We start from the raw sequence: 61,356 nt of genomic DNA on the forward strand, positions 1-61,356 counted from the left end.
AAAACGTCATACTATACTATGTTGTCGATCTCAATGTCATACTACTCTATTTCGTGCAAAATCTGACCATGTTGTTGAAGAAAAAAATGTTGGTCCAAAATTTGACAAAAACATCATACTATACTATGTCGTCCAAAATCGGTAAATTTTTTTGCAATTTCTTTTTTAATCCAAAATGTTACCAAAATGTCATACTATACTATGGTGTCAACCTCAATGTCATACTACACTATTTCGTCCAAAATCTGATAATTTTTTTTGCATTTTTTTCTTTTTAGCCCAAAATGTGATCAAAATGTCATACTATACTATGTCATCAACCTCAATGTCGTACTACTCTATTTAGTCCAAATTCTGACAAATTACATGCAGATAGACTGCTTGGTATGGGATTCGAACCAGTCTTGGTAACAGTAAGGGATCTTGCCCCAACCATGAATGGGTTGGGTGCTCTACCATTTGAGCTAACGCTAACCCCAACAAAGTGACCAAAACGTCATACTATACTATGTCGTCGACCTCAATGTCATACCACACTATTTCATGCAAAATCTGCCAATTTTTTTGAAAAAAAAGAAGTTTTGGTCCAAAATTTGGCAAAAAAGGCATACTATACTATGTCGTCCAAAATCGGTACATTTTTTTGCAATTTCTTTTTTAATCCAAAATGTTACCAAAATGTCATACTATACTATGGTGTCAACCTCAATGTCATTCTACACTATTTCGTGCAAAATCTGACCATTTTTTTGAAAAAAAGAATTTTGGTCCAAAATTTGGCAAAAAAGTCATACTATACTATGTCGTCCAAAATCTGATAATTTTTTAGAATTTTTTTTTTTAGCCCAAAATGTGACAAAACATCATACTATACTATGTCGTCCAAAATCGGTACATTTTTTTGCAATTTCTTTTTTAATCCAAAATGTTACCAAAATGTCATACTATACTATGGTGTCAACCTCAATGTCATTCTACACTATTTCGTGCAAAATCTGACCATTTTTTTGAAAAAAGAATTTTGGTCCAAAATTTGGCAAAAAAGTCATACTATACTATGTCGTCCAAAATCTGATAATTTTTTAGAATTTCTTTTTTTTAGCCCAAAATGTGACAAAACATCATACTATACTATGTCGTCCAAAATCGGTACATTTTTTTGCAATTTCTTTTTTAATCCAAAATGTTACCAAAATGTCATACTATACTATGGTGTCAACCTCAATGTCATTCTACACTATTTCGTGCAAAATCTGACCATTTTTTTGAAAAAAAGTATTTTGGTCCAAAATTTGGCAAAAAAGTCATCCTATACTATGTCGTCCAAAATCTGATAATTTTTTATGCATTTTTTTGTTTTTAGCCCAAAATGTGATCAAAACGTCATACTATACTATGTTGTTGACCTCAATGTCATACTACACTATTTCCTGCAAAATCTAACCATTTTTTTGAAAAAAAGTATTTTGGTCCAAAATTTGGCAAAAAAGTCATCCTATACTATGTCGTCCAAAATCTGATAATTTTTTATGCATTTTTTTGTTTTTAGCCCAAAATGTGACAAAACATCATACTATACTATGTCGTCCAAAATCAGTAAATTTTTTTGCCATTTTTTTTAATCCAAAATTTGACCAAAATGTCATACTATACTATTTTGCTGACCTCAATGTCATACTACACTATTTTGTGCAAAATCTGACAATTGTTTTGAAAAAAAAAATGTTGGTCCAAAATTTGACAAAAATGTCATACTATACTATGTCGTCCAAAAACTGATAATTTTTTAGAATTTTTTTTTAGCCCAAAATGTGACAAAACGTCATACTATACTATGTTGTCGATCTCAATGTCATACTACTCTATTTTGTGCAAAATCTGACCATGTTGTTGAAGAAAAAAATGTTGGTCCAAAATTTGACAAAAACATCATACTATACTATGTCGTCCAAAATCGGTAAATTTTTTTGCAATTTCTTTTTTAATCCAAAATGTTACCAAAATGTCATACTATACTATGGTGTCAACCTCAATGTCATACTACACTATTTCGTCCAAAATCTGATAATTTTTTTTGCATTTTTTTCTTTTTAGCCCAAAATGTGATCAAAACGTCATACTATACTATGTCATCAACCTTAATGTCGTACTACTCTATTTAGTCCAAATTCTGACAAATTACATGCAGATAGACTGCTTGGTATGGGATTCGAACCAGTCTTGGTAACAGTAAGGGTTCTTGCCCCAACCATGAATGGGTTGGGCGCTCTACCATTTGAGCTAACGCTGCCCCTAACAAAGTGACCAAAACGTCATACTATACTATGTCGTCGACCTCAATGTCATACCACACTATTTCATGCAAAATCTGACAATTTTTTTGAAAAAAAAGAAGTTTTGGTCCAAAATTTGGCAAAAAAGGCATACTATACTATGTCGTCCAAAATCTGATAATTTTTTAGAATTTTTTTTTTTAGCCCAAAATGTGACAAAACATCATACTATACTATGTCGTCCAAAATCTGATAATTTTTTAGAATTTTTTTTTTTAGCCCAAAATGTGACAAAACATCATACTATACTATGTCGTCCAAAATCGGTACATTTTTTTGCAATTTCTTTTTTAATCCAAAATGTTACCAAAATGTCATACTATACTATGGTATCAACCTCAATGTCATTCTACACTATTTCGTGCAAAATCTGACCATTTTTTTGAAAAAAAGAATTTTGGTCCAAAATTTGGCAAAAAAGTCGTACTATACTATGTCGTCCAAAATCTGATAATTTTTTAGCCCAAAATGTGACAAAACGTCATACTATACTATGTCGTCGACCTCAATGTCATACTACACTATTTCTTGCAAAATCTGACCATTTTTTTGAAAAAAAAAATGTTGGTCCAAAATTTGACAAAAACATCATACTATACTATGTCGTCCAAAATCGGTACATTTTTTTGCAATTTCTTTTTTAATCCAAAATGTTACCAAAATGTCATACTATACTATGGTGTCAACCTCAATGTCATACTACACTATTTCGTCCAAAATCTGATAATTTTTTTTGCATTTTTTTCTTTTTAGCCCAAAATGTGATCAAAACGTCATACTATACTATGTCATCAACCTCAATGTCGTACTACTCTATTTAGTCCAAATTCTGACAAATTACATGCAGATAGACTGCTTGGTACGGGATTCGAACCAGTCTTGGTAACAGTAAGAGATCTTGCCCCAACATGAATGGGTTGGGTGCTCTACCATTTGAGCTAACGCTGCCCCCAACAAAGTGACCAAAACGTCATACTATAATATGTCGTCGACCTCAATGTCATACCACACTATTTCATGCAAAATCTGACAATTTTTTTGAAAAAAAAGAAGTTTTGGTCCAAAATTTGGCAAAAAAGGCATACTATACTATGCCGTCCAAAATCTGATAATTTTTTATAATTTTTTTTTTTGGCTCAAAATGTGACAAAACATCATACTATACTATGTCGTCCAAAATCTGATAATTTTTTAGAATTTTTTTTTTTAGCCCAAAATGTGACAAAACATCATACTATACTATGTCGTCCAAAATCAGTACATTTTTTTGCAATTTCTTTTTTAATCCAAAATGTTACCAAAATGTCATACTATACTATGGTATCAACCTCAATGTCATTCTACACTATTTCGTGCAAAATCTGACCATTTTTTTGAAAAAAAGAATTTTGGTCCAAAATTTGGCAAAAAAGTCATACTATACTATGTCGTCCAAAATCTGATAATTTTTTAGAATTTTTTTTTTTAGCCCAAAATGTGACAAAACGTCATACTATACTATGTCGTCGACCTCAATGTCATACTACACTATTTCTTGCAAAATCTGACCATTTTTTTGAAAAAAAAAATGTTGGTCCAAAATTTGACAAAAACATCATACTATACTATGTCGTCCAAAATCGGTACATTTTTTTGCAATTTCTTTTTTAATCCAAAATGTTACCAAAATGTCATACTATACTATGGTGTCAACCTCAATGTCATACTACACTATTTCGTCCAAAATCTGATAATTTTTTTTGCATTTTTTTCTTTTTAGCCCAAAATGTGATCAAAACGTCATACTATACTATGTCATCAACCTCAATGTCGTACTACTCTATTTAGTCCAAATTCTGACAAATTACATGCAGATAGACTGCTTGGTATGGGATTCGAACCAGTCTTGGTAACAGTAAGAGATCTTGCCCCAACATGAATGGGTTGGGTGCTCTACCATCTGAGCTAACGCTGCCCCTAACAAAATGACCAAAACGTCATACTATACTATGTCGTCGACCTCAATGTCATACCACACTATTTCATGCAAAATCTGACTATTTTTTTGAAAAAAAAGAAGTTTTGGTCCAAAATTTGGCAAAAAAGGCATACTATACTATGTCGTCCAAAATCTGATAATTTTTTAGAATTTTTTTTTTTAGCCCAAAATGTGACAAAACATCATACTATACTGTGTCGTCCAAAATCTGATAATTTTTTAGAATTTTTTTTTTTAGCCCAAAATGTGACAAAACATCATACTATACTATGTCGTCCAAAATCGGTACATTTTTTTGCAATTTCTTTTTTAATCCAAAATGTTACCAAAATGTCATACTATACTATGGTATCAACCTCAATGTCATTCTACACTATTTCGTGCAAAATCTGACCATTTTTTTGAAAAAAAGAATTTTGGTCCAAAATTTGGCAAAAAAGTCATACTATACTATGTCGTCCAAAATCTGATAATTTTTTAGAATTTTTTTTTTTAGCCCAAAATGTGACAAAACGTCATACTATACTATGGTATCAACCTCAATGTCATTCTACACTATTTCGTGCAAAATCTGACCATTTTTTTGAAAAAAAGAATTATGGTCCAAAATTTGGCAAAAAAGTCATACTATACTATGGTGTCAACCTCAATGTCATACTACACTTTTTCATGCAAAATCTGACTATTTTTTTGAAAAAAAAGAAGTTTTGGTCCAAAATTTGGCAAAAAAGGCATACTATACTATGTCGTCCAAAATCTGATAATTTTTTAGAATTTCTTTTTTAGCCCAAAATGTGACAAAACATCATACTATACTATGTCGTCCAAAATCTGATAATTTTTTAGAATTTTTTTTTTTAGCCCAAAATGTGACAAAACATCATACTATACTATGTCGTCCAAAATCGGTACATTTTTTTGCAATTTCTTTTTTAATCCAAAATGTTACCAAAATGTCATACTATACTATGGTATCAACCTCAATGTCATTCTACACTATTTCGTGCAAAATCTGACCATTTTTTTGAAAAAAAGAATTTTGGTCCAAAATTTGGCAAAAACATCATACTATACTATGTCGTCCAAAATCGGTACATTTTTTTGCAATTTCTTTTTTAATCCAAAATGTTACCAAAATGTCATACTATACTATGGTGTCAACCTCAATGTCATACTACACTATTTCGTCCAAAATCTGATAATTTTTTTTGCATTTTTTTCTTTTTAGCCCAAAATGTGATCAAAACGTCATACTATACTATGTCATCAACCTCAATGTCGTACTACTCTATTTAGTCCAAATTCTGACAAATTACATGCAGATAGACTGCTTGGTATGGGATTCGAACTAGTCTTGGTAACAGTAAGGGATCTTGCCCCAACCATGAATGGGTTGGGTGCTCTACCATCTGAGCTAACGCTGCCCCTAACAAAATGACCAAAACGTCATACTATACTATGTCGGCGACCTCAATGTCATACCACACTATTCTGTGCAAAATCTGACAATTTTTTTGAAAAACAAAATGTTGGTCCAAAATTTGACAAAAACATCATACTATACTATGTCGTCCAAAATCGGTACATTTTTTTTGCAATTTCTTTTTTAATCCAGAATGTTACCAAAATGTCATACTATACTATGGTGTCAACCTTAATGCAAAAAAAAATTGGTCCAAAATTTGACAAACACTTCATACTATACTATGTCGTCCAAAATCAGTAAAAAAAAATTAATCCAAAATTTGACCAAAACGTCATACTATACTTTGTCGTCGACCTCAATGTCATACTACACTATTTCGTGCAAATTCTGACAATTGTTTTGAATAAAAAAATGTTGGTCCAAAATTTGGCAAAAATGTCATACTATACTATGTCGTCCAAAAACTGATAATTTTTTTGAATTTTTTTTTAGCCCAAAATGTGACAAAACGTCATACTATACTATGTTGTCGATCTCAATGTCATACTACTCTATTTCGTGCAAAATCCGACCATGTTTTTGAAAAAAAAACATGTTGGTCCAAAATTTGACAAAAACATCATACTATACTATGACGTCCAAAATCCTTAATTTTTTGAAAAAACTTTGTTTAGCCCAAAATGTGACAAAACGTCATACTATACTATGTCATCGACCTCAATGTCATACTACACTATTTCGTGCAAAATCTGACAATTGTTTTGAAAAAAAAAATGTTGGTCCAAAATTTGGCAAAAATGTCATACTATACTATGTCGTCCAAAAACTGATAATTTTTTTTGCATTTTTTTGTTTTTAGCCCAAAATGTGATCAAAACGTCATACTATATGGTGTTGACCTCAATGACATACTACACTATTTCGTGCAAAATCTGTCAATTTTTTTTGAAAAAAAGTGGTCCATAATTTGACAAAAACGTCATATTTTTTTTGTCGTCAAAAATCGGTGAATTTTTTTGAAAAATGTTTTTAGTCCAAAATGTGATCAAAACGTCATACTATACTATGTCGTCAACCTCAATGTCATACTACTCTATTTCGTCCAAAATCTGAAAATTTTTTTGGAAAAAAAATGTTCGTCCAAAATTTGACAAAAACGTCATACTATACTATGTCGTCCAAAATCGGATAATTTTTTTGAATTTTTTTTTAGCCCAAAATGTGACAAAACGTCATACTATACTATGTCGTTGACCTCAAAGTCATACTAGACTATTTCGTCCAAAATCTGACACTTTTTTCCTTTTTTAATTTTGGTCCAAAATCTGACAAAAACGTCTTACTATAAACTATATCGTTCAAAATCGGAAATTAAAGAAAATAATAATAAATTGTCCAAAATGTGCCAAAACGTCATACTATACTATGTCGTTGAAATCAATGTTATACTACGCTATTTCGTCCAAAATCTGACCATTTTTTGAAAAAAAATTTGGTCCAAAATTTGACAAAAACATCATACTATACTATGTCGTCGAAAATCTGATAATTTTTTGGGAAAAAAATGTTTTAGCCCAAAATGTGACAAAACGTCATACTATACCATGTCGTCGACCTCAATGTCATCCTACACTATTTTGTCCAAAATCTGCCCATTTTTTTGAAACAAACAATTTTGGTCTAAAATTGGGCAATATTTTTTTGGGGGCGTTTTTGCCCTTTTAATGTATAGTATAGTGGAGAGAGACAGGAGGTAGAGGGGTGGGGAATTACATGCAGGAAAGACCGCTTGGTGTGGGATTTGAACCAGAGTCGCCTGCAGCATACAATAGCATGTTGTCCAAAATGTGACCAAAAGATGTCGCAAAAAAAATGTTGTCCAAAATTTGTCCAATAACTCATACTGTAGCATGTTGTCCAAAATTTGACAACATAGTCATACTCTAGAATCTCTAATTTTTTTCCAAAATGTGTCAAAAAAAATACTAAATTAAATTTGACCAGCTGCAATACGCAACTTCACCAGTACATGTACATTTAACACACTGTACCTTTAAGAGGCAGAAAACAACAAACACTTGTCAAAGGCAGAAGCATTTCACAAGTCTGAGGCAAAAAAAACAAAGTGTGTTTGCACAATGTGTAAATATGATACTATACTGTACATACTGAACCTTTGCTATTCACCCTCTAGTATCATTATCGCAAATCTATTTTATTTGAATTGAAATCACAACAAAATACTATCTCGGCTTCACATAGCAAACGGTGAGAGCTTATCGGAACTCTTCCCACAGTGGTTGGTGTCAGTGGTGGGAAAAACGGGAGGAAATCCAACAACAATCTCCAAGTGTGAGGCAACATCCAAAGTGTTCTCCTGAGTCCTTTACCTCCCAGAAAGTGTGGAGCAGCAGAAGCAGAGAGAGAGAGAGAGAGAGTGAGAGAGAGACTCTGTTCTTCTGCAAAGGAAATGAGTTTGGATGTTTCTGTGGCCCACACACGACCTCTGAGCAGTGAAACTATGACCCAGTTTCTCTCCAACCTTGAGGCGCTGCGTGACCTCGTAAAGACAGAGGGGTCATCAGCACAGTTTCAGTGGTCTTACTCAGCACTCACAGCCTTACATGTGTGACATGAAGGACAATTGATTTTCCCCTCTCTGAATCATGCCCGGTGGCAACACCAGCAGATATACAGTCACTATATATATTTTTAAGTAAAGGTTTCTGTTTGTGCTTGTATCTGTTTAAAGGGCAAATATTGGACAGTGGTTCAGACAGTAGCTGAATCCACACTTTGACCACATCGTTTAGAGGCCGCTTCCTACTGTTTACTCAGCCGTGTGTCACAAGGCTTTGCCAGGAAGTGGAGGTGGCAACAAGTGGCTGCCAGGTTTGGAGTGAGATGGGCAATAAAAAAGAAAAGAAAAAGCAGTAGAGCCAAGTGAAAGAAAACTTAGCCTGCTTTTTTACTGTTTTTTTGTTGTTGTTGTTTTTAAACTTTGGATTTAAAACACTATAAATTCAGATCTAGAAGTGAAGGTAAATCATCATCTGTGTATTTATCACAAAATCTCTATATTTAAACAAGATCTACGTGGTGTAGATATACACTGAGATATATCTCAGATATAATATTTTTTGACATAATGTGATTTTATTTTGAGTGGTCATTTCTATATTTCATCAGCAAATTGGAAATCTGGGAGACTTCAAATAAGATAATAAGTTGAGTTAAATAATTTTAGTTAATCTATGTTACAATAAATCTATACATAGGATTTAATGCAGTTTCTTTGTTAGTATTAGTATTATTTTGGAATAAACTAAAACTACTTTACTACTTCTATTTGAAATAATAATTGTATATAATAATAATTATATTTATATACATATATATATATATATATATATATACATACATATATATATATATATACATATATATATATACATATACATATATATATATACATATACATATACATATACATATACATATATATATACATATGCATATACATATACATATACATATACATAAACATAAACATATATATGTACACATACGTACACTTATATATAAACTAATTCTGATTTTTATGACACAGCATGTGAAATATAACAAATATAGGTGTCTGAGGGCAAACCGTGATGTATAAGCTCACTTCTGATTGGTTACAGTGAACACGTTACATATGTTTTTCCACCGTGTGTTGCACGTGCAGGTGCGGACGGGAGACGCGGCCGTCAGACGTACACGCGCCACCAGACGCTCGAGCTGGAGAAGGAGTTCCACTTCAGCCGCTACCTCACGAGACGGCGGCGGGTCGAGGTGGCGCACGCGCTCCGCCTCACCGAGCGGCAGATCAAGATCTGGTTCCAGAACCGGAGGATGAAGTGGAAGAAGGAGAAGCGGGAGAAGACGGACGGCGACTGCGGCGGCGGCGGCGACGGTGGGTTACCGACAGCGGCGGCGTCAGCAGCAGCGGAGGCCGAAGAGGAGGAAGAGGAAGAAGAGCACGAGGCGGATGAAGAAGAGGAGTGATCCGGAAACAGAATTTTACAACACATCCATTTTTTTATTTTTTTTTAATGGAGAGAGAGATAAAATTCACATTTGACTCTGAGGTTCAATCTGTGTCTGTGTGTGTGTGTTTTCTCAATGACGTCATCCGACCTGCAGCACTAAGACAACACATGTCCATGCAGTGGATAATAATAATCCAGCAGATCTAATATGTGGACACCACATTCATGTAGAACACAAGAGAATACATTATTATTATTATTGTTGTTGTTGTTTTGATGTTATTGGACTTTGCATATAGGCCCAGCTGTCTGTAATCGTAGTCCGACTATGGGTTTTCTCACTGAAAAGGAAAAAAAAGAAAGGAAGAGTTTTAATTTATTCCAGTGTAAACAGTAATGGTTGTAGAGACCTCGTCTGGTCAGAAAGACATTAGCATCAATATTAGCCACAAATGTGCACATTAATTGCACTTGTTTTGACTCTGATTGTTCCCACGTGATTGTATATTGATTTAATCAGTCTGTGTGTCACGTGACTGAGATTTAACGAAATGTAATGTTTATGACATAAATTCAGTGTACATTCAAAATATATCTGTGATTGTGAAAGGGAATATTTCGGGTTGCTGGTTTATTTTTTTCCCCTCCTCTCTCTGTGTGTGTGTGTGTGTGTATGTGTGTGTGTGTGTGTGATGTGGATTTGAATGTCCTCCTTCTCTTGCGTGTAATTAATATAGTAATAAATGTATAAACTCTGGTTCTAAAACGCTCTCAAGAAGCTCGTGGATCATTCCCGGCGTGGTTCTGATATCAAAAGATGCAAAACACACACACACACACACACACACACACACACACACACACACACACACACACACACACACACACACACACACACACACACACACACACACACACACACACACACACACACACACACACACACACAGGTATAGTGTTCCACTGTCAGTCGACTTCAACATGTGTTTTTATAAATCTGGATTAAAGTGTCTGGAGAGATCCAAGCGCGTGCTTTTCATCCAGTCCTGGTTTAAAAAGCAGTTTCTGTAATCGGAGATAAAATAGGAAGAGAAACGTGTCATTGAGACGTTTTATTGTGTCTGAAGTCTCGTGTTCTTCTATGAGACAGTTTGTGTTTCTCACTTCCTGTTCACACTTATATTTTCTTTTTCATAAAAACTTGGCATGGAGCAGAAGAGGGGACTTTTTATTTTATTTTATTTCATTTTTTCAAATGTCATCCAAGTCAAGTGTGGTCATATCTATTTATAGGGCCCATAAAACAACAAGAGAAGACGTATAATAAAAAAGAATAATAGAGAAAGTAACACAAAAACTATACCTAAAGGACAAATAATACAGACTTTATTGTCATTGAAGCTTATACAACAGTTTCGTCACTGTTTGAGGTCAGTAGCAGCAAAAACAAAACAGAATATATACAATATAATAGACACTTATAGGTAACAGATAATATACATGTACATATATAAACACACACACAATTTAAAACTGTAGAATCTTTGGAATATGTTTGGTACAAATAGTGCAACCTATACAGTATATAGTCCACTATATATATATATATGTATACATATACATATACAGCAGCGAAACACAGGTTAACAGCGAGATTAAATGGTACAATAATCCTAATTTCAAAATAAATACATTCAAATAGATTTTAAAATGGATCATCCAAATAAAACAAGGTCAGACGATACATTGATTTTATCGCTTCCCAAAAAAGAAGCTCGCGATATTTTGTATTCTATGTGTATGTATTTTTTAATGCAGGTGTTTTTTGTGCGTAAACGTAACCACAGGTGACTCAGTGTCTGTGTACCACAGATGCAAATACGTGACCGTGAATTGTGCATGAGATACATCATAATCTGGTGTGGTTTTTTTCCAGACAAACGAAAACGTGCAAAAGGCAACATATGATGATGATGATGATGACGATGATGATGGTGTTGCAGAGAATCAGCCCCGAATACAAACACGAAGAGCTGCCATCTGTTAATTAAAGCAAGTCTCGGAAGGAAACGAGGATGTTTGCAGACAGAAGTGTCACTATTAAGTTCCAATCAGCCTTTATAGGTTTCACTTTCACTCTGACTTTAATCATCATCACTTTCACACGTTATAAACCCCAGTGTGTGTGTGTGTGTGTGTGTGTGTGTGTGTGTGTGTGTTCTCACCTTGTTTACAGGTTTAAATGTATTAACGGGCTCCTCCCTCCCGCTGTTACAGCTAATAGAACTCAGCTCACATCTTTGCAAGCGAATTAATTAAACACGAGAGCAAGACTGTGACTATATAATATAATATGACGGTGTATATGAATATAATAATGTGCGCGATGACGTAATTCACCTGCCAAAAACTGAAATTAATCCACGTCAGAAATCCAAATAAGGATATATAATGTTTTTGTCCTTTACTCTGAGCTTATTTAACTAAACAAATGTGAATAAATACACAATATAATAGGTTGCTGCAGTAACAATATAGTTTATTTTTTACATTTTGACACTAATCATCAATTCAATATCCAAACTATGTCTAATAATGAAGCTTTTTTTTGAGGAACTTGACTGAAACGTTGCACGAATGTTCGCTGAGTGACTTCAAATACATGAAGAATAATAATCAATGTTTTTACCTGAGAAACTAGGTCAAAAACACCAAAGGTCACCATATAAGAAGACATAAAATAGAAAAAATAGAACATTGTTATTAATTAATAGTTTTTTCCTGTGCTAAAAACACGCAGCCCATGGTCACCAAATAATAATAAGACAAAAACTAAACATTATATTAAATATGATGTTTTTTTTTTATCCTTTTCATTGTGCTTTTTAGAAAATAAAATAAGAAATTTCTCAGAACTATATAAATATAAACACACAAGGCAATATAACTGTTTACTTGTGACATATTTTTTTCATTCTCTGACTATGTCCTACAAAACGAGAGGGAAAATGCCATAACACCATGAAGTGAAATCGAAAAGAAGGTTTTTGGTTTGCTCTTCGTCATCACACCAGTGTACAATAGTGAATTCATGAAGCTACTTTTGACAAACTCGATTGAAACGTTGCGTTCAATATTCGCTGGATATCGTTGTTTTTACCCGAGAAACTGTGCCAAAAAACACGCAGCCATGTTCTGTTGTTTTGTGCTTTTTCTCATTCTCTGGACATCGTCTCTCGTGCGTAAAATCACTTCAGTATTCAAAAATAAAGGCTTCTAATTAGGCTACTGACTCAAATGTTGCTGATTAACCAAATATATGTTTGTTTTTACCTGAGAGACTGACAAAAATGGCGTGTTCCTGCACGGTCATGGGGATTTTGATGCGCAATGTTCGATCCTCGGGCATCCTGGACACCTAAATACGAGCATATCACGTTTTAGAGGAGTGCGTGTGTTTGGTTGGTGTGTGTGTGTGTGTGTGTGGGTGTGGGGTGTTATAACTAGTCCTAATGTCTTTATTGCGGACATGAAAAGGCCGGAAAACCCCAATAAAAGCAACAGACGCACAAAAGAAGCTATAGGGTGGCGCGGCCTGTCTGTCTGTGCGGTGCTGCTGCTTTTTTTCAACTTTTTTGTGTTTTTCCTGTTAATTTTTAACTCGGAAACACTAGGGTAGAGGAAGCATTGGATCCGCGTCTCCTGCTCACCAGACACCGTGGGATCTGGGAAGGTCACTCGTGGGTCAGTCGAGGGTTTAAAATCAGGCTTTTTGTCTGATGTTTGCTTGTTTTATTGTCCCGTTGATATCATTTAATATAATACATTTGAATTATTTGATTGTTCCTTGAAAACATTTGAACTACGTGGGACACAGTGGACCAGCTATGTAGCAGTGGGACGTGTGCGTAAAATGGAATTTTCCGGCTGCTTAACATTAGGCGAAATCCAACCTTCTACCTTTTGGCGAATTTGAAAATCAGTAAAACACTTCCTCTTAATTCGTACATGTGCGTTTTTTTGCTTTAGAAAGCAAGATGTTGTGTTAAATAATAATAATAATGGAAAAAATGGACAAAGGGAAATAGCCTCAGCATCCTGCGGCTCCAGGCCTGCAGGCTGTAAAAAAACTGTGACGCCGTTGCCGCATTGCGAAATGCACGACGTTTTTTGGAGGCCCCGCCGCAGGAGCAACAGCAGCAGGTGATGTTGTGTCTGCTCATCGTCATCATCATCATCATCGTCACCACCATCTAGATCAAAATTCACATTTTCTCACATGAAACGTGATGTTCGTTGTCCCCGCGCGGCTCCTATAAGCATAAACAACAGGGGAAAAAAAGACCCATCAGTTTACGCACGGTTATATTTTGACTTTGGGAGCAATAAAAATAAAAACAACAACATATCAAGTAGCTGAAGTGTAATAGTTGTGTTTTCCTGTTTGCATCCATGACGTGTAAAAATATCCACAGCAAACCCACACACATATACACACTATGACATCACCTTTTCTTCTGCGTAATGGCGCAGCCTTTCAGACTCCAGTTCCAGAATACTCCCTGGCGCTGTCCATGTCTGTCAGTATCTCAGTAGACTCACGCACGTACAACAAACATATTCCTTTATCGTACATCAGAAAATGTGAGCAGAGGCAACAGTGTGTCGTGGAATCATTCTTATTTTCAAACCAACACATTCGCAGTTTGAAATACCACGAACAAGGTCAAATGAGCCCAGAACTGTGTCACAAATGCCTTTGAAAATCAGTGTTTTTGTCATTTTTATGTTTGTTACTATTGTTTTATCCTTTGATTTTTAGAAAACAGAATGGAGACGAGAATTAGAAAATATGAGCTTCTCTTGTGTGTGGTTTATTTCTTTAAATTGTGCTCGCTCTCAGAGGGAGGGCGTGTGAGGCAGAAAATGGCGGCGGAGAGAATGAGAGAGAAAAGGAGAGGCTGCCTCCCCTCTTTCTTTTCCCTCCCTCCCTCTCTCTCTCTCCCTCTGACAGCGCGCGCCGCGAAGAAATGCAATAAATTCCTTGTTGTTTTTATGAAAATTTACAACTTTGTGATACAAGTTTATGAGTGGCCGCGCGCGGGGATTGGCCGACGGGCTGGTCATGTGGACGCGCTTAACGTGAACATGAACTTTTTATGATTTCCCAAGCGGCTATATTGCTGCTGCACTCCGCTCCGGCCCCGAACAGCCGCCGCCGCCTCCTCCGCCTCCGCTTCTGTTGCTGCTGCTGCTGCTGCTGCTGCTGCTGCTCCTCCCGCTCCGCTGCTCCTCCTGCCCGGGGCTCTGCATGCACGCGAGGCGGTCTTTGCGCGGAGCCTCGCGCGGAAATGAACGGCCGGCTATAATTACACGGGACTGGTTAATGAGATTTCTGGTTGTGGCTATGGAAACCGGCGCGGGGAGACGGTTGACAACAACCCGTCAGCCTCCCTCCCTCCCCCCCCCACCCACTCAACAACCCACCCGCCCCCCCCGTCAGCCCATCACCACCGCCCCCACCGCTCCCCCCCTCCTCTTCTTGCTCTTCCTCCTCGCTATGGCTCCGCGCTCCATCTGGTCTCGTGCTGCCGTTCTGACGCTGTATCGTGGGGGGGAACAGAGATGGAGACGGTTCCGCTGCGGTGAGCCGAGGACGGGACTCGAGGATCCTGGATCGACGTCTACTTTTTCTCCCCCCCCCCCCTATATTTATTATTTTTTGTATTATAATTATTTGACATGTTCCTTTATGAGTAACTGATCACCGCGAAGATGTGGCGGTGATGAAGATGACGCCGGTGTTTTGACACCCCCTCCTCCTCCTCCTCAACCACCCCCCCCCCCCACCACCACCCTCCACATCCAATTACCATCCATCCATCCGGTTTCTACGCGCGGTATACTGTGTGCTGTCTCGTGCCATTCCGAAGAGGAGGGGGGGTTGGTTGTGTGTGTGTGTATGTGGGGGGTGGGGGGGTGCCTCTGTTGCCTCGATCAGCACGCGGGACGCCGAAGAAAACCCGCAGGTGCGCGGAGGCTCCGCTCGTGACGGATTATCAACAAAACCAAAAGAGGTGAGTAAAGAGAGAGCCCCGCTCATGCACTGTATTCCTCCAATCTCGTGCGCGCGCATTGGCGTACACGAGACGAGTAAACAAACCAAAAAAAAAAAAAAAAAAAAACAAGATGAAAATGTGGAGTTTTTGTGCTTGTTTGTGCTGCGTCTGCTTTGATTCTCGGGAAGCTGCGGATCCGAGTTACTGTTCCTGTAAACACGCTCAGATTAGACGAGAACAGCAGCAGCAGCTTCCTGTGCTGGATTGTGATGAATTAGACAATAAGTGGTGGGATTATCGCAGCGAAGGACACCATCCATCGCTTCAGCCTCGGCTCTCTTTGAGATCTCTTTTCATTTTTGTTCCCCCTCAAGCTGTGCTTGGGTGTGAAGGAAGAGGAAAGAGACGGATGTGATGTTGATGAGAGCGAGGCTGTGGCTTTGATGGCGCGAGCGCAGGTGTGTTGGATTTGTTGGATGAAGATTTTCTCAAATCAGTCACTGTGATTTATTTATTTCAGTCAGATTGCTCATATTTTGACAGGGTGTCCTCCACTTCCTGTATTTGATGGTGCGTTCACCAGGCTTCAGGTGTGTGTGTGTGTGTGTGTGTGTGTGTGTGTGTGTGTGTGTGTGTGTGTGTGTGTGTGTGTGTGTGTGTGTGTGTGTGTGTGTGTGTGTGTGTGTGCGTGTGCGTGTGTGTGTGCGTGTCGGCTGTGTTCTCTTCTTTTTGCTTGTATCTGTATCTTTGATTGTTTCACTTCCAGATCTCAGGAAAAAAGAGCTTCCAGGTTATTTCAACTGATTGACAGGCACTGTGTGTGTGTCTCTGTGTGTGTGTGTCTCTATGTGTGTGTTTGTGTGTGTGTCTGTAACACAGGAATGTTTTCTGTCTTGTTTCGTCCAGCCCACTTTTATGACTTGGTTTCCCGTCTCATTTCCTCCCTGCGGCGCACACGGCCTGTTTTTTCCCCCTCCTTCCCTACAGCCAACTGACCCACACATACACACACACACACACACTGTCTCACACACACAGACACACACACACACTCACAGACACATCTGCAGGTCTGTCTTGTCCACCATGGTCTCCAATTTGTCGCTGTCTCAAATATCAAACACCTCTCCTGGAGGGATTCCTCTGTAGCCTTGACTGTAGATGTGAGGGCACTCAATGACATTCCACACAGATCCTCACTCTAATCTCAACCATCATAAACTAATCTAACCTTAAACCTTTTATTATACATTTAAAAAAAACCAGTTTAACTCCTCACAGCAGAAAAAAAGACCTTACTATTATAATATATGCTGTTGTCAGCTTTGTTCTCGTGTTTTTTGGGTCTTCTGTCCAAACCCAGAGAGTCTGGGTTTTTGTGCTCGGAGCTGCTTTCATTCACAAACACCCTGTTCTTTCGTTCTTTCTTTCTTTCTTTCTTTCCTTTTCTCTCTCTCTTTAAACCGCATCTGTATCTCGGTATCTTGTGGTGGTGTAAAGTTATGAGACAGACGCTGCTGAGGCTGAGTCACACCAGACTCCCACAACAAGCCAACACACGCCAAGTGGTGTCCACAGGATGTTTGTGTTATAGTGGCGTGGATGTGGTATAAAAAAAAAAAACACTTATTCTTAAACAAAAATATATATAATAAAATACCATATATGCCATACAGCATCCTGTAAAGATGTCACACATTTGATTGGAAAAGTGGAATTTTGATTGCAAGTTCAGAAACAAAAGCTAATTTAGTTAAAATTATTATTATTGTATGTATGATAAATATATGTATATTATATGATATTAATACAATTTTTGTGAACATGTACATTTAAAAAAATAAAACAATTGCGCAGTAATGCGTATTAAACTTATTATTTACACAACACTAATGTAGCTTCTAATATTATTATTATCATTCTAAATAATAATAATAAGTTCACATTGTAATAAAAAAAAAATATTTTGAATAGATAATACATTTAAAAAATTGATGTAACGATGATGACGAGAGAGAATTAATCATTATATACTTTTTGTGTGTCAAACTGATCATTATGGAAAACCACGAATATTTATATATATATATATATACGTTTTTCTATTATTATTTATTTATTTGTCCTTTCGTTTTCGTTTTACAGATGAGGAATCAACACACACACACACACACACACACACTCATACACACATACCTAAACTGAATCCTAACCCTAAAACCAGGTTTTAACAAAAAATAAATAAATAAATAAAATATCAAAGATACGAGGACCAGCCAAAAAAGTCCTCACTGTTCAAAATGTCCTCACTCCGTACGGTTTAAAACTGTTTTGGTCCTAACAAAGCTACACATACAAGAACACACAAAAGAACGAGTAACGAAAAAACAACAACTTTTATCTCACAATCTGAATAATTATTATTTAAATGATTTGCCTGCGTAAAAAGACACGTGGACATGATGCGTTCAGTGTCATCAGCTCCTCCTCACATAGACAGTGCAACGTTCAGGTTCCAACTTTTTATTTTATTTTATTTTATTTTATTTGTATCTATTTATCTTTACTTCCCCCTCAGCTTTGAATATATAAAGTGCGTGCGTGTAAAACCCACTCCCGTTTTTTTTTGTTTTTTTTTGACTCTGTAGGTGAGCAGGGACGCGCGCTGACACATTCCAGTGAATATCAGCAACACGTCTAACGGGGAAAACACTGCGTCTGTCTTTCGACCTCCACTGCACTGCACATGTGTGACCACTAACTGATCCTTTATAGTGGAGGAGGAAAAAAAAAATTCCAATCAATCAATCACAGTTACATCCCTTCCTTTCAGAGCCAATAAATAAGTAATATGGTTATGAACAGTCATGCAGCACATATACAGTCATGGTGTCAGATGATAGGTGCGAGTCTGAGGAGACGCGCGTTTAGCTTCTAAAGCTCTGTAACTGAATAACTGTGGCAGCGTGTAAGCAGCATTTTAGTGTCCACGCAGCCGCGGTGTTGTCTCAGTGGCTCTGATTTAGGAGCAGTAGCTGCAGCTCTGTCCACACTCTGTCCATTTGTCTCCTCGGACACAATAACACGCAGCCCTAGAACCCTATAGCATTGGATTTTTACACTTATCCTTATACTTCATTACCGCAATCTGCGCGTGCTCATGTTTAATTAAGTCGTGGAAGAGAGAGAGAGGCGAGACTCTGAGAACAAAGAAAAAAAAAAACACCCACTATCTTTATTTTTTTTAATATGGGGGCTTAAAAATATTTAAAACCTTCATTTAAAATATGAATTAATAATGATTCATATCATAAACAGATAGGAAACACACGCACGTTTTAAGTGCATGCACTCTATTCTGTAAAATGGCCTAATTATTGTAGTTAATGTGAATAATGACAGTGTGTGTTATAGTTATATTATAAGTCCATTATTTATTGGATAATTATTCATATCATAAAAAGCAGTGCAGTGTGTGTGTGTGTGTGTGTGTGTGTGTGTGTGTGTGTGTGTGTGTGTGTCTGTGTGCGCGCGCATTAAGAGTCAAGGAGCTCAATTCAAGTTGATATAACTTTATTGATCACATACTGTAAATATGTGCTTACAATTATATATACATTAGTCACATACCACACATATTATTATTATGGTTATTGTTATTATTTTCCACAATATCTGGTCGATTGCATATCAAATATAGGGCTTTAAAAAAATAAAAAATAAAACAAAAGTGACTCATAATTAAATCATAAATAAATAAAAATAAAATACTTATTAGATTTAGACATTAAAACCATGTGTACTTGTGTTTGACAAACAAAGTGAGATACATACACACACTCACACTCGTTGAGCCTCAGCAACACCGCGTTGTGCCATCCTTCCAAAACAATCTGGCGCCATCTAGTGCTGGTTCGACAGCAGTAGAAGAAGAAAAAGAGACGTACACAAACAAACATGTACAGTATATAAGCAAATACAAATATAACAAAGCAAACACTACATGTATTTATACTGTGGCGTTATACTGTGACACACACATAGGCAAGAAACCAACACGAGCGTCTTAAAAAGCGTGTGTTATTTGGTTCCAGTGCGTCATCGTCTCACCTTAACCATAACCAGTTATTGGTTAACCAACGCCCTGTAACCTTAACCTGACCACAACCCAAAGCTTAGCCCTTACACCTAACCAGTTGGCTTTAGACAAACGAGTTTCTGCCTCATTAGGACCTGGTTTTTGGTCTCCATGAGGACTACTGGTCCTGACAAGGTCAGTGTGTTTATGCCATAAAAGGCACACACACACACATAGAGAAACACACACACCAAGGTTACACTGTGGGGAATGATGCGTGGACAAAGCCATGCGTGCACAACAAACGATGATGGCTTGTGCGTGCGTGCGTGGATCATTTGCATGTCTGTGTGTTACAGAAGACGTGAATGTTAAAAAAAAAAAAAAAAAAAAAAAAAAAATGTCGTGCGCGTGCGTAAACCACTAACTGCTCACGTGACTCCCTCCATCATCTTTCACAGATATCATATATATGTGTGTGTGTGTGTGTGTGTGTGTGTATGTATATGAACTCAGTCAGGTGTGTGGGTGCATGCGTGCGCGTGATCATTTTTGAAAGTCCCACGGGGAGGGAACGCGAGGAGGGGGGGAGGCAGTAATCCACTGTATGTGTGTGTGTGTGTGTGTGTGTGTGTGTGTGTGTGTGTGTGTGTGTGTGTGTGTGTGTGTGTGTGTGTGTGTGTTAATTTACGGCGCCGGCATCATCTGACTTTAATCCGGCGTTCAAAATCAACTCGAGCGCATTAAGATCAGATGGAAAATCAATATCCCCCCCCCTTCCTCCTCCTCCTCCTCCTGCCCTCCCTCCCCCTCCCCCTCTCGTCTATTTCCTTCGACATCCACGCACCTCGATGAGATTTTCTGTACGGCAGCGAGATTATGATTATCTTCAGAGGAGGAATTTGTTATTCATTATTCATGTTCCAGGGTGAACGAGATTCATTCATTCACTCATGTTATTCAAATCAAAACAATGTTATAAGTTATCTATATAATTACAATTAAAGATAGTGGGTGATTAAAATAATAATTAAATACAATTCTGCGTTATAATTATGTCATTTTTTATTTTTAAATTAAAATAAAAATAGTAATAATAAACTGTTAAAAAAGTAACTCACGTGCGCGTGCCCGTCTCTTCCTCATCTTATATGGCAGAAACGCGGTGAAAAACAAGCGTCCGTCCCCGTGATCCTGCATTCATTCATTCATTCATTCATTCATTCATTCATTCATTACATTCATCCTTCCGTTAATTTTTAACTCGTCTCGCGGCTGTTGTTGCTGCTGCTGCTGAGGCCGCGAGCAGGAGAAAAGTTAAAAAAAAAAAAAAAAGGGCTCGCGCTCATGCGCCGGCAACAGACCGGTGAACTGACCCCCGGAGCACGAGCTCACGGTGCCGTGAAGGACACACAGTCAGCTGACCCTCACGCTGCCTGGAAACCATTAATACATTAAAACAAACAAGTGCCGAAAAAACTAAAGAAAAAAGAACTGAGCGTGGAGTTTTTTTTTCTTCTGTTTGTTATTAACTCGAGAGGTTTGTTAGCGCGCGCTCACTCTCTGGAACAGACACACACACAAACACACACACACACACACACGTACGTATCCCGTCCAGAGTTGAGATATATATTTACATTAAATTCTTATTTAAATGTATAATTTAACTCACATCTTCTCTTTCTTAGTAAGAGTTGGTTGTGTTGCTGTAAATCAATAATATATCTATACCTGCAAATGTTTGCATTCATACTGTTGTAGCCTACTTCATTTAACTGATAATAGTATTATATAATAGTGCTAGTTTGACCCATTTATTTATTTTTTTATAATTTTAATTATTAAAACAATTACCATTACATTTCAAATTGAGTGAGTTTTTAAAACGAGTCTCAAAATTGAAACACATTTAGAAAAATAGCAAAAAGAAACGTAGTAATTATATATTTTTTAAAGTAAAGGGAACAGTATAAATAAATAAATAAATAAGGATTTGTAATATTACTAAAGTGTAGTTGTACTGCATGAATTCTTTAAACTGATAATAATGAATGACAAGGAGGTGGTTTGAACTTTTAGCCGGAGCTAAAGTGAACCGCAGATGAACTGTACAGTGTGTGTGTTTGTGTGTGTGTGTGTGTGTGTGTGTGTGCGTACATGTGTGCGTGTGTGTGTGTGTGCAGCATATTTGTTTATCTGCTGTTTGCTGCAGGCCTGTTTTTCACTTCGCCACCATTCCTCGGACTTTACAAGGAGTCATAAACGGTCATAAAGCCATAAAAGTCCCGAGGTCTTTTTCTCTCTCGCTCACTCACACACACACACACACACACACACACACACACAAATGCACGCGCACGAGGGGTGAAAAAGAGCCATAAAGCTATAAAAGCAGCAGTCTCACCCCTTCAGCTTTAATTGTCGATAATCTCTGAAGTTGTTCAGATTCCTGGAGTTCCTTTACAGACTCTCAGCTGTTTACACTCCAGCTACACCGACCTGATTTACTGCACACACACACACACACACACACACACAGCAAACACACACACACAGACACACACACACACACCTACCTATTATCTTTAAAATATAATTTATTTTTCTTCGCCTAAGAGGACTTTTCCTATAATTAAATTAAAGGAAAAACAGTATTTTATTTTAATTATTATTATTATTACTATACAATTCGCACATAATATTCTAGAATATACCATTTACATATATAGTTGTTAATTTGTGAGCAATAATGAAAATAAAACACAATAAAATAAATAAATAAAAACAGTTATTATGCATAAAACTACTTTTAAATTAAAACTTAATTTGTCTTTCACTTTGTGCGCTTTTTCCGAGCACCACAGCAGCTTGGGTATAACTACGGTAAGAAGTAAGGTTCAAGCGTGCACGGTTAAACTTATATTATTATTATTATATACTAATCTGCAAGGGAGGAAACGGTGGACATATGGAAACACGAGCACAGTGAGGGACGAGGTGACCGCTTCCCTTTAAGATAGCCTGTGTTCCTTTATTAGCTCATGTCTGTCTGCTGCTTCTAACCGGACACACACACACACACACGCGCGCACACACGCGCACACACACGCACCAATTTTCGCTCCTCGTCTCCGTTTGGTGACGTTTGCTGCTGCCAAACTGCAACGCACCTGTAACACACATTAGACCACATTAGAACACACACACACACACACACACACACAGCTATAGTGTATGCACAGACAGGGTCTATGAATATTTCAGCGTGGTCACATGATATTGTTGTCCTCGCAGTCTGCTGAAGAGAGACCAGGCTCAGTTGGTCACATTAGCCTCATTATTCCTGTTTTATTACTCTATACAGCTAATACAGCTAATAGCCCATTTAAACTAATAGGATTTAGCTTTTATTGTGGTTTTTGCAGCTTTGGCAATCGAGTTAAAATGCGCATATAGCAGACCCACTGGCCTAATGTTAACTTACTGATAAACGTGTGTGTGTGCGCATATATATAAATATGTGTGTGTGTGTGTGTGTATACAAAACAGAAAAAACAATAAAGTGAGAAAAAAATTCAAGACAATTACAAAAATGTCACATATATGCTGAGATGTTATGAATAATACATGCAACACTTGTCATAATGTGTGTGCACTATGATCATACTAGTATCGTCATGTAAGTACAGTTAAATAATAATTTAATAAAAAATAAGCAGCTCTGTTGATGATAAATAATAGGTCTATAATCAACAATATAATTTGGTTAAGTATGTGTATATACATAATACTTCCATGGCATAATACACTACTATAGTATATATAGATATATACTCTTTTACATTTGCACCTGCCACCAAGTTTAATTTGAATCAGTTACATAATCCCACTGTATAATCCCACTGTAGTCTACAACAACAACAGCAGTCTGGAATATGACGATCCCTATCAGTTGACTGGACTCTGAGGACTTAAAAAGTCATTTTTTTATTTTATTTTTTTGCAGCAGCATTTGTTACAAACGCTCACATCTCACCTGTCTGGGGCCCTGACACCAACGTGACGCACGCGTGATATCATGACACTACACACTGTACACACTGTACACACTGTCCAGCTACGCTGTTGCCCGGCAGCAAATCACTCCACTCTATATCTAGTGTTACAGTTATAGTGCAGACTTTGGTTCAGTTATTAGTGTCCACACTCTGCCTTTTTTTCTTTCCTGCTGCTGCTGCTGCTGCTGCTGCTGCTGTTGTTGGATAAATCACAATATGGTGCTCTCTCTGTCTGTCTGTCTGTCTTTACCCTGTGGGCTAAAGCCGCAATCATGTTAGGGCCGTGCTGATGCATATGGGCTGATATTGTGTGTGTATTTATGGATATATATATATATATATATGTGTGTGTGTGTAATGGTATTACCGTGGTGCAGTGTGTGTGTCCACGGAGGCCATTCCTGTCCTGACTCCATGCCCCGGACTCTCTGCTCTCATTAATGATTAAACCGCAGTCAGCTTCCAACACAATGCTGCTGCTTCCCGTTCCCACAAAGCGGAGAGGAAACGGAGCGTCCTGCCACAGAGAGAGAGAGAGAGAGAGAGAGAGAGAGAGAGAGGGAAAGAGAGGGGGGAGAGAAAGAGAGAGAGAGGGAGGGTAAAAAAAAAAGGAAAGTTAGAAAGAGAGAGAGAGAGATTCCCCATCTGTCTGTGTGTGTGTGTGTGTGTGATCCTGCACAGACATGGGATTAAAACTTATGATGTGGCTCCGTGCTCTGAGTGAGAGATACTTTTCTTTTCTTTTTTCAAAACACAGGACAGAGAGAAAGAATGAGAGAGAGAGAGAGAGGGAAAGAGGGGAGGACACAGAGGAATGTAGAGTAATGTAAAAAAAAAAAAGTAAAAATAGAGTCTTTGTCTGTATCTGTCAGTCGCACTGTCTGCTGTGTGGAGCGCGCACACACAGACAAGTCCGAGCCTGTAGGGGGAAAAGGCACAAAGAACCAAAGGGGGGACACTTTTATTTATGGCCGCGATTATTTTACGACCTCGGCGACACAAACTCCGCTTGTAAGTGCGAATGAAAAGCAGGCCCCGGTCAGCTCTTCTTCTTCTTCTTCTATCAGTCTGTCCTCTATGAAGAAGAACAGACCAGGAGGAAGAGGAGAAGAAATAAAGAAAAACAAAGAAATACGAGAAACTATTCCTGCTCGAAAATATAAGTTGTAAACGTGGAAAACTTTCACAAAGCGGCCTCGAGTACTCGCACAAAACAGTACTAGTATTAGTAGAAATAGTTTGTGTTTATTTTTAATTCAAAATAGTATTTCCAACAGCAACATTCAAAAATAAACAATGATTTAAGTATTTGTAACGAGGCAGCACGCGGACAGCTATGTGTGTTGTACTTATATGAACATAAATGTCATGTTTAATGTCAAACTTCCATCAAAACTTCCCCCAAAAAATCCATACGTTCGTCGAAGATTAACTCATGCGGAAAAAAATAAAACATTTTCTAGTTTTTTAGTCGTTTTGTTTTATGTATTTAGTTTCATGTGGAATTTAATTGTGGCATCACAACTAAATACATTTAAAACATTTAAAAATAAATACAGTTAAAAAAACAGAATAAATATTATTATAACATATATATAAAATATAATATACTATAATATAATTTAAAAGTTTTCAGTCGCACGTGCTGGAGATTGATTTAAGTCGCGAGACAGTATAATCAAGGTTGTGGAAACGAAAATGAGAGACGGACAGAAACAAAGTAAACCTTTTTTTTTTTTACATATCAGTCTAATCAGTGTCACGCGGGACCCGTATGATAATTCACTGCGCGCGCGCGCACACGTTGATCAAACCTGCTTCTGGATAACCTCACAGTTTCCCACTGACACCATTAGAATCCTGCGTTTACACAGCAGAACACACACGCACACACACACACGCACACACACAAGGCGTCAAACCCGGGTCATTGTCTTTCATTAATGATTCATCAATAACTAACAGATTATTGGTGAGAATGGATTAGCTATCGGTTATTATATTGTGGATTAGGTCTCACTTGTTAATTTAATTTAAAATTTCAATATGACTGAAGTGGAAAATACGGATTGTGTAACGGGAAAAGGTCATGTGACACACACACACACACACACACACACACACACACACACACACACACACACACACACACACACACACACACACACACACACACACACACACACACACACACACACACACACACACACACACACACACACACACACACACACACACACACACGGGGACATAAATCTGCCCACCAGCCCAAATCCCACCAATTACACATGTACCTCAATTACAGACATGCAATGCACAGCTCTCATTATATTATTGGCTGTACATCCTCACCACACACACACACACACACACACACGCACGTGCAGGGGGGGACCACACATGACCATGCGCGTGATTTCGTGATTTACGCTCAGCAAATGAATTTGAAGGCGCTCGGTATCATCTGCGAATGTGTTTATGTGTTATTATTATTATTATTATTATTATTATTGTTCGGTTGCCTCCGGTAGTGCCGAAGAAACCCCAACAACACAACAACCCCCCCCCCCCCCGCCCCCTTTATCTATTTATCTCAGGTTCCCATGGAGGGCGCGCGTGCGTGTTGGTGTGCGTTTCTTTTCTTTGCTTTCTATTTTTTCTCTCTCTCTCTCTCGCTTTTTTTAATGGGCCTATAACAGCAGACGGAGGAAGACACACCGGGAGAGAAAAGAATCAATTTAACGCGCCGAGGACTCCGAAGTGATTGCGCAATCTCACCGGGAAACCGGAGGAAGATTAGAAAAGAGGTTTGAATGAGAATTAGAAGAAAAAAAATAATAATAAAAGAGAGAGAGAGAAAGGGAGATTGAAGAAGGGAAATAGGAAAGGAGGGGTGCACACGGTGTGTGTGTGGAGGTAGAACCCCCCCCCCCACACACACACACACACACACACACCACCACCACTTTTCCTCCCGTCAACGAAAGGAAAAGGGGGCGAACAGCAGCTCCTCATTGGTCACCGTGAGGTCAGCTGGTCTCCCCCCCCCACCGACCCATCACCACATCCCGTCCTCCTCCTCTCTCTCTCTCGCTGTCCCACACTGGCACACAGCCACCCTGATACCCCACCACCTCCTCCTCCTCCTCCTCCTCTGTCGTCTCACCCTCTGCCTCCTCCTCCTCCTCCTCCTCCCAATCTGTGATAAACTAAGTGATAGCAGCAGCCCGTCGCACTGTCGGCTATAAAACACAACAAATCATAAAGTGCAGGCAGGGAAAAGCAGAGAGGCAGGGAGGAAAGGGAAGGAAGGGAAGGGAAGGGAGGGAGAAACCGTTAGCCGCTAGCCGTTAGCCTCCTTCTACTCCTCCTCCTGCTGCTGCTGCTGCTGCTGCTTCATCGCGTGGACCTTGTTGTTGTGTTTGTTTCGTGCACTCCCGTCCTCCCCTCTCCAACTCCAACTCTTCTCCTCCGCCGCGCACTGTCTCCCGATGAGCTCCTATTTTGTCAACTCCTCTTTCCCGGTGACGCTACCGGGGACGGGTGGCGGCAGCCAGGCGGCGGAGTCCTTCCTGGGTCAGATCCCGCTCTACTCGTCGGGATACGCCGCCGACCACCCGCTCCGGCACTACCCGGGGGCGGCGGCTGTTACGGCTGCCGCGGCCGTAGCTTACGGCGCGAGCGGCGGCGGCGCAGGGGTCGCGGGCGGCGGCGGCGGCGGCGGCGGCGTGCACCAGGATAAATCCTACGCCGCGTCCGCTTACTACCAGCAGGCGGCCAACGGAGTGTACGGCGGGCACCGGGCGCCCGGCGCCAACGGAGCCGGTGCCTGCGACTACGCGGCTGCTGCGGCGGCGGCGGCGGCGGCGGCTGCAGCCGCGGCCACGAGCTTCTACCGGGACAAGGAGCACGCGTGCAGCCTGGAGGAGCACCAGCTCGCGCTGAGTCAGGACGGCATGCACCGCAAAGTGGAGTGCGCGGGGCTGAGTGGGAAGGGGCTGTTCTGTGACAGCATGGACGACAAAGCGGCATCGGTGCCCATTTACCCGTGGATGCAGCGGATGAACTCGTGCAACGGTGAGTGTCTCCTTCTTCTTCCTCCTCTTTCTTGCATATTTTATGATCCCAGTCATAAAACTGACGTTTGTTTCCGCTGTCAGTCCCCGTGCGCTTCCTCTCCTCCGCCTCCTCCTCCTCCCAGTAGCTGCTTTATGATCCTTCCGTTTGCTGTTCTGTCACTCAGTCAGTCAGTCAGTCAGTCATGTGCGTTTTGTTTTATTATCCGTCATAAAAAGTTTAAGGGTTTGTTTGGGTTGTGGCTTCTGTTACTGTTACTGTATGTGTGACCTGCTGACCGACGCTGCTGCTGCTGCTGCAGCCGTGCACGCGGAAAGTTGTTGAGGAGGAAGCCAGTCAGAGAGTGTTGTGGGTGAAAACAAGGGAGGACAGATAAGAAGAGAGATAAAATGACATGCATGCACTCAACTCCGTCCGTCTTTGTTTTTCTTTTTTTCTCCCCTCATTCGTCCCACAGACTCCAAAAAATAACTGCATGAGAAAACAATTTTTACAATCTGTTAACATATATATATAGAAACTGACAGGACAGTATCTCAAAGAATTATTATTATTATAATGATAATTATTATTATTAGTGCGACTGAGAAGCACCGCCCGCCCACTTTCATATACAGTATTTTGATTTATTTCACGTCCAAAATAGACGCATACGTCGGCCCTGCGTGCTTTCACTTCACGCTGCTGTGAGGGGAAAATTAAGTGTAAGCTCAGTTGCTGTCGCTGCTGCTGCTGCTGTTGTACAAGCTGAGGAGAAAAAAAAGCCTTTTGTTGCAACAGAGAAAAACGGTCTGTTGAGATGTCACAGCGCTGATGCTCGTGCAGCAACAACAACACAACAAGGCTGCTGTTGTGTAAAAAAAGGGACAAGGCAGACTGTATGTGTGGCAGCTGGAGATATTATCCGCTTTAGCCGAGTTTGGATTGATCCATCTATCTAGTTATTTATTTATTTATATATAGATAATAATATATCTATAAGCTGCCTCGGATCGATACAGCTGCTGAAGTTAGTTTTCCCTCTGGGAGCAGAAATAAGTGTTAAGTGAGGATGAGAGGAAAGTGATCCTGAAACATCACCGTCCGTCATTGTGTGCTTAAAACTGGTCACTTTTATCGCCGCGATTGTTAACACACAATAGACGGACACGCCTTTATTATACACTATAGTTGTATCAACAGTGTTATTATTATTGTTGTTATTCAGCTGCACTGATTTATGGGACTGTGCTTTATTATTGCCACTGTCATAAAAAAACGGTTTAAAACAGTTAAGTGGCCCCAGCAGGTGAAACCAAAGTGTAGAAACAGTTTATTACTTCTTATTATTATATGTGTGTTTATACACGTCTGTTATCTTGTTTTACGCAAATTTTTTTACAATAAATAGATATTTCATTATTTTTAATTGAACTGTTACTACAAATGCCAGGCGTGAGATTGACTTTTAGAGATATTTTTGATCCTCAGATGTTCAATAAACGACTAAATAAATGACGTTTGTGAAATAGAATGATCAAATCTAACAACATCAATATAGAATAGAGTGGAATAAAGTGAGTTTTCCGCTCTGTGTCATCAGGTACAGTTTGTTTTTGCTACTCTGGGTTAAAGTATAACCTCTTCTCTGTTTCTCTTTCTCTCTCAGGAACTTTCGGTAACCCCGGGAGACGCGGCCGTCAGACGTACACGCGCTACCAGACGCTCGAGCTGGAGAAGGAGTTCCACTTCAACCGGTACCTGACGCGGCGGCGGCGGATCGAGATCGCGCACGCGCTCTGCCTCACCGAGCGCCAGATCAAGATCTGGTTCCAGAACCGCAGGATGAAGTGGAAGAAGGAGAACAAGCTCATCAACTCTTCCTCCTCCTCCTCCTCGTCGTCCTCCTCCTCTTCCTCCACGGGGAACGGTGCAGAGGAAGAGGAGAAACGGACGGACTGAAAGAAGACAGAATTAAAAAACAAATAAAAAAATAAACTGGGAAGAAAAGGATGAATAAGAGAGAATTTCTCCACATCTCACAGTTCAAACTCTGAGGGATTTTCTTTTATTTTCCTTTTGTTGTATTTTTTCTTTTAAAAAGTCGAGGAGAAATGAGGGAAGAAAAAGAGGGAGAATGGAATTCTGCCTTTTCATCACGCTCCACCTGTAACATTTGTACCCGAACTGCTTCTTCTGGGGGCCGCGGTTCTTTCTGTCTGAAAATAGTCCACTAATATGAGAGGAAGACGAATGAACCGCGAGACTGTGTGTGGACAGCGAAATAATAAGAGAAAATAGGAGAAAAGGGGAGAAATAACAACATTTAAGACGAAAGAAAGAAAGAAAAATAGGCGAAGGCTTTTTGAAGACACGATTTCTTGTTGCATTCCAAGAAAAAAAAACACTTAGAGTCAACTATTTTATTTTATTTTATTATTTTACTTTTAAATATGTACTTCCTAATTGTCAGGCACTTGCTGTGAAGCTTTAGGACTCGACCCCCCCCCCCTCCCCCTCCCTTTAAACCAAATTCTTATTTTGTAACCGTGTCGTGTGTCTTATTATTATAATTATTATTATATCTTCAGACAAACACACACACACACACACACAACGCGGACTGAGGATATCTGAGACGTGTATGTATATCGTATTTAAACTGTATAGGGGGAGTAAGGAAGAGAATCACCTATAGGAGGGTGATCATGATGATAATGTCATGTGTGGGTGGGGTTTGGGGTAATTTAACCTTTCCAGCTGTTTCATTATTTTAGCAGTATTTGATGGGTTGGGGGTTTAGAACCTACTGATGTTAATCGCCAAACTACCTAAAAACGTTCAGGAAAGTGTATATTTTATGGATTTTTGTACATGGTTTTGTTTATGTTAGTGTCTTTGTCAAGTAATTGCGTATATACTACCTATGAGAAATGCTCAATAAAATGTAAAGAAACCAGATTTTTGTTTGTATGTGCATTGTTGTTGATTTTTTTTTTTTTTTTTTAATTATTGATGATAAACGATTTGTTAATTTACTCGGACTTTAACTCGCGGTGACATTTCAGGTCTGACTCAAACGCGCACTGCGCAGTAAAAACGCTTTCATTTTTTTTTTTTTTTTGTGTGTTATGATTTAATGGCTTACTTACATCCGCGCTCGAGACTCGTAAACCTTTCAGCCTCTTACAACTTGTGAGTGCGAAGCAGAGACGTGTGCATATTTACGGCGCGCGAGGCGAAGCCGAGGCCGAAAGGGGGCCACGTATAATTGCGCGCGAGCGGCGGCCGCGGTGTGCGGAGGGGAAGTGACTTTAAAGGAAAAAAGGGGGGCGCGAGCTGCTGCCGCTGGCCTCAACTAATTGATGACCAGAGCAGAGGGAGAGAAAGTTGATCTGTCCTCGAGCTGGTCAGCCAGACACGTCACACACACACACACACATACACACTTGGTTCAGCCAGACAAAGTGGACAATGTCCTCGTGACCTTTTGAACTCTGCTTGTCCTCTGAGTGACCGGCGCGTGAGCTCTGCGTCTCAGTGCTGCGCAAGCGCAAACATAACAAGGCTCTTTTTCTACTAAGTGTTCAACAATAATGACACAAAATAACACAAACATTGTGTTCATTGTACAGAAAGTTAAAAAATTATGATAGAAACATATATAATGTGTCCATTTTCACTTAAATGTAAGAATCCTCTATGTGTGTGTGTGTGTGTGTTCTAAATCGATTCCATGCAGCAAACAAAAATGGGCACAATGCTATAAAAAAGCCTTGCTGTAATGTTGTTGAGTTTGTTATCAGCAGTGCAGTAGCAGAGAGACTCCCTCTGCCATGCATGTTTTATTAGGTTTTCCTCTCATAATAGCAACGCACTATAGCTTCATTCACAATACGCTGCTGCATCCAAACCGAGACTGTGTGTTGCAGACATATTAAGTTGGCCCTAGTGTTCAAAATGTAGGACAAGGTGCCAAGGTAATACACTGGGCACGGCATCAGTGAATAGGCCCAGTAATGAGAAAATGAAGCATTGGGTTTGGATGCAACGCCGGCTTCTCAGCTATGATAATCACTGTTGATTAGCAGACTATAGACTTTCTTCAATAACGGAGAGGAAGTTAGTGTGAGTGGTGTGACAGGCACGCAGGCTTTGATTGGCTTCTTTTATGTTTATCGTGTGTCTCTGGTGCCGTGGCTCGGCTCGGCTCGGCCCCCATGCATGTGCCAGGGTCTCTGATTCGTGTGTTGTGTTCCCACTGCAGCGGGGAATGTGTGCTGTGTAAGGTGAACTATATGCTGGCAGATGTTCTATGTTAAACACAATGGAAATGGTTTTCACTGAGACTCCGAGGGCTCGTTTTACCAACACTCACACACCAACTGCTCAACTCTGCACACTGTGTTTCACATGTTAGGTGAGGAAGGTTTTGTCTTTGTCTAGAATTTATTATTCACCACTTGTGTGGAAATTGTGTTTTTACACTTTTTAGGCTTTTTTTTCCACCCTCCAGATTTGAAGAAGCTGTGTTGCTTCATTGGAGAGAAAAGGGAAAGAGAAAAAATCTGCAACAATTTAACCCTGCAGCTGAAGTATGACAATCTGAAGCATCTTAACATCTGTGCGCAGCGTGAAATTGGGATTTAAATACTCTGCAGATTACAGTGAATCATGTTCACATTTGTGTAAGGGAGAAAAAAAACATCTCTGCTGCGTAGGAAAAGACGTAAGAGCCGTGAAAAGCCTGAGCAGAAGCAGATTCAGAGAGTGTGTAGCTGCAGGTCAAAGAGCCGTGTTCTAACCTGGATCCAGACCTTCAAGCAATCTGAGGGAGTTACACATATATATCATTATATCAATAAGCAGCTATAAAGAAGTTCAAAAAGGACGATAAATCCCTCAGGAGATGCATAAATTGGATGTAAAGACACCAAAAAAAATCTGTTTTTTATGCTACAAACCCAAACCCAAACCAGTGACCTTTCTTATCTGCAAAAATGTTTGGATCCAACTGGTCAGCGAGTTGTTTCACGGTCCAAATATTCAGTGGGACGGTGGAAATCTATATATAATGAGGGGAGTGTGTTCAGAAGCGTGTGCCAAGTGGGTCAGTGCCTCCTGCTCCATGCCTGCCGCCCCTGCATTCCTGGCACACTTTGGGTTCTGTATTTCGTGCAGGCCCCTGCAGCCTGCGCTCAGGCCAACAGTCCACTGATTTAGTGTCCATATTAAAATCCTGGGCAGCTCAGAGTCTGTTTTGTGGATTTCGGGGCCTGTGGTTCTGCCTCTTGCAGCAGTTTTTCTCTCTCTCTTTTTTTGTTTTTTTGGCCTGATTAGTTTGGAATATTCAAGATGATTTCCATTCCAACTGCTGGTCCTTCTGCCGATGCTCAGTGTGCGAGCAAGCAGCTGAGTAATCTGAAATGTGGGCCGCAACTGCACACAGGAGCATATTTAGACACACACACACACACACACACACACCTACACACACACACACACTCAGTGCGATCATTTGAGTCATTTCACACACCGGAATCTGGAATTCTTCATCTGTCCCGTGTTCTAGTCCGTGTGTGCATGTTGTGTGTGAGTGTGTGCCAAGGTTACAATGAAATATGCACTCCAGAGTGCATACTGAGGCCTACTGCAATAACACACACACACATGCACGCACGCACACACACACACACACATTGGCTGCAATGCACCCCAGTCTGAGAATCAACAAATCATAAATCACTAGATTTCCATCCATTTTGGACATCACAGATTGGGTTTTGCCATTCGTCTGCAGCTGGACGGGGAGAGAGGGAGGGGATTTGAAATCTGCAGCTGGACGGGGAGAGAGGGAGGGGATTTGAAAGAAAGAAGGAAAAAGAAAGAATTTGCTAATTGTGCCACTTGGTTGTGTGCCTCTACATTTTTTTAGTCATTTTGGTATGGAAGTCGGTCTTATTAACAAATTGCCCAGTGAGTTTAAGTCATACAACATGTGTGTGTTAATGCTGAAACATGAAATCACTGGACTGGACACACACACAGTGCTTTTTTACCACTAACATGAATTACTGTAGGGTTTCTCTCCAGCTTAGTAACACCCAGGCACTAAATACTTGGCCCTCTTAAGATGTAGAAGCTGAAATGTTGCCTTTTTTTAAATGTGTTTCTCATATGTTCTAGGATGTGTTCCCATAATGTGATTGAAATTTAAATAATTATACAGTATATGTTCATTATAGCGTTGCTACAACACAAATCTCACACCTTTTGCAAAAAATACTGTACAGTATTAGATAACTACAATTATTTATAGTAGGTAAATTCAGTGTTATTGTTGTCGTCTATAATTATTTCCATGCGTAAAAACATCTGAAATTGTCTTTTCGTGCAGCAGGAAAGAGGAACATTTAAGTTTGCACTCTTTCTCCCCTGTCTGTGTTTTTTCCCCTGTTTTGCACTGGTGCAATAAATTATGGCTGCAGTAGGTGGCGCTCTGAGCTCACCCCCGACACCTCCAGCGGAGTGAGAGAGACAGAAAGAGAGAGAGAGAGAGAAAGAGCTCGCCCCCCCCTCCTCCTCCTCCTCCTCCTCCTCCTGCCCTCCCCCTTCATCATTAGAAACCTCAGAGCATGAATTACCTCTCCAAAGTCATCGGCGAGAATTTACGACTGGTCAACAAAAGCACGTGACCGCACCTCCTCCTCCTCCTCCTCCTTTCTCTCCGTTTCCCTCTCTCCTCCCTTACCTCACCCCTCACCTCCCCCCTCACACACACACACACACACACCCCTCCATCCAACACACACACACACACACACACACAGACACACACCACCCCACCCCCATATTTGGACGGCGCATACATAGCTAAAAACGAAGTACAGTGCAACGCCATAATTCACTAATACATCATAAATCGTTGAAAGTACCCGCGTTATAACGACCAAGAGAAATCTAACAAATCAAGCGCCCTGTAGTACTTAACTGTAAGGCTGCAACTCTCTAAAACAACCTAAATGAGCTCTTACTTTGTAAACTCGTTCTCGGGGCGCTACCCAAATGGCCCCGACTATCAACTGCTAAATTATGGAGCCAGCAGCGGCGCGATGAACGGCGGGACGTACAGGGACTCTTCCTCCGCCACCATGCACCATGCGACGGGCTCGTATGGCTACGGCTACAATGGCATCGACCTGACCGTCGCCAACCGGGGAGGAGGGAGCAGCGGCGCGGGCAACACCGGAGGACACTTCGGCGGCGTCGGGGACTCCCGGGGCTTCGGCTCCCCGACCCCGGAGAGGAGTTTCAGACAGCCGTCCAGCTGCTCCCTCGCCTCAGCCGCAGACTCCCTCCTGTCACCCGGCAGTGGAGACACTAAGCTGAGCTCCTCTCCCCACTCTGAGCAACCAGGAAGCGGTAATCTCAGCTCTCCGAACCTGTCCTCGAACTCTTCCAGCGGCGGTTGTGGTGGTGGTGGTGGTGGCGGCGGTGGAGGTGGAGGCGGCGGCGGCGGCGGCGGCGGCACGGCGCAGCAGCAGCAGCAGCGCTTCACGGAGCTCGACGACGCGTCGCCCGACACCGATGATTTGCACCACAGCCGGGACACCGGCCACGGCGGCAACCCGACCTCGAGGACCGGGCACACGCACACCATGCAGAAGCAGGAGGGCGGCGGCGGCGGCGCGCCGGGACCAGCCGCCGGCAGCACCGCGGGCAGCGAGGCGCAAACACCACAGATATTCCCCTGGATGAGAAAGCTGCACATTAGCCATGGTACATGTTGCTGTCGTGTTTACAGCTTTGTCAGCTCCATATCACACTGTTCCAGGGCGAGGATATTCGCAGCGTTTTGCAGTATATAGCTTTAATGTTTTGAACACATGGGGTTATAGTGACAGTTCAGTTCTCTAGGAAGCGACACGGGGAGCCATGGTGCTCCAGGTCTCTTTGTATAGTCGACCCTGCAAAGATTCATTGCACTTATTGCTGCTTTGATATGATTCTGAGGGAAGTGACTGCTTCAGAATGGGTTGAAGTCACACGATTAGCCACGGTTCTTGGTTTTGTTTGCACCCCACCAGGCTGTTTTATTCTCTGCGTCAATTTCATATTTCCACATGACTGTTAAAAATTAGTCTGCGAGGTCTCCCACATAAAAACAAAAACCCACACGTTTTTATTATTAATTGACGTGAATAAATATTTTTCGTTGAATGTATTGTATTTTATATTTTAAATTGCCTGAAAAGCATCAAAGGGAAGAGTGAAGGAAGCTCTTGTTAATCATAAAGCTTATTAGTGTGTTTTCTCTCATGCAATCCGCTTAGCTGCAGATGGTTTTGCCCCTTCTGCCTTCACTCCCTCGTTTTTTGTTTTTTTTTCTATTTTAGAAAATTCCACAAAAGCGTCATAAATCTGTCAAGGCAGAGCCGGGCAGCAGAAACCCAACAGGATCGCAGACAGAGCCGGGTGGTGGTGGTGTTTGGTATAGGGAGGGAGGGAGAGGGGGGGGGGGGAGAAAAGAAGAAAAAAAGAGGCCAGGGAGGCTTTTGGAAGCTGTTGCTCCTTTGACAAGTGAAGCGTTTTTACGTGTGGGAACTTTATTAGGGAGGTGAGGCAGAGGACGAGGCAATAAAACCCTGAAGGGAAGCTGGACAGGGTGAAAAGTGAGGATACAGAGAGGGTGCAAGTGTTGGTGAGGGGTGGTTACACAAAAAAAGAAAACAAGAATGTGACGAATAAAAGCATTTTGAGTAGGGCTGGCTGTAATAAAATGCCCAGACAGAGGGCTGTGGATTTGGATAAAGCTGAGTGTCCTTTGTGAACCAGAGATTTGTGGATCAGTCGTATTTTAGAGTACGAGTTGTGTTTGTGCCACACTGAGGTGCATTGTTGTGTAGTTTTTTTGTTGTTGTATTTATCTGCCCACCGTTGGTGTAGCTTTCTGAACAAAAACAGTCACTCCTTTATATCACGTACATGGCCTTATTTTTGTGTGTGTATGTGTGTGTGTCAGATATGACGGGCCCCGACGGCAAACGTGCGCGGACAGCGTACACCCGCTACCAGACGCTCGAGCTGGAGAAGGAGTTCCACTTCAACCGCTATCTGACGCGGCGGCGGCGGATCGAGATCGCGCACACGCTCTGCCTCACGGAGCGCCAGATCAAGATCTGGTTCCAGAATCGCAGAATGAAGTGGAAGAAGGACAACAAACTGAAAAGCATGAGCCTGGCCACAGCCGGCAGCGCTTTCCAACCGTGAAGAACGTCAAGTACAAACCAAACCATTGATACAAAACAACAGCAACAAAAAAAATACATCGAAAAACATCCGTCCATCATTTGTGGAAACGTCACAGCCATGACGCACAGGCTCGCCTACCCCAAAAAAAGACTGTATATGAAATGAAGAAAAACAACTACGACGAAATAAGAAGAGAAGCCTGTGGAGAAATGAGCTGAAGAAGAGAACTAAAAAAAAATATCACTGATTCCACATTGTGATTTAAAAAAAAATCAAACATAAAAACTCTTTCTATCATCAAAGTACTGTACAACAGCGCAGCACTTTTTCTTTGTTCGGCATGTTGGCATCTTTTTTTTTTTTTTTTGGTGTTTTAGGGCAATGTAAAAAACACTGTGGTACTTGCTCTTGTAAGGAGAAAAAAATACGTAGAAGAAGCAACAAAACCAGACAAAAAGTTAATGTTCCTGAATGTTTTCATCGTTGTTTTTTAAAAAAAAAAATATCTGTCAGGAAGAGAGAGGAGGAGTGGAGGAGGAATATGCTACCTAACATGAATACTACCTAAAAGAAAACCTTACTACCTACCTGTTGTTTAAGGTCTAAATGTCGTTGTGTGTGTCGAGTGCGATGTATCGTGGTTAGCAAAGTGCTTTCTGTAGAGAAGTCAGCATGTGAGCTCTTATCCGTATAAGTTATTCACTGCCAGTAACGGTAACAAAAAAATATATATATATATATATATATCGGCCGCTCCCTTCGTTACTTGTGCTCCAGTTTGAGCAGAGAAGGTGTGAGGGGTCAGCCTGGCCTGTATACATCTCCGTATCTACACATTATGTTGTGTATTATTCAAAAAAAAAGAAAAAAAAAAGTGTAACTGTATATTATTATTATTGTTATTGTTGTTGTTATTGTTGTAATTATTGAATTTATGTTCCAGAAAGGATGTACATAGATATTGACATTTTTAAGTGTACCCAGTTCACCATTTGTACTCGCAGCTGTGTGTGTGTGTGTGTGTGTGTGTGTGTGTGTGTGTGTGTGTGTGTGTGTGTGTGTGTGTGTGTGTGTGTGTGTGTGTGTGTGAGTGAGAGAGAGGTGTGTGTGTGTTTGCGCGCATGCAAGAGAAATGGCTACCGTCCTGTGAGGCCTGTACGCGTTCTGCCAAATGAGCTTTTTGTATTTGTTTGTAACTTGAAGTAAAACAGACAGTAACTGAGAAAAAGAAAAGAAAGAAAAAAAATAAAGTTGCTCATAATCGTCATCAAGAGTTGTACAAGTTGGTTGGTCGTGTGACATATACAATACAATGGGGGAAAAAGTAGTAGGGGCCAAATGTTCCAGAAACCATGTTGCTGCTGCTGGAGCTTGAATGCGTGCGTCCTAGGCCCGTGGTTAAACTGTGCCAGTGATGAATGGAGTGAATCATGTTTCATGTGGAAATGTGTGTCAGATGTCAGTGAAACCAACAGCTAAGTACCAGTCTTAACGTCAATCTGTAAGTAAGCTAGACTGGGTCCAGTTCTTGCAGAAAATCCGTTTCCTTCTGCGCTTTACGCACCGATTTACGCACCGATTTACGCACCGCTTTACGCACATTTCTCTGTGCTCATTTCGAGCCAAATGAGATGTAACAATAATTGAATCGCCAACTTTTTCGTTTTGCAGTTTCAGTCACGTATTCAAGCTGACAAAAACAATCCCATCACCGCACCAAATAGCCATTCGAAGGCCTTTACTCTTCCTCTCCCTCCTCCTCATCCTCACAACTGCCCAGCCCTCACGTGAACTCTGTACGTCTCATTTCCAAGGCGACAACAACAGAGACATTCAGGCAACATCACAGCGTCACGCAATAAACACACACACACACACACACACACACAAACACGATGATGAGGAGATGAGGTGGACACACAAGACAATTTTCGTCTCTGTTGACCAAGACTGACAAGACAACAAAGTGGACAAATTGGTCTCTAAACTGCCTTCCCTTTCCGGCCCACCGGCAGCGACACCCGCTCAAATCAAGTTACCATCTCCAGGTTCCGAACTGTAAACAAGCGACTGAACTTTTAAACTCACCCGCTCCTACTGTTGTGGTTTAACCCCCGGTTCATACGCGGCTCTGTTCCTCAGCTGATGCTCGGGATGTCGGGGGGCATGAAGGTCCCGCTCACCCTCATCTGGACACAGCCTCTGCCGCCTGTGCCTCCCGTGTGTGTGTGTGTACGTGTGCGAGGGTATATTTTTGAAAAAGCGATCCCCCTTCTGCTTTGGGCTAAACTATAAAAAGAGCAGGCAGCTTTGACATTTACATGTCAAACGGATGAGGCTTTTTATCTGTAACTTGCACCGTAAAAGATCAGGCACTGGCCTCAGACTGATACCTCTCACTGGCTCTCCGCTGGTCACGTGGGGTCCATAAAGTTAGTTTTATGGTTTTGGGGAGTTGACAATGTACTATATATTTCACATTCTAGAAAGCAAGTGACGGTTTAACGGCTTCGCGGGGATCCTAAAGGGGTCAGTAAAGTAGAGATAGAGCGGCAGAGGGAGAGGGAGGGAGCGCATATGTGTGTGGGAGAGAGTAGGCCACTATTACTAACGGACGCTGGTCCTGCTCCGGTTCACACACACGGAGCCCGGCGAGCACAGGTCTGTGCCGCTGTGGACACTGGGAATATACACGGTCTATGAAAGGAAGGAGAAGGGACCAGGACGCACAGTAAGTAGTGTTTGTAAGTGGGAGATAAGTGGGGAAGGAAAGGGGGGAGGGGTGGATGAGAGAGAGAGAGCAGTGTAATTGCCATGTCACTCACTCACTGTTGCTGCTGTATTAGCGCGCGAGGCTTTCAGTGTACGTGTGTGTGTGTGATGTTTCTTTGAAGAGTTTTCGTGTCCTGTTACTGTGCGTAATGGTGGCGCACAAGAGTGGCGTGGCCTCGCGCTGAACACAAGGGCGGTTTGCGTTCTCACTGTACTTGTGTGTCTTAGTGCCCTCTGTGTGTGTGTGTGTGTGTGTGTGTGTGTGTGTGTGTGTGTGTGTGTGTGTGTGTGTGTGTGTGTGTGTGTGTGTGTGTGTGTGTGTTGTGTGTGTGTCAACTTTTTTGGTGAAACTGCAGAACAAAGTCGACGAAAGACTCCCGGGCATGCGTAAAGATATCAGTTTCTTTCGCGAGGCTCTTCCTCTCCTTGAATTGTGCTGCTATCGCGCTTGAATAATATCAAATGAACAGCTGATGAAATGACTCGCGCGTCACCTTTTGGTTGCTTGCTCTTTAAGTGATTTTTAAATGCGTAAAAGTGATCTGACTCGCATGTTCCTCCCTTTTCCCCTCGGCTTGGATCAGAGGGAAAATAGATAATCAAGTTTGGGAAGTGAGTGCAGTGAATGCTCCTCCCTTGTGGGTTATGATTTTTTTGGGAGAGGAGGAAGGAAACCTTTCATTTCTTATTTTTCTTTTCCCCCTTTTTTGGTTTTTACCATTTTTACGCACAGCCGTCGTGTGCGTAAAAATGGTTCCACTGAACAATGAGGGATTGAGAGTAGGATAAATGCCCATGTGTGCTAACATTAACCAAGGAAAATGGACAAGGACTCTCTCACACACAAATACACAAAGAGAGAGAGAGAGAGACTGTGATATACGTCCTTGGGTACAAGAAAATCTTTGTCCGTCCCTCGCCCTTGTATTTTCCAGGCAGGATGGGTGTGAGTGAAAAAAGCGACGCGCACACAAACATTTCCCAAGGCCCAGCATCGCAGACCTTGTAGGTTATTTTATGTCAGAGCCTTGACCTGTTTGTTTAATTCACGAGGAACACACACACACACTCACACACGCGCAGAGTTTTGTTGTGAAGGGAAAAGTGGAACAGTGTTGGGGAAACATTGACACACAAACGCCAGAATTAGCGACACGGCATCCTCGCCATCACTCAACGCAAGCACATCAATCACGCACGTGCCATAAATCAGAAGTGGAGACCACGTGACACAGAGAAGAGAGAGGGAGAGAGAGAGAGAGAGAGAGAAGACACCACAGATCCTCACGATACTAGTACACCTTCTGTTTCGCAGCCTGCGGCTCAGTCTCAACAGGCAAATACAAGCGTTTAAAGAAAATATAAAAGAAGAAGAAGAAGGCACTCCGGTCTGAAAGGCATCAAATATTAATGGGATTTTTCCAAAGTAATCGTGCTAATAATGAAAGAAAGAAGAAAAAAAAGAAGAAGCCCGAGGCAACATTTAAAGCAAAATTCTCCAAAAACAACACTGAAACATTGCACTAATAAAACGCTCTCGCCAATAAAATCCCAAATAAAACACTTATCCGGTTTAAAACCACACACACAGGCACACACACACACACACACACTGAGCAGGAGCAACACGTGTCGAGAGCGTGACATCTATTTTATCCGCTCCAATCAATACGGCCGCGTTCCAAATCGGCTCTAATGCAATTGTTTCCCTCCACCGTATTTAGAGACACGAGGGCTGGAAAACCCATGAGTGGACGTTCACACCGCAGCACACAAGCCGCCGAGGAAATCAATACAGGCTGTGATGTGGAGTTATGAAAGTATTATAATAATAATAATCATAATAATATTAATACAGCAGATGAATGTGTTGTTGTGGATGAAGCAGCAGCAGCAGGAGGAGCAGGAGGTGGTGCTGACAGTAGACGCTGACCCTGTAAATCTGTATTAGTTCTCTGTGATGTCTGAATCGGGACCGAAGCTGTCAAAGCGGCCGCGGTGGCGCGCGCGCGCGCGAGCTGGCATCTTTCCATGCGCGTGCGCGCTCCCCTTATTGCCTTGATCCATCATGCAAATTGTTAATATGTGGTGACGCGGGAGACCCCTCGTGCCTCCGTACAGACTGGAGCCACAATAATAATAATAACAATACTGATAATAATAATAATTATTATGGAATAGTTGGAAAATGCTGACTCACGATTCAATGTCAAATCATGAATGCTGCTGCTGCTGCGTCATCCATCCTCGGCGTGAATAATAAAATAACACGTATGCGTGTGTGCGAGTTATTATCACACCATTTTACAGGTTGTTCAGATTACAATCTTAAATTGGGTAATTAAATATAACAAATTGTATTTTGATATAAACGTATAATTTACCAGGATTATCAGAGACACAAAAACATGCTAATCTACACTAATGTGTATTGTTAATCTCGTGTCCACGTGGCCTTTATGGTTAAATACGTGCAATTATTTTCCATTTATATTGTATTTAAACAACATTTTTTGGGTGTTGGATCCACGTTATTTATTTATTTTCTTCGTTGCTTTTCGAGTGACTCAGTGTATGAAAGCAGCAGCTTGTTTGTACATATAACGTTCACTGTGTGTGTGTGTGAGTCACGACGTTAATCCTGCACTCCTCTATACTCCACACTAATAAGAGAGGGGTTCTGCTTCCGGAAGTCTCTCTCTCTCTCTCTCTCTCTCTCCGTCTGTGTCCTCTCAAACTCTCATTTATTAGTCGTGTGGGGTTCGCGGATGTCGAGTCTTCACTTCTGTGAGGAAGATGTGTTTTCAGTGTGGGGAGATTCCGATTCCGGGTCCGGGCGCGCGCACGCGCTCAACCTTCGCCCATCGCAATGATTTTTCACCGAGAGTTCACCAAGAATGCGAAAACTTTCGAGCCATAAATTATTCAGACACCAGTGGAGAAGCGAAAACAAAGATTGCTCTTGTTGTAAACACAGGCAGACTACATGGCATCACGAGTATTTCCGTTGTTAAAAGATAAATAAATATATATTTTGTATATACAAAATTACAATATTAAAGAGATTGAGTCAGAATCGGGGAAGATAAATAATAATAAATACTCTTGTAAATGTGCATGGCTCAGCACAATATACTATATATAAACTACTATGTACAATGACAAGTGAAAATATGCAAAGCCTTTAAAAAGATATTGTATTATAGTAATTAATATGCATTTTTGGTTGTTTTCCATATCAGTCTGCAGTGACTAAAACCTAAATATTATTTATCACATACACAAAAAGCGTTCAATTATTTATTTCTTACTTACTATGACACATTTATTATATAAAAGCTGGAAAGTGTTACAAAGTAACTGTTACAGTGAGCAAAATTGCATTTATTTCTCCCTATTTTTTGTAATTTATTTAATTTAACTAAACTGAACACTATTACATGTACTATTATAGCACGAGACAGACAGTGTGTGTGTGTGTGGTGGGGTGGGGTGGGATTGGGAGGGGGGGGGGGGAGTACTGAAGGAAGTTTGAGTCCAGTAAACAGGAAGGCGAGAAAAACTCCCCATTTCATTTTTCATCAACTTCCTCCTTTTAATGATGACACCCCTCCAACCCCCAACCCCTCACACACACACACACACACACACACACACACACACACACACACACACACACACACACACACACACACACAGTGTTATACTCTAATACAGTAAAGGCAGAGGTTGTGACACACAGAGAGAGAGAGCAGCACTTGTAGCATGAGCTCTTTCTTTTGTGTTTGCTCTGTGTGTGTGTGTGTACGTGTGTACGTGTGTGTCCTTGTCATGCGTGTATGTACACAGTGCAGCTCTGCAGCCTGCAGGTCCACTTCTGTGTGTGTGTGTGTGTGTGTGTGTGTGTCCTTTGAACCTGTCGTGGCTGTCACACACGGGCGCTGACTTTGAGCTCCACAGTCCTCTCTGTGTGTGGTTGGTGATGATGAGTGGGGTGAGTAAGCGACGTGACTGGCCCTTTCTTTCTTTTCTTTCTTTCTTTTCTTTATTCTGTTTCCATTGCAGAAGGTGTGTGTGTGTGTGTTTGTATGAGTGAGGGATTCGCGGGGCTTTACATGTGTGTGTGTGTGTGTGTATATGGGAGTGCGTGGGGTGTGTTTTGTTGTGTTTGGTGGGTTTGTTGGCAGGGCATGAGGCAGCAGAGAGAGAGAGAGAGAGAGAGAGAGAGAGAGAGAGAGAGAGAAAAGGTGGTTGACCTGAGGACCTGGGTGTGTTGTTGTTACACAAACCACTTTCGGTTCTTTTCTCTCCTTTTTTTGGCACAATTACTGGGATTTCTTTGTCTTTGAGTCTATATCTGCGTTTTTTTACACGTCATACAGACACAGAAACACATCTATAGACAGAATTATACTGGGAAAAAACAACACACACACACACTGTGTGTCTCAGTGTCTCTGCTGTGGCCCGTTCGCCTCTCTTTCCGCAGCAGCAGCAGCAGCAGCTCTTTACGTTCCAATCACGCATTAATGTCTCGTGCATACTGATCGGGGTGAACCGCGCGGCCACGCTTCATGAATAATGCACGAGGAGAAGTCACCGCGAGGTCAGTAGACAGGCTCGAGCCACGCAGGCGCGGGGTTTGTGGGGAGGAGGGAGACGGAGGAGAGCGCGCGCGCGCCTGTGTGTGTGTTTAAGTATGTGCGTGTGTTTAAGTATGTGTGTGTGTGTGCGTTTTTAAACGCCACCAACACAAGGGAAAGCAATTGGCGACAGTCTGTTTATTTATTTGTTTGTTTGTCAGTGCTTCCCATTTCCGGCTGCTCAGGTGGGAGGGGGAAGTTTTGACTTCAGAGGAACGAAAACTTCCATTATTTAAATCAGTGAAGGCCACACACACACACACACACACACACACACACACACACACACACACACACACTACACTATCATATATTATATATTATATAACATTATATTTACCACAGTTTTGAACAGGAAACAATCCTTGATTATTTAATGTGTTTTATCATCATCATCATCGTTATCATCATTATTGTTCCATGTTATAGTGTTTGCTCTCCGTATCAATAGGCCCTTTGTGACCGTGCTGTGTTGGAGAAAGCTCGGCTTTTACTGCGATTGTTTGTTTTTGGCGTTGGCTCCTGAGAAGCAGATAACCTGAGAAGTGTTTGAGTTAATTGAGGAGAAGTGAGTTCCTGCAGGTTATGACACATTGAAGCAGAGTTACCGCGGTTTGCACGTTCAGTGTACAACGTATATTCATGCTTTTCACTTCTGGATATTTGTTTTACCTTATGTTTATGGTTTTATGATTGCACTCCTGCAAGAGAAGACTATGTAAATATTATTTATATAAATATATATATATATTCTAGATTAGATTCGTTTTGTTCATGAATTTACCTTCAGACACGAAAACAACATGTAAATGTATAATGACGTATAAAACTAGCACACGATCAAAACGAATCGAGCAATAGAAATACTTATACAATATTTACATGGCCATTCTATTGCTGTCCTGAGTGGACCTCTATTCATGGTGGACATTTTGCAAGTACAATTAATAGGAACACAGGTGTCTATAGTCAAATTCGTGAGGGCCAGGTTCCATTAAGCTTCTCCCATTGTCAGGTTGCATATACTGGTTCTGAAACCGAACAGTGCTGTTATTCATGTCGGCACAAACATGTCAAAATGGCTGCTGCTTAAAAGGCCTATTCTTTTCTATTATTTTCTATTCTTTCTATTATTATTCTATTATATTATATTTTGCACAAATAACACATTACCTGTGGCTATTGAAATATCAATAAAAACGCCAATAATATAATATAACCATTAATAATAATAGTCAATGTTAGCAGGTATCAACCTAGAAATAATGTTATTTTATTATCATATATTAGATTTTATGTTAGAGCGATTCTCCCATGTTTATTGTTTATTTATGTATGTTTTTGTTTTTTTTACATCTGATTATCAGTGCCTGCTCTTTTTGCTTCGGGCTCTTTAATTTCTCTCAGAGCATGCAGTTCTCTCGCGCCGCCACCAGAGCCCGCTTCAGACCAGGAGGACGGCGCGAGGCAGCCGCACGACAACATGCAAACATGCCTGCTCTCCATTCTCCCCCCTCCCTGTATACTCGCGCCCCTCCACGTCTACCCCTATGTTCTTTTTTTTTTTTTAAATCCTAACCGACGATAACCTGTTAAAATACACAAGTGTCAGAAGTGTGTGTGTAAGTGTGTGTAAGTGTGTGTGTGCGCGCGCGCACGGTGATAAAAGTGTCTCTTTAATGAGGCGCTGTTGATGAATTCTCTCCTCTTTCTTCTGCTGATATCTTTATGTTAGTATTTATTTCCTCCACTTAGCTGCTGCGGCTATAAGTAGCACATGCTGCAGACTCTCGTGGAAACCACTTCACAGATATAAGGCCACGAGACGCCGGATATATGCAGTCATTGCAGCCTCGAGGAGCAACACGAGGACTAAAAAGAGGGAATGGGACGCGTCCCACAGACGCTGTTATCAGGAGAACAGGCTGTCTCTGCGTGGATGTCCAGGCTGTACAGCAGCCATGCAGCAAACACGGGTTCACCGAGTTGAAGGGTCAAAAGTTCACCGTCGCGCGTGAGTTCCGCCCTCTCCTCTATACTCTACTCACTCACTCGACTCGAGGCCAATTTCTGGATGTCAAAGGCAAAGAGAATGAGGGAGGGAGGGAGGGAGGGGAGCAGAGGTAGAGAGATGAGAGGAATGATAGCAGGAGGCAAGGAGAGGTGAAGGCCTGACCTTCCCTTCCTGTCCTGCTGTACAGAGTGAGGGGAAGGAAGGCGGGGAAATGGAGGGGGTCGAAGGTGGCTGTGTTGGGACAGAAGGTATTCGGTGACATGGAGGTGTGTGTGAGAGTGTGTGTGTGTGTGAGAGTGTGTGTGTGGTGCAGGTGTGGGGCTGCACACCAGCTAACATTTGTGATATTTTGGTCCATTGTGCTCATGATGATGATGATGATGATTATTGTTGTTGAGAATGACAGGAAACTGGACTATTGTTGTTATTATCATAGTTTGCTGTAGTTCCAGTATAGTTTAAATGTACAGTGTGTTGGTGAAGTTACAGGCCCGCAGTTGCAAACATCCCTCACCTCAGTCTTCCCTTACAACTGTGTGTTGGAGAATATATTTAGCTTTCATTTAGCATGCAAACTTAAAAAAGATGGTTATTGTGTCCATTTTGGGCTACTGTAAAAACATGGTGGTCCAAAATGGCGGCCTCCTTGTAGAGCAAGCAGACCTGACTCCTGATATATAGGATATGTATTCACCATTCTGGGGAAATTATGAAGTTGACAACTACTACTACTACAAGTAATAATAATAAAAATACAATCATGTGATTTTACAGACTGGACCTTTAACTGCGGATCAGTGCTGACAGATTTGCACATTAAAAAAAAAAAATCAACATTGCAATTTTATTATTATTCCATCATTATATACACATATATGTATATATACATACATACATACATACATACATACATGTATATATATATATATATATATACATGTATGTATGTATATATACATACATACATATATATATATACATGTATGTATGTATATATACATACATACATACATACATGTATATATATATATATATATATATATATATACATACATACATACATACATGTATATATATATATATATATGTATATATGTATATATATGTATATATATATATATATATATATATATACATATATATATGTATATATATATATATATATATATATATATATATACATATATATATATGTATATATATATATATATATATATATATACATATATATATGTATATATATATATATATATATATATATATATATACATATATATATATATATATATATATATATATATACATATATACATATATATATATATATACACACACACACATACATAAACACAAATATATATATGTTTATATATATAAACACATATATATGTATATATATATGTATATATACACATATATATATACACACATATATATATATATATACACATTGTGTTCACTCCCGTGATGCACAATGACATGAAAACAAATTGTATCATATCCAGCGCGTTATGAGGTTAGTGGTTGTGAAGTGGTGGTTTCACGCTCAGTGCTAAAGCTGCTGTTTTATTTATGTACACGCGGGGCTAAATATATGTAGCAGAGCAGCAGAGCTCCGACACACTCATCATCCTTATCAGCCTCACCTGTCAAAACTCAACTCTTATCTCCTCCACCATCCCCAAAAAATGATGACTCTCCTTATCTGATCAGCGCTGCATGATTAATGTGCGGCAAAGTTGACTTTTCCAGATGAGAGGAATGAGCTTAATCCTCCCTTCTTTCGTTCTTTCTTTTTTTTTCTTGAGTTTTCGTGTAAAAAAACTATTGTATTTTATTGTATTAATTCACATTTAGCCAGAATACAAGTTTCCAAAAATAAACACAAATAGCATATTGTGTGAGTGGGCGTAAATAGATGTAAATTATATGTGAGGTCAAACCACATCTGTATTTTATTGTAAAACACTTTAGTTTCCTGTAACAGCCAAAATAGTAATGTCACAATAAAAAAACACACATATGTAACAAACATGGTGACAGTCACTCATTCATAATTGGTTATAATTTAAAGATAATTCATAATAATCCAGTAAATAAGCGAATCAATTACGCGCAAATTGACGCAAACGCACTGGCGTTGCCTGGCACGGCTCTGCTTCGCCCGCTTTTCTTCTTCCAGGTATATAATGAATGAATGAACGAGTGAGTAATTACGTTACAGTTTTTCGCCTCTTTATCCACGGGTTCACGCCGAGTTCACGCTCATAACTCACCGCAGCTCTCGCAGCGAGCTCGCGCCTGTCATGGCTGCGTGTATATATAAATATATAGTATTTGAATAATCATTGGCACTTGCGCGTGCGTGTATAGCCTTTCTAAAAAAAAAAAGTATAATAAAAAAAAATAGACATCATGTCTGTGTGGACTCGTCCTCTGTGGGGAGTCGCAGAGAAGATATTAAAATACAATAATTCGCGTCTGCTCTGATGAGTAAAAGCGACAACTTTATTGATAGCGTGTAAGGAAAAATGCAGCGAGGATGAGACAAGTGTGGACATGTGGCTGCAGTTCACGCGATAAACAACATCAACAACAATAAAAAAAAAACAGAAAATCGTGTGCAAAGTGTCAGAAAAAGCGTCATCCACCTGGCAGCTCAGTGTCCGATCTCACACTAAACAGCGCTGTTTGCACGAAAAGTGCAATACAACAACACGTGGACACTGGCTGGGTAGAGAGAGAGAGAGAGAGAGAGGGAGAGAGAGGGAGAGAGAGAGAGAGAGAGGCATGCGCCATCAGCGCGCGCCCTGGTGTCATTTATTTCAAAGCTGTATGTGGCAACAAAAGCGAGAAGGAGAAATGATCCTGGTAGAGAAGAAGAAAAATCTATGTCTCTGTGTGAGGGAGGGAGAGAAGGAGAGAAAGAACCCCCCTCCCTCCTCCTCCCTCCCTCCTCCATATCTGCTGACCATTTTTCTTCAAAGTAATGACTCCAACTCAATTTAGTATGACGGAGCGAGAGACGGAGAGACAGAGGAACAGAGGAGGGGAGGGAGAAAATGACAGAAATAAGGGGGAGTGAGAGAGAGAGAAGAAAGGGTGTGGAAAAAAAAGGGGTGAGGGGAGAAGGAGGGAGAAGGAGGGAGGAGGAGGGAGGAGGAGGGGGTGTGAGGGAAAGGGCTGTGGCTGTGCACGGGGTGAACGGGAGGTCAGCGCGTCGCACCAATATTAAAATGTGTACCGGGGACGCGGGGGTGACACGCCTCGCCCGTTAAACAAAGAGTGTGCCAAAGTGGCAGATTAATTTGAAAACTTGAGTCCACACACACACACACACTCGCACAACAGACACACACTCTCTCTCCCTCACACACACACACACTTAATGCCTTAAAGAGCCCACAGTCTCCACAGCAGTCCTGCTCGGTCTCTCCCTCAGCCCCCGAAACCGCTCCACGCAGCCGTTGACGCGGATACAACGCGGCGCGGACAGTCACCGGGGAGCGGCTTCCTACCCTATATCTCTGTTTTGGGCACGAGGATGCGGCTCGCGGTTTTCACCGCCTGTGGGGGATCGCGTGCGTGGAAAAAGCTTCGCGGTGACGTGTTGTTTGCTTTTAACCCCCCCACCACCACCCGCACCCACCACACCCACCCCTCCTTCTTCTTCTGGATTATGTCGCCGTTCAACCGGTTCTGGTAATAACCTTTTTCGCAGCCTCAGTCCGCGAGCAGCGCGGTCCACGCGAGCACCTTGTTTGACGCGGAGGTCTGTGCGTCTTTACGCGCGTGCGTGAGCGAGTGAGTGAGTGAGTATGTGAGTGTCCGCGGAAGTGACAACGACTCTTTTTTTTGTCTTTCTTTCTGTTTTTCCCTCCTCCAAAAGGTGCCGAAGAAAAATCCCGAAGAGGTAAAAGAAAAGAAACAAAAATGAGAGAAACCTGTGGCGTCGAAGAAGAGAGGAAGACATGGAAGGAGGGAGGGGATGAGGGGAGGAGGGGAGGAGAGGAGGGAGGGAGGGAGTGGGGATGAGGTTTTTCAATGGAGACTCAAAAAGAAGAGGAAATGAATGGAAGAAGTAAGAGAAAAAAGAAGAGCGGATGGAATAAAAGACGATGCTGGAAGACGACGAGGGAGGACCGCGCGAGCCTCAGAGCAGTGAGTAAACCCACACGCAAAGACGCACAAATAGACACAGTAGAAGAAGAAGAAGCTCCCTCATCTGCATATCTGTGTGTGTGTGTGTGTGTGTGTGCCCGCTTTCCTGCTCGGTGTGTGGCAGGTGCTTTGGGGAAGGAGGGAGGGGGTGACCACGTGTTGCCGGAACTAGAGCTGCTGCTGCTGCAGCTTTTCCCACCAAACTACTTTACCCTCCATAATATCTTTATTATCAATTTGTAATTTTCCTAAACCATCAGATGTGTGGCTGCACGTGGATGTTTCCTCTTTCCTCTGACTGGTTAATGACTGTGGAGCTGTTAGGTCACGTGAGGGGGGGGGGGGGGGGGGGCTTCACAGACATGACTTTAGGGTGATGATTATAGGTTATTCATGCTCTCTGCTGCTGCTGCTGCTGCTGCTGCTGCTCATGGCAACGAGACACTAGTGTATTATGATGTTTGTATTATGTCAGATATTTAACTAGATAGATAGATAGATAGATAGATAGATAGATAGATAGATAGATAGATAGATAGATAGATAGATAGATAGATAGATAGATAGATAGAGAATTGTTTTATACATAAGGGTCTTGTTCCACTATTACTGTGTAAGACTAAACCCTACTGAGGATCCTGTGTCTCAGATAGCCTCAGTGTGGTTTTACTGCATGGTGAAGGCCAGGTCGGTGCCTCGAGGAAGGTCAAAGGTCACTCCCTGGACAACTTTCTCCATTTTGTGGTGTTTCATGGTTGAATTGTACAGAAAAAGTATCCATTTATAGCATATGTGTGGTGCTGGACATTTTATTTTACTTGCTGGTTGACTTTTTTGGTCACGCAAAATTACTAAAGCATGAATTCACTGGTAGTCATGTACAGTGCAGTGGTGTGGAGTTGAGTTATATACAAATACATAAATGTGAGACTGGCTGTTGTGACTCAGCAGATGCTGCGGTTTTCTCTCCTGCTGCTGTAACTCATGTGAGACACATGTGCTGTGTATTTATCCAGTGTGTGTGTGTGTGTGTGTGTGTGTGTGTGTGTGTGTGTGTGTGTGTGTGTGTGTGTGTGTGTGTGTGTGGGCGGCTGTTTATTTCCCTCTGCTGATTGATAATGAGCTGCTCCTTTGATAATATCATAATAATACAGTGTATATAATAATGTGATCCAACTGTGGGTGAGATGGTTCCTGTCCTGCAGGGAGGAGCGCTTGTTTTCTATACCATTAACACAAAAGTGGTGCAATTACTGTATAGACAAGACTGTCCATCAGCAGTCTGTGCTAATTCTCACGTGTGTGTCTGTGTGTGTGTGTCTGTGTCTGAGAGAGAGACACACGAAGTCCGTGTCCATCTGTTCTTGGTGGATATAGCACAACACTCTAAATGCTTAATTATTAATTTAACCATTACATCAAATTAAATGTATGAATTAAATATAATAAATATTATAATAATAATAATAATTATAACATTTAAAAATAAGGATTTTTTTAAACCCTTCTTTTCCCAAATAAGTTGCAAATAAATATATATATGTATGGAAGTATGTATTCTACACCTATCAGACATGGGAATTGATTTTTCATCGAATGAGGTGATCAAAAAAAAATGTTTTTACATTACATAAATACAAATAAAAAGATAAATAGCAAAACGACTCAAACATGGACAAAATCAATGAACGCACAACATTAAATCCACAGTTAACGGTATCAGATCACATCCATGCGTCACTATAACAACATTTTCTCCTCACTATTTGTACATTTATACACCGCAGTTTACTCCCGAGTTTAAAACATGCCACACAAAGACTTCTCCGCGCAGCAGAGAAGAGAAAAGAAAAGAAAAGAAAACACCTCCAGATTAATAGTCGCCACACGGATGCTCAGGCCTCGTCGTCAGCACTTCATTTTTAATCCCCTGTCCCCGTGACTTTGCATGACAATAACCAGGGGGGAACGGACCGCGGTGTATTTTTCAAACCGCAACAAAGGAGCAAACGCCGCATTTTTCTTCTTTCCTTTTCTTTCACTCTCTCCCTGTGTCGTTAGCGTTTTTTTTTTTTTTTTCTTTCTCTTTTCCACCTCGGTAATATTTCAGGACATTGACAAGTCCGGTCCCTGCACATAAAGAGGCCGTTTAACCCTTCAATATGGTCCTGGTTTTTAATATAATTCTCTGACTGCGCCTTTAGTGCCTGCTGTCGCTGGCTTTATAACAACAACAACAATAATAATAATAATAATAATAATAAGAAGAAATATACTATATATATATATATATAATATATATATATATATATTATATATAATATATATATATATATATTATATATAATATATATATATATATATATATATATATATATATATATTATATATAATATATATATATATATTATATATAATATATATATATATATTATATATAATATATATATATATATTATATATAATATATATATATATATATATATATATATATATATATATATATATATATATATATATATATATATAATTACACACAAACACACATATATAACATTCTAATAATAATAATTATATATACTCTACATCTCAATGTCCGTTTGATTCAATTCACCACAGATTATTTTAATCCCAGTCTTTCTTTCTCTTTAAAGCAGAAACTAATAATAATAATTACAAAACCTACAGTTATTTTTAAAGTCATGCTCTCTTCCACCCCCCCTGCACATTTTATTGCCTTTTATTGCATCTTATATCACACTCTTCCTCCAAACAACACACACAGGGATAAAAAACAACAACAACAACAACAGTTGAGCTTGTTATTGTTAGGCAATAATAATACGTTTTTAAATAAAGGACACGTGTTTAAATCGGGATCAGTTGACCTTTTCCCACTCACTGTGTCCAGGGATTATGTCATGGAGCAGATCAACTGTCTCTGTTTCTGGATTATCTCTATGTGTGTGTGTGTGTGTGTGTGTGTGTGTGTGTGTGTGTGTGTGTGTGTGTGTGTGTGTGTGTGTGTGTGTGTGTGTGTGTAGATAATATTACAGTTACAATGTTGCAGCTCTGTTTTTTTACCTGTGCACTTCACATTGCGCACAGGTTCAGGTTCATGGCGTTTAAACCAAACAACAGAAGGTGTATTCCAAAATGTCCAATTTCAAACTTCATTTTGTTTTTGTTTTTTTTCGCCCTACATTTCTATTTTAATTTTTTCTTCTTCTTGGTTCCTCTTTGGTCTTATCTCGTCAGTCTATCTTTAGTCTATACTCTGCACTACCTGTAGCCGGAAACACTGGGCCTCCCCTCCACCGTGCAGCTGAATGGCTGCTACTGACAAACTTGACAGAGAGCAGAGAGGGAGGATGGGGAGGAAGTGTCGCAGTCAGACTCAACACACCTTGATAGATACCTGAGATGACCCGAGGGCAGAGCGCGAGGTCAAGGTGACGCAAGTGCAGGCCCACACCTGCACACGAGAGACAATGGGTGGGATAGAAAAGAAAAGAATAGATGTTCCTATCATATGGGGGAAAATAGACAGGTTCCTGTTCTTCAAAAATACAAAATAAAAGCCCAAACAAACAAATCATAGAAGAACACACAGAGCCAATAACAAAAGAAGTCGAAAACGAACAAAATGGCGGATCACATTAATGACTGCACCTATAATATACAAATAAATGGCGTTTAAGAGTGTTTGAAAAGAGAAGTAAGTTCGTGTCTGTACACACAATAAAAGGTGGAGCTGCAATAAATCATAAATTAAGTTGTCCCTTTTTTTCTTTAATAAATAGGACTAAAATATAAAATAAATTCAGGAGGATTAAGGGGTTGAGTGACTACAGTGACTGCGTCCTCGGGTTCCCATGCTCTCTTTCTCTTTCTTTGTGGTCGCGTCTCGTGATGTATGGGCAACTTTTAAAAGGAAACGGAGAACAGCGATATTGCCTGCAGCGGGCAGGGAGTGTCGGTGTCACAAAATCAATGTGGGAGCAGAACGAAATGACAGAGAGGAAGAGAAAAAAAAGAATATAAAAGCATTTGTACGTGGAAAGCTTCAGAATGCACCGGCGCTCTTTTTCCCCGCGTGTGTAACGTTACAAATCAATCACATGGAAACCGTAGTCCGAGGCGGAATATGTTAGACAATGAAAGGGGAGGAGGTTTTATTTAGTGTTCTTTGTTTTGTTTTGTTTATTTTTATCGAGAAAAACACAAGAAAAATGCTGATTAAATGTAAAAGTTTTAATTGAGTTAAAAAAAAAAAAAACAAGGGGACAGAGCTCGGGATCGTGGATTAATTTAGTTATTGCTCCATCCATTCTTCAGTCTCATCCCGCTCAAGTATTTCTGATAGAACTGCGTTTGCTCGTGCCAAAGCCATTTGTCCGTTTCCATACGTTCATCCATTTAGAACAAAGAGCCTTTTTTGAAATAAATATATATATATATTCATTCCTAATTACCTTTAGTGTAATCCGTGAGTAGAAAGCTGAGGCCTATTGGTTCAAATGTAATAGATTTTCACTGTAAAACATAAAATATTTGACATAACGTATAGCTTTTACATCGCACACGATTTCCCTTTTTATTATAAAACCCCACTATTTAATTTTCTCTTTTGCGTTTAACTCCAAATATGAGAAAACGCATGATTTTACAGGCCTGTCTCTGGGCCGTGAGTGTTCGCCAACATTTTTAATTCCCCCCCCTTCTTATAACAACGTTTTCTTCGTTGCCACCGAGTCACACAGGAAGTGTTAGCGCCCTTTAACTCCCAGTTCACCCCCAGCTAACAGTGAGGAAACGGCGCAGACAGATGGAAATATCCCGGTGTGGCCCCCGCGCGCGCGCGCGCGAGAGCGACTTTATGAAAGCAACACGAAGTGCATCGACGGCGCGAGCACGCGCCTCCAGAGAGCCACTGTCTTCTATATCTACCCTGTAGATCCGGATTTGTGTAAAAATCATTAAAACAATCACAAATTCGCTTCTAGGGGAGTATATAGTGGATTTACACCCAGCGGCAGCGATGGATCAGAGATTCTCAGAGAAGTCAAAGGCCTGCAGCTCTTATTACCGAAGGGGTTTTTACGCCTTTAAAAGCTGCGTTGTTGTGTTTTATTTCACATTTAATGTTTGAATTCGTTCGTAGATGAGTAGAAACGTAAGAATAAGACGAGGACGTTGTTATTGTATGATGGCAGACGTGATCCACTGTGTTTTTTCGCCCTTTATTCTTTGGATATGTATGATTTGAGTTGCTCGGCGGTGTCTCTTCTGCTTAGACGTTTTCTTTTTAACCATAAAACGTCATACTTTTAAAAAGCTAAACTCCAGGATGAACTGGAGTGTTTTTTTTCTCTCTCGCTCTCTCTTTATTTATTAGAAGTCCTGGTGAAAAATGATGCGGTCGGCCTGCTGAAAACGACGAGGGGGTGGATGGAGGTGGCTCGGGGAGGGAGCATAGGGCTGCTGCTGCTGCTGGTGGTGGTGGTGGTGGTGGTGGGGGGGGGGGTCGATTTAAGAGACGGTCAATTTTCTCGAAACAAAGGATTGGATATCTCCATCATCTTGCCTGCAGTGTGTGTCTGTACCTCTACAGTGATAAGGCTGGGGAGAATGAGGAGCAGCAGCAGCAGCAGTTGCAGCTTTTTGATTAAAAAAAAAAAAAAAGAATCACTTGTGTGCTCTCCTGTTCACCTCAATCCTGTGCGCGCGCACTGCGTATGTACATTTAAATATATATAAATGCATAGCGAGGTGCCTTGTCCTGGTGTTTGACAGACAAAGATAGATTATCGTGGCATAAAATTGAGGATTACTGCCAGGAATGCGAGTATGGATAACACACGGAGGGCGCTGCGTCTTTACGCACGTGTGTTGCACCAGGTTAATAATGGGCAGAAAGTGACAGGCTGAGTATGTGTGTGTGTGTGTGTGTGTGTGTGTGTGACAGTGGGTTAGTGCTTGAAATGTTGCTGTCGCGGTTGGGGGGGTGAATTCACTGCAGGAGGACAAAAACAAAGAGGATCTGTGGCTCAAGGGCAACAAAACAGCCTGAGTGCAGGCGCGTGGACTTGTTATGCTGCAGCTGTTAATATCAGAGTGTATATATGTGTGTGTGTGTGCATTCATTCATTCACTCGTGCAAGGTAAAAAAATAATAATAATAATAATAATAATAGCACATAAAGGCTGAGGCTAAATTACTATGCAAGTGGAGTTAAATGAAGAAGGGCGCGCCTGTTGGAGCAAGGCGTCGTTTTTTTTTAATATGTATATATACATATATAAATAAATATAAGAGAAGTAAACGGTGCTCGACTCTCATTCTTAATGCAAAAGGTCTGCTCCCGTGATTTAGGAGGCCGCGCAACCTGAATTAGTTGATGAATTTTCTATCGATCCTAAACAAGGCCAGATTTATCTCTGACACGGTCGCTGCTGCTGCTGGGTGGCGCCCGAGTCAGGCCACTCATCCCCACACTCCTCGTTATTAGCGGTTTAAAAAGCAGCAGCGGAGGGAGGAAGAAGGGACAAAAAAGAAAAAGAAAGAAAGAAAGAAAGAAGAAAAAAAAAACTTTTGGCAATCACCTCCCCACACACACCCAATAAATATATACACACAGGCACGCGCAGGAGGCGCCACGAGCCTCCTCTGGCGCTTTCTTTTCTCTCTCTCTCTCTCTCTTTATTTGAAGTTAGAGCCAGACTCTTAATAAGAGGGAGAGGGAGCACTGACTCTCATCTGTGCTGCAGCCCGAGTTCACGCGCGGCCTCGACTGGAGCAGAAAAACGAGCTGATTTATTTGATTTTTTTTTGTTTTGTTTTTATTTATTCCTCAGTGTGCATTGTTTGTTTTGTGCGTTTGTAGCGCGTGGGCAAACCGGCTATAAAGGGAGAGTTGTGCATATGGAGAGAGGGAGGGGGGGGGGGGCATTGGGGGGGGGGAGGTTATTGTAAGAGTGAATGCCAACAAACTGAGGCCATATGATAATGCGCGTGCGGGGGGCTCTGTATATGCTTAATCCCATTTCCTTATCCGGGGTTTGTCCCGGAGGCGCGCCCATTGGCCGGCTGCCGTCACGTGGCTCCTTAACTTTGTTCACTTGACAGAAAAGTAGGAGGGTTCAACGGAACAGGAATAACCGAAGAGTAAAGGGATGAGATATAAATTTTAGTTATATATTTTCCGAGTCGGTGCAATTCCACAAAAAGACTGAAATTAATGGCCATGAGCTCCTATTTGATCAACTCCAACTATGTGGACCCGAAGTTCCCACCGTGCGAGGAGTACTCACAGAGCGACTATCTGCCCAGCCACTCTCCGGACTATTACAGCTCTCAGAGGCAGGAGGCTGCTGCTGCTTTCCAGCCGGACTCCCTCTACCACCACCACCACCCACAGCAGCAGCAGCAGCAGCAGCACCGCGCACATGCCACGAACCACCAGCCGCCGCCGCCGCCGCCGCTGCACCGGGGCGAGCCGCCCTACACGCCGTGCCAGCGCGCCGCACAGCCCGCCTCGGTGGTGATGTCCCCGCGGGGTCACGGGCTGCAGACGACAACCACCACCACCACCACCATCACCCCAGTCCCCGTCCCGGAGCAGAGTCACCGCTGCGACTCGGTGACACCCAGCCCGCCTCCGCCTCCGTCCTGCGGCCAAACGCCCCACAGCCAAAGCACTTCTTCTTCGCCCGCGAGCACACGCAACAAGGACCCCGTCGTCTACCCGTGGATGAAGAAAGTCCATGTAAACATCCGTAAGTGCTTGCATGCAAACTTCTTTTCCCCCCTTTCTCTCTCGCGCGCTCCCTCTCTCTCCCTCGACCTCCTTCTCTCTCTCTTTCTCGTCGCGCCTCCGTGCTTTTCGTGTCCACCGTCTGAATCTACAGCTTCCCCCTCTTTCCCCACTGGTTTCTGTTAGAAGTAGAAGAGTAGCCCTTGGGTCAAGATTTACGGTCGTCTGTTTGCAGGGCCAATATAATTACACCCCCCATAAATTTTTATTACACCTCTGCGCTGAGGTGCCTTTGTGAAGTCCGATCTCGCGCTCGTCTGCTCTAATACCTTCGCCTTATGACAACTCGGAGCGAGCCCATAAGTTAGATTTTATGCTTTGGTAATTTGATTTTAAGTGGTCGGGCTGTATAAACGGTGTACTTTACTCTGTCGAAGCCCATTCCTTCCCCACTCGTTGTTCCATGGGAGGGAAAGTTTTATGGCAGCTGAAATATTCATGTTTATGGAGCCGGGCCGTAAAACACCGATGTAACACAGAAGAGCTCCCAGTCTCTTATGGCTCCTCTCTCTCTCTCTCTGTGATGATATAATAGACTTCGCTCGCGTTCCTTTTATATTTATTATACGGTGTATTTGGATAATCGTGGGAGCTCAGATTCGCGCGACGACAACAACGACTTTTGCAAAGTCACCCCCCCCCCCCCCCCCGTGCTTTCTCACCCTCCACCTGTTTACTCGGTAAGAAAACCTTGTAATATGGTTCTTTTTCGTCCTCTTTGTAAAGTCGTTTTCGTATCATATATTTATTAACACTCGCTCTGGTTGCAGCGTGTTCGGTTCGCGACAGTCCCGTGCGTACTTTTGTCGTGGAATTGTTGTCGAATCACCATTGCCCTTCCCTTGTGTAACTGCTCGAGCTGCTGCTGCTGCTGCCTGCACCCCCCCCCCCCCTCTTTCCCTCCCCACCATCTCTCCTCCTCACCACCACCACCACCTTTACCAGTTTACACAAGACAGACAATGCTCCTATAATATCCCTTTAGCTCGGCAGCATCTGTGCGTAAAAACCACGACACAGGCGCTCTTTCTTTGCGTTTTCAAACAGTTTCACGGTCCCTTGTTGCGTTTGCATGAACATGCCAAAACATCATTTTTTTAAATGTAACCTTTAAATGCAAACCATGGCCTCTATTTATCCCCCACACCCCAATATTTGTACACGCGCGCGCACATGCGTCAGCTTCATGTCTGCCTTTTGTTCCAATATCACGGCGTGGAAGAAAAAAAAAACCAAATATTCAGAGCAAAGGTTACACAGTCGCTTTAGGTCAACCGCTGTGGTGCCATATTATTTCCTCGTCGATGCACGGTCACGTTACAGTGTTGCAGTGACATCGTATCTTCACGTGGTGGCTTCATGTTTTCAGTAATGGAAAGTTCTCATGTTAAATCCACATTATACGGAGGGGCCATTAGATGACACAGCCTGCGCGCTTTAGCAGACCAAGACTGTCATTGTTTGGACAAATGAGAATAAAAGGCGTTTTAAGAATAACCAGAATTAGCAACATCACAACAAAATAAAAGACATTTATAGCAGACTGAAATAAGGAAAGTAACCTAAATTGCGCATTAGGCTACTTCTGTTATTATCATTGTGTTTAATGGTTGTTTTCTTCAATCACTGATGATTTTCCCCCCCTCACTCGCTCGCTCCCACAGTGAATCCGAACTACACGGGCGGGGAGGCGAAGCGCTCGCGGACGGCCTACACGCGCCAGCAGGTTCTGGAGCTGGAGAAGGAGTTCCACTACAACCGGTACCTGACGCGCAGGCGCAGGGTGGAGATCGCGCACACGCTGTGTCTGTCGGAGCGGCAGATCAAGATCTGGTTCCAGAACCGGAGGATGAAATGGAAGAAGGACCACAAGCTGCCCAACACCAAGGTCCGCTCCGGGACAAACAACAACAACAACAACACAAACTCCCAGGCTATAACCGGTTCACAGAACCGCTCCACTGGACCACTATAGCCCGACACTATACTATTTTTTTTTCTTTTTGTTTGGCCACTCTTTTGTCTCACGTGTGTTTTTCCTATATATCCACTTCCTAACGTGAACAGTACCGAACCGGCAGCCACGCTTGTAACCACCGGAACTTGCACTTTGGACCGGAATAACGCTTTCAACCCTGGAGGGGAGGGATGTACAAGGATGTATGGGATGGATGGATGTGTGTCCCCTGCAGTGCTCATGTTACACAATATATAATAATAATAATATGACGTGAGAGAGTGAATAGAGGGAGAGTTCCCTCCATTCACAGAAAACACAGAACATAAAAAGTATTATAAAGAGAATGAAGTGAAGAAGAAGAAGGAAACAAAAATGCTTTCACGCCCGCCATTCCCTCTCTGTCTGTCCTCTCTCTGTCTTTTTATACCTCCCTCTCTTCTCTCTGAGGTAGGCATATGCTTGTGTGTGTTTTTATGTGTGTGTGGTTCCTGTCCTTCATTTTTTTTTCTATCCTATCTGATACTCTCTTCTTCTTCGTCGTCGTCTTTTTTTTTTTTTTTTTTTTTTCTGGTGAAGATGGATCCTCGTTTTCATCTTTAATCATGCCAAACTCGGCTCCCATTTGTCATGTTTACTCTGCGGGTACAAAGCGAGGAGAAAAAAAAGCAGAGGGGGTGAAACCGCGGCTCTGCCCATTACCCTCTGCACCCCCACG

The 61,356-nt window shown here is 41.3% G+C and overlaps 4 protein-coding genes across 4 annotated transcripts in view; all 4 read left to right on the forward strand.

Annotated features, from left to right (window-relative positions):
- LOC310933529 (uncharacterized protein) overlaps positions 1-10,256 on the forward strand; it is a gene marked incomplete at its 5' end in the record, with an annotated part of 19,764 nt that extends 9,508 nt beyond the window's left edge. The window contains one exon of the mRNA XM_083897039.1: positions 9,465-10,256. Coding sequence (XP_083753165.1) covers positions 9,465-9,784 — 320 coding nt within the window. The 3' untranslated portion in view covers positions 9,785-10,256. The remainder of the gene's footprint in view (positions 1-9,464) is intronic.
- A 17,059-nt stretch (positions 10,257-27,315) lies between these two features.
- On the forward strand, positions 27,316-30,626 carry LOC310932740 (homeobox protein Hox-B6a-like). Its single transcript, XM_083896085.1, has 2 exons — positions 27,316-28,043; positions 29,692-30,626. The coding sequence occupies exons 1-2, from the start codon at positions 27,458-27,460 to the stop codon at positions 29,982-29,984; spliced, it is 879 nt and encodes a 292-aa protein (XP_083752211.1). The 5' UTR covers positions 27,316-27,457; the 3' UTR covers positions 29,985-30,626.
- A 4,418-nt stretch (positions 30,627-35,044) lies between these two features.
- On the forward strand, positions 35,045-37,292 carry hoxb5a (homeobox B5a; the record flags this gene model as incomplete). The annotated part of the gene is made up of 2 exons (XM_083897054.1): positions 35,045-35,801; positions 37,045-37,292. 2 exons carry the CDS (start codon positions 35,045-35,047, stop codon positions 37,290-37,292), a joined length of 1,005 nt encoding a protein of 334 aa, XP_083753180.1.
- Positions 37,293-58,105: 20,813 nt separating this feature from the next.
- On the forward strand, positions 58,106-60,656 carry hoxb4a (homeobox B4a; the record flags this gene model as incomplete). Its single annotated transcript, XM_083896224.1, has 2 exons — positions 58,106-58,643; positions 60,346-60,656. 2 exons carry the CDS (start codon positions 58,106-58,108, stop codon positions 60,654-60,656), a joined length of 849 nt encoding a protein of 282 aa, XP_083752350.1.
- Between the last annotated feature and the right edge of the window lie 700 nt (positions 60,657-61,356).

The sequence above is a fragment of the Microchirus variegatus genome (assembly GCF_963457635.1).
Source record: "Microchirus variegatus genome assembly, chromosome: 10".
In the NCBI taxonomy this organism is placed as follows: Eukaryota; Metazoa; Chordata; class Actinopteri; order Pleuronectiformes; family Soleidae; genus Microchirus; species Microchirus variegatus.

What these genes read in the sequence shown, in the direction of transcription:
- LOC310932740 (XM_083896085.1), top strand. Translation starts at nt 27,458, where the DNA reads ATGAGCTCCTATTTTGTCAACTCCTCTTTCCCGGTGACGCTACCGGGG. An exon ending in GCGGATGAACTCGTGCAACG is followed by an intron (nt 28,044 to 29,691) that starts GTGAGTGTCTCC and finishes TTTCTCTCTCAG; the next exon opens with GAACTTTCGGTAACCCCGGG.